Consider the following 72,089-nt stretch of genomic DNA (forward strand, 5'->3'; position numbering starts at 1 on the left):
GAGAAGTAGCCTATAAGTTGGAATTGTCCGAAGGATTGTCAGGAGTTCACGGCGTATTCCACGTTTCCTAGTTGAAGAAGTGCCATGCAGAGATGGCTGACATACCGCTGAGGGACACAGTGCCACTAGAAGCGATTTAGTTGGAAAGTGATTTAACCTATGAGGAGAAACCAGTTAAGATTCTAGAGTATGCCAGTCGAGTCACCCGTAGCAAGGTTATCAAGTTTTGCAAAGTTTAGTGGAGCCACCACACGGAGGATGAAGCCACCTGGGAGCGAGAGGAAGAATTGTTGAAGGACCACCCTCACCTATTTTCTAGCCAACCCTAATCTCGAGGGCGAGATTCATCTTAAGGGGGGTAGATTTGTAACATCCCAAATTTTCCATTTGGAATGTTATACACTAGATCATTATTGCATATCATATTTTATAGCATTTTGGTTGATCCTATAAAATTCTACGCAACTCAAGGACCCTCGGAGAGAGTTGGGGATTTCGTTATTTTCATATTTGAGTTTTTCTCAAATTTTGAAAATAGGATCATTTGATTTTATTTATTTTATCTTCAATTATTTGTATTACAAAAATATGAGAGAGGGAATAAAATGACTTTCCCAAAATAAAGAAAATATTGAGGATTTAATAAAAAAAATCAAATAAGATTTTATTTTGGTTTTATTTGCTATTTTATTTGAGTTTAGGAAAAATGCACGTTTTTCAAAATTGCATTTAGGCCCCAAATAAATGTTCATCCTGTGCGTCTTGATTTTAGAAGCCGGGAAAAATTTATTTCGGGATTTTTAGAGTCCATTTAGTTTTCCTTATGTTTTTTTCTGAGCGTAATTATATATAAAAAAAATGTCCGAACCGACTCTCGGCCGTAACCGGCCAGGACTCCGCCTGGCCGGGCCTTTATATAGCGCCACCAAGGCCCGAGGCCAGCCCAGCCGCGCCCCACCCCAAACCCTAACCCTAGGCCACCCCGCGCCGCCTCCGCCCCGCGCCGCCGCCTCGCCGCCGACGGAGGTAGCTTTTCTCACCGCCGTTTTTTTTGAAAACCGATCAGTTTTCCGTCGGTTTTGTTCGGTTTTTTTAGTTTCGGTTTTGTTTAAATAGATCGGTTTTTCCAGTTTATTTAATTAGCGAGTGTTCGCCCGTTCATTCGTTTTAAACGAACGTTTGTCGTTTTTCTTTTTCTCGGATTAAATCCGCGATCTTTCTGATCGCGATTCCTGATCCGATTTTCATTTTAGTCTAACTTTTCGCTCGTTTATCGGAATCAGGCGATTCAAGCGCCTAGAGTTTCGTCTCGAAACCCTCTTTCCGTTTAACCAACTTAAACTATTTTTTGCCACTGTAAAAATTGCCCTAGATCCAGAATAGTAAACGAAGCATGTTTCTTTTGTCATTTGTCTTTCGTTGCTTCGTTCGATTTGATTCTTTTGCCAACCGGAGTTCTTAAGTTGAACTTTCTGGTTAGATCTCTTATTCGAGTTTTACCTATGCATTAGTTGAGTACTTACTATATGCTGGTTTGTTTGCGATAGAGTACCCGGAGTGCACCGCTTGCTACTTCGAATCACTAGGTATTGCGGATCATCATTAGGGCAAGTAACACTTTGATCATACTTCCAACTACCCAGTTTTTATTGCATTAGATCAACCCTCACACATTGCATGATTAGGATCTAATTAAATTGTGGGTACTGGGAAGTAGTAGATGATGTAGAACCTATAACCTGTTTTATTATCAAACCTGTGGGAGTTACTTTTACATTTGCTTATTATGCCATGCTATGCTAGTAGACATGGATTGGGTGAGTGTATCCATGACAGATGTGAGATTGTTAATTTAATGGTTTATTTAAGGTGGCAACTTAAATACACATGTGGGTGGATTGAGGCACCTGGGTATTCCAGCGATTGCCTGTTTTCTTTTGGACCGCCACCCAGGCTCAAAGGGATCATGAGATTATTCATGCTAGAAACTTCCGTCGCTGACAAGAGCAGGCTTACGGTCCAATCCGGCGCGCGCCACTCAGTCGCTGACGTCACGAAGGCTTCGGCTGATACCACGACGTCGAGTGCCCATAACTGTCCCCGCGTAGATGGTTAGTGCGTATAGGCCAATAGCCAGACTCAGATCAAATACCAAGATCTCGTTAAGCGTGTTAAGTATCCGCGAACACCGACCAGGGCCAGGCCCACCTCTCTCCTAGGTGGTCTCAACCTGCCCTGTCGCTCCGCCTCAAAGTAACAGTCGGGGGCCGTCAGGAACTCAGGCCCATCACTACCTGGATGGAGCCACCTGCCCCTTCAGCCCCCATCTCCAAACAGTATCATAAGTAATGTAACAGTGTAAGTATATATCATATGCCCGTGATCACCTCCCGAAGTGATCACGGCCCAGTAGTATAGCATGGCAGACGGACAAGAGTGTAGGGCCACTGATGGAACACTAGCATCCTATACTAATAAGCATTTAGGATTGCAGGTAAAGGTAACAACAGTAGTAGCAAGGACAGGCTATGCATCAGGATAGGATAACGAAAAGCAGTAACATGCTACACTACTCTAATGCAAGCAGTAGAGAGAAGAATAAGCGATATCTGGTGATCAAAGGGGGGGGCTTGCCTAGTTGCTCTGGCAAGAAGGGGTCGTCAACACCGTAGTGGTACTCAGTGGCATCAGCGTCGGTCTCGGGGTCTACCGAAGAAGAAGAGGGGGGGAAGAAACAGTAAATATGGAGCAAACAAAGCATAACAAAACCTAACGAGGCAATACGCGGTGTAGGTATGCCCTAACGCGGTAGGAGGTGATACAGACGAAAGGGGGAAACATCCGGGAAAGTATCCCCGGTGTTTCGCGTTTTCGGGCAAATGAACCGGAGGGTGAAAAGCTGTGTGTTTGCTATGCTAGGGATGTGTGGCGGACGAATGGGCTGCGTATCCGGATTCGTCTCGTTGTTCTGAGGAACTTTCATGTATAAAGTATTTTCATCTGAGATACGGATTATTTAATATTAATTTTTAAAGATTTAATTCATTTTCTGAATTTAATTTAATTCGAAATAAATGTGAATTGCTAGGTGCACCCAGCTCTGGGTACACATAAGTGTACCAGAGGGGCTGACATGTGGGTCCAAGGGGTCCCAGTTGACCAGTCAAACTTTGACCAGTCAAACTTTGACTGGTCAACAGGGGTGGGTCCCCCTTGTCATATACTATCTTACTAACCTAACAGAGTAAATACACTAATCAGGTTATCAGTTTAAATAACACAGGTTAATTAAGTTAACTAACTCTTTAATTAATTAATTAATTAATTAATTAATAATAATAATAATATTTAATCTTTTTTTTCATAAATGTTTCATGGGCGTGGAGCCCCTTTGTCATAGGCCCCTCGGGGCTTAACGGGGCAGGTTAACGGGCGCGGGCGAGGCTGCCCGTTTGGGCGCCCGCCCAAACTAGTGGAAGCGCCGGGGATTCGTAGCCGGCGGCGAGGTGCGTCGGGCAGCAGGGGGCGAGCGTCGGCTGTGGTGCGACGCGCGCGCAGGGGAGCGGCCAAGGCAGTAGGCAGGTGAGCAGCGACACTGTGCGACAACGACAGAGGCGCGCCTCGGGCGGACGTGCGCGCGTGAGGGCACGGCCAGGTCATGCGCGGAGCGGGGCACCGGACGCGGCAACGGGAGGACGCGAACGGCGGTTACGACAACGAGATTGAGGGAGGAGGTGGGGGTCATCGGAGGGGCTCACAGCGGAGCTCGTGGAGGGCTCGGTGAAGCCGGGGGAGGTCGAGGCCGTCCGGCGAGGTGGGGATGAGGACGACGGTTCCAGGCGGCGGCGGTTGGCGTCGGTGCGACGAGCACGACGTCCTGCGGAGCTCGGGGAGGAGGACGAGGACGCGAGGTCTGGCAAGGAGGTGGTCGATCCGAGCGGCAACGGCGGGGCCTTCGGCGGTGGTGGTGGCGCACGGCGATGACGAGCGGGTGCGGTCCGGTGGGTGGCTCCGGCGACGGCGGTCCGTCGAGGCACGGTGTCGGGCGAGCAGCAGGGGCGTCGTTGCCCCCCGATCTAGATCGGGGAAGAGGGAGGAGCGGGGTCGTTGGATCGGGCGACGTTGGGGGCGTGCGTCAGGGGCGATGGGGACGAGGCAAAGTTGCCTCGATCCCGATCTAGACGAGTGAGAGAAGGGGATCGTGGGGAGGAGTGGAGAGTGGGATCGGGCTAGGGTTTCATCGGGGTTGGTTATAGGCCAGGGGGAGTTGGGCCGGCTAGCTGGCAGAGGCCGCTGGGCCACGGCCCAGCTGGGGAGGGGGGCGTAAAGTTGTTTTCCTTTTATTTTATTTTTGTAATTTTGCTTTACTGTTTTATATTTGTTTCCTATTATTTTAGTTTCTGTAAAATACATACTTAGCATCTAATTTAGTATTTCAGTTTAGTCCACTGTCACAAAAAGTCTAGTCCCCAGATAATTTAGTTTGATAATTTATTAATTAGTAAAGGCATTTAAATAATTACGTTTGCTACTATTTAAATCATTTTAGTGTAGTTAAGCATTTCATAAAAGTTTGGTTTCACCATAATCACCTATGTATTATCTGGCATGATCCGAACATTTTAGTTTTAATATTTGAAAACTTTTATTGTTTGCTTAATTTTGAATTTGAATTCGAACCGTTTTCGAACTAACGCGAGAGTAGCAACAGTAATCAAAGTGACGTTGCATCATTAGCACAGGTTCACTTTAGCCTAATTATCCGGACGTCACAATTCTCCTCCACTATAAGAAATCTCGTCCCGAGATTTAGGAGGGGAGTAAGGGGAAAGGGATTGGGTTACGAAAAATCTAACGGATCTCCTCAGTTTTGATTGCTCTTCTCGAAGAAGTTGATCCCTTTCGTTGATGTCTTTATTTCTCTGCTCCAGTCATCATGATGAAGTCGGCATCCTTTCTTCAGGAACTTTCACCGTACTTACGAAAATGATAAGGGGTAACTTTGGAAGAACGGACCTCGGCAAGGTTGGCTATCTAGCAGATAACTCAGGGAATGTGGTAGAAAGTAACTCTCGAATAGATACTTCAGAAAATAACGAGAGTAAAGTAAGAAGGTACCATGAGAAGTTTCAAAACGGATAGGCAATCGTTCGATGTCTGAAACAACATGTGAAAGGGGTCCAGAGCAACGGGGATAAGTATTGTATTTGATAACAGGATTGATGATCCCTCGGAAGGTGGCTCGTGAATTACATACGAGGCCACGCGCGAGGAACAACCTTGGGAACAGGGGGGTGTACAGGAGAGTCAGGTTTCGATCCTGTGGAACTGTGGGTTATGGGCCCACCATGTGGGTTAAAAGTAGGAAGGGCGGAGACGTCTTGTGTGATTATGTTAGCAAGGCATGTCAGAGGGTAGCCTGTCAGTTGTGTCAGCATCAACATCGATACCAATGGCAAGGGACGAAGAGAACCATTTTCCTGCTTGTTGAACGAGGCGGACAAATAGGCAAAGTTCTCGTCCATCGGTGGCTACTGGAATGTCATCAACAATAGTAGCAGGGTCTTACTGATAGAGTTGTACACCGAGGTGTTTACATAAGCAGGAGAATATTACTTTTTAGATCATATAGATCACAAGAAGGTTTAAACAAACCAATGGAAAAGGAAAAGTGATTAACGGGCTTAAACAGAACAGTGGAAAGGAAAATGTGTATACACACATATTTCGGGGGTATATCCTTCCCAAGGACAAGCGGAGCATGATATCCATGACAGGATAGAAAGTAGAAACCGTTTAGGTAAGGGGAGAGGAATTTGATGACAATACCCATACAACGGTGTTTGGATAATTGAGCAGGAAACATTTAGCATTGGGCTTCAAATGTTCTTGTTGAAAATCGGAGTACCACAAACATGCTTCAGATAGCATCGACATGGACTTCGAGTAAAGGTCAGACTTTGGAAACACAAAGGATCCATCAGGAATAACTTGTGGATTAAGTCTTACAATTTCCTCACGGAAGAATGGATAACCTTGCTGAAAAAGGAATCTATAACAATAGGGCCTCCGGCCAGGTGTGCTAGGCACGACATCACCTTACTGGGTCACATAAAGACCATTGTTATAACTCTTGGGAATATGTTCCCATCATCATATCTGACCGAGATTTAGATCTGATTGGTATCAGGAAAACCCAGACTCAGAATGCTTGAGAAGAAAGGTGCAACACAAATTGTCGAGAAGACATAGTAAGATTCTCGGGAAATGAACTATGGAAGCAAGTTCTGAAACAAGAGTTCATCACTAAACCGAGGAGAGGATGAGGAGGTGGCTGATAGGCTCAGCAACAAAGCATCGAGATTTCCAAAGTTGGATTTCCACAATCATGTGAACAAGGAAATATCATTTGTCGGATCAAATGTTATAATGATGTATGCTCGAGGGAAACATACACAACTAAACAATGATAGAAGGGTGCACCCAGGAACCCGGACTAGGTAGCACGATCAATGTTCGAATGATGATTCAATAAGCAATAGACTTAGAATGAAACTGTAGACCAATAACTTCAAAGCAATAGGGTTGCTAGAAGTTTAGAATTTACACATCACAGACCATTTGTCGACAATCCGGTTAGAAACAACACGAGGACCAAAGAATGAACGGATATGACAAAAGGTATCACCTGCATCAAGAATTATTAAGAGGTGGTGAAATTACCACGACATTCTTGACATAAAAGGTGGTTATATTCCAAGGTAAAGAAGAACAAATGCTGGATAGCAAGGAACTCAATGTATAACACAAAACACGAACAAGTTTGTGTTGGAGGGAAGGCAATAAAGTGGCCGATGATAACACAAATCATCGGGGGCAAGGATGGTATTTCTCATCAAGAATTCGATATATATCTTGGAAGAGCTCAGGATGTTGATGATGAGCACGACACATTTGAAGATGTAATCGGTCGGCGATGACATCAAGTCAAATGATGATGCAGCGAAAGGTTATGGGAACCAAGGGTACGCCACAAACTCGAAATCAAGTTTGTGGTTCAAGGCGAAATGATATGACGAGGAAAGTCGACGTAAGCTTAGCTCATCATCGAAAATTGTGCTTCGGAAAGAAGGACCAGATAGCACAATTAAAAAGTTGCACGATAATGATGTAGCCGATCAGGCTAGGAATAACTTGAAGAGTTATTAAATCATAAGCAACGAAAATTACTTAGAGTTATTGAATCATAGTGCGGAATCGATTCACTTAACGGTGTTCTCGAGTGTTTAATAACTCAGGGCCCGTGAAAAATTGGAACCAGTGAGAATGTAGCACTTGATGGAGAACTCATAAGAAGTTATGCAGTTCCATGATAATCTCGAGATACCAGGGGGTAATACTCGACGACAGATCAAAGTAGAGGTTGGACTAGGGTAATGCTCTGTAGAAGACAAGTACTTAAACTTGCACGAGAAATGGTATTTAAAGGAGAACATGGTCGGAATCCACGATCATAAAGGATCGAACCACGGATACAAGATGAACTTATTAGAAAGGGGTAATTATTTTTACGAGCAGCTTCCATGATAAGGTATACATTGTGTCCCTGGGCATGAACGCAAGGTTCAAGGTCGACTCCCACTTCTTCAATGTATAACCTTGCATTCACTTTTCGCTTTGATAAAGGCATTAGTGTTGAAAGTTTTATCTGGTGAAATACCGGATGAGTATGACTCATGAAAACTTCCGAGTTCACACATATAAAGGAAGGCATAGGTTCAACCCGTCAGGGTATCATGGAAACATATACCACAAGCTTCAATAGTAAATACGACCAGCTCGAAAGCAGAGCATGGTTGGCCAAGCAGATGATACAATTTATCAAGGGCATTATGTATCTGGTAAAGAACTCACAAGAATTTTGGTTGTGAAGGACATTGTCGGATAATAACCCGGCAATGGTTATGGCGGTCCACAACGGGGCTGATGTGAGTATCGGAACTCAATCAAAGGAAGAAGGAATGCGAATGCATCAGATTATAGAAACAACTGAGTAACTTAGAGCTCAATTGCAAAGGTATTAAGATTTACAAAGTGAAGGATCAGAAGCAGACGCTCTGATCAAGGATGGATAAGTTCCATATACTTAGGGGCACAATCGACGACAATTTGATTAGCGAGAACCAGCTCACCTTTAAATGACGTCTGAGCCAAAAGGATGAATTCTAGGATCTGGCTGAGGATTGCAAGCATTCGCAACATATTGAATCAACCGACTCGAAAGGATAATGACAAGGGATGCAAATAAGATTATGAGACTTATGGGATTAACCATAATGCAAGATAGCAAGAATTTCAAGAGCAGTAGGTTGCTCAGGATTTTCGGAAGATCAAATGGTATTTCGAAGACTGTTGTGAAATGCATGAATCAACTAGGAATGGACGGATACTCGATAAGTGCGAGGAATTATCCATACGGGTATTCATGCGGCAAGATCTGTAAGGCAGTAGGCACAAAATATTATCGGGACAATAGATAGGATTTCAGGGTATCTTGTAATAACAAGACCAGCTGGGGATGAATGAAAAAAAATGACAACTGCAAGTAGTTATCCATCAGGGTTGATAGTGGAAGGGGAATTGCAAACGTGATGACACAAGTTCTCGGGTTAACGGCGGAGAGTATCTTCAGGATCTTCACGTGCAGCAGACGATCATCAGAAATAAGGGGCTCTCCGGGTGAAAATGATAACGAGATCCTAATGTTAGATTTAGTAAAATCATTTAACCCGAATAGAAGAGAGATCAGAGTCCCAGAGTATAGACGAGGAATAAAAGATCCTACTACCACCCAATGGCGATGTGTGCCCGTAAGACACACAGCCATGTTAGTATAAGTTTTGCAATGTCTAGACTCGACTTTGGCCAAGGAGTTGGAAAGAGGGATTCCTACAGGCAGTCGGCTCTGATACCAACTTGTGACGCCCCCGATTCGACCGTACACTAATCATACACGCAAACGTGTACGATCAAGATCAGGGACTCACGGGAAGATATCACAACACAACTCTACAAATAAAAATAAGTCATACAAGCATCATATTACAAGCCAGGGGCCTCGAAGGCTCGAATACAAGAGCTCGATCATAGACGAGTCAGCAGAAGCAACAATATCTGAGTACAGACATAAGTTAAACAAGTTTGCCTTAAGAAGGTTAGCACAAACTGGGATACAGATCGAAAGAGGCGCAGGCCTCCTGCCTGGGATCCTCCTAACTACTCCTGGTCGTCGTCAGCGGGCAGCACGTAGTAGTAGGCAACTCCGGTGAAGTAGGAGTCGTCGTCGACGGTGGCGTCTGGATCCTGGGCTCCAACATCTGGTTGCGACAACCAGGTAGAAGGGATAGAGGGAAAAGAAGGAGAAGCAACCATGAGTACTCATCCAAAGTACTCGCAAGCAAGGAGCTACACTACATATGCATGGGTATATGTGTAAAGGCCATATCGGTGGACTGAACTGCAGAATGCCAGAATAAGAGGGGATAGCTAATCCTGTCGACGACTATGCTTCTGGCAGCCTCCGTCTTGCAGCATGTAGAAAAGAGTAGACTGAAGTCCTCCAAGTAGCATCGCATAGCATAACCCTAACCGATGATCCTCCCCTCGTCGCCCTGTGAGAGAGCGACCACCGGTTGTATTTGGCACTTGGAAGGGTGTGTTTTATTAAGTATCCGGTTCTAGTTGTCATAAGGTCAAGGTACAACTCCAAGTCGTCCTGTTACTGAAGATCACGGCTATTCGAATAGATTAACTTCCCTGCAAGGGTGCACCACATAACCCAACACGCTCGATCCCATTTGGCCGGACACACTTTTCTGGGTCATGCCCGGCCTCGGAAGATCAACACGTCGCAGCCCTACCTAGGCACAACAGAGAGGTCAGCACGCCGGTCTAAATCCTATGGCGCAGGGGTCTGGGCCCATCGCCCATTGCACACCTGCACGTTGCGTACGCGGCCGGAAGCAGAACTAGCCCCCTTAATACAAGAGCAGGCTTCCGGTCCAATCCGGCGCGCGCCACTCAGTCGCTGACGTCACGAAGGCTTCGGCTGATACCACGACGTCGAGTGCCCATAACTGTCCCCGCGTAGATGGTTAGTGCGTATAGGCCAGTAGCTAGACTCGGATCAAGTAGCAAAATCTCGTTAAGCGTGTTAAGTATCTGCGAACGCCGACCAGGGCCAGGCCCACCTCTCTCCTAGGTGGTCTCAACCTGCCCTGTCGCTCCGCCTCAAAGTAACAGTCGGGGGCCGTTGGGAACTCAGGCCCATCACTACCTGGATGGAGCCACCTGCCCCTTCAGCCCCCATCTCCAAACAGTATCATAAGTAATGTAATAGTGTAAGTATATATCATATGCCCATGGTCACCTCCCGAAGTGATCACGGCCCAGTAGTATAGCATGGCAAACGGACAAGAGTGTAGGGCCACTGATGGAACACTAGCATCCTATACTAATAAGCATTTAGGATTGCAGGTAAAGGTAACAACAGTAGTAGCAAGGACAGGCTATGCATCAGGATAGGATAAGAAAAAGCAGTAACATGCTACACTACTCTAAAGCAAGTAGTAGGGAGAAGAATAGGCAATATCTGGTGATCAAAGGGGGGGCTTGCCTGGTTGCTCTGGCAAGAAGGGGTCGTCAACACCGTAGTCGTACTCAGTGGCATCAGCGTCGGTCTCGGGGTCTACCGAAGAAGAAGAGGGGGGGAAGAAACAGTAAATACGGAGAAAACAAAGCATAACAAAACCTAACGAGGCAATACGCGGTGTAGGTATGCCCTAACGCGGTAGGAGGTGATACAGACGAAAGGGGGAAACATCCGGGAAAGTATCCCCGGTGTTTCACGTTTTCGGGCAAATGAACCAGAGGGGGAAAAGTTGCGTGTTTGCTATGCTAGGGATGTGTGGCGGACGAACGGGCTGCGTATCCGGATTCGTCTCGTCGTTCTGAGCAACTTTCATGTATAAAGTATTTTCATCCGAGATACGGATTATTTAATATTAATTTTTAAAGATTTAATTCATTTTCTGAATTTAATTTAATTCAAAATAAATGTGAATTGCTAGGTGCACCAAGCTCTGGGTACACATAAGTGTACCAGAGGGGCTGACATGTGGGTCCAAGGGGTCCCAGTTGACCAGTCAAACTTTGACCAGTCAAACTTTGACCAGTCAAACTTTGGCTGGTCAACAGGGGGTGGGTCCCCCTTGTCATATACTATCTTACTAACCTAACAGAGTAAATACACTAATTAGGTTATCAGTTTAAATAACACATATTAATTAAGTTAACTAACTCTTTAATTAATTAATTAATTAATTAATAATAATTAATCTTTTTTTTCATAAATGTTTCAGGGGCGTGGGGCCCCTTTGTCATAGCCCCTCGGGGTTAACGGGGCAGGATAACGGGCACGGGCGAGGCTGCCCGTTTGGGCGCCCGCCTAGACTAGTGGAGGCGCCGGGCCTTCGTAGCCGGCGGCGAGGTGCGTCGGGCAGCAGGGGGCGAGCGTCGGCTGTGGTGCGACGTGCGCGCAGGGGAGCGGCCAAGGCAGTAGGCAGGTGAGCAGCGACACGGTGCGGCAACGACAGAGGCACGCCTCGGGCGGACGTGCGCGCGCGAGGGCACGGCCAGGTCATGCGCGGAGCAGGGCACCGGGCGCGGCAACGGGAGGACACGGACGACGGTTACGACAACGAGATTGAGGGAGGAGGTGGGGGTCGTCGGAGAGGCTCACAGCGGAGCTCGTGGAGGGCTCGGTGAAGCCGGGGGAGGTCGAGGCCGTCCGGCGAGGTGGGGATGAGGACGACAGTTCCAGGCGGCGGCAGTTGGCGGCGGTGCGATGAGCATGACGTCCTGGGGAGCTCGGGGAGGAGGACGAGGACGTGAGGTCTGGCAAGGAGGCGGTCGATCCGAGCGGCAACGGCGGGGCCTTCGGCGGCGGTGGTGGCGCACGGCGATGACGAGCGGGTGCGGTCCGGTGGGTGGCTCTGGCGACGGCGGTCCGTCGAGGCGCGACGTCGGGCGAGCAGCAAGGGGCGTCGTTGCCCCCCGATCTAGATCAGGGGAGAGGGAGGAGCAGGGTCGTGGGATCGGGCGACGTTGGGGGCATGCGTCAGGGGCGATGGGGACGAGGCAAAGTTGCCTCGATCCCGATCCAGACGGGTGAGAGAAGGGGATCGTGGGGAGGAGTGGAGAGTGGGATCGGGCTAGGGTTTCATCGGGGTTGGTTATAGGCCAGGGGGAGTTGGGTCGGCTAGCTGGCAGAGGCCGCTGGGCCACGGCCCAGCTGGGGAGGGGGGCGTAAAGTTGTTTTCCTTTTATTTTATTTTTGTAATTTTGCTTTACTGTTTTATATTTGTTTCCTATTATTTTAGTTTCTGTAAAATACATACTTAGCATCTAATTTAGTATTTCAGTTTAGTCCACTGTCACAAAAAGTCTAGTCCCCAGATAATTTAGTTTGATAATTTATTAATTAGTAAAGGCATTTAAATAATTAGGTTTGCTACTATTTAAATCATTTTAGTGTAGTTAAGCATTTCATAAAAGTTTGGTTTCACCACCATAATCACCTATGTATTATCTGGCACGATCCGAACATTTTAGTTTTAATATTTGAAAACTTTTATTGTTTGCTTAATTTTGAATTTGAATTCGAACCGTTTTCAAACTAACGCGAGAGTAGCAACAGTAATCGAAGTGACGTGGCATCATTAGCACAGGTTCACTGTAGCCTAATTATCCGGATGTCACATGTTATAAGTTCTCTGTTGAGACACTCGATGTAATAAGTGTGTGATTGCTACTCTGTTATAAATCCTTCAAGTACTGTGTGGTGTCAGCATTACTGATCCAGGGATGACACCTGAGCACAGGGATTGGACCGTTTGAGGTCTGGTCGCTACAGAATGTGCAGTCATCTTGGCATACTAGTATTTATAACCGAGTACTAATACGCTCCTAAGTGGGAAACCGTTTAGGTTGTGATCGGTGTGAACAGGTTTGCAATGCAATATACTCCCCTTTTGTAAGGCCCCGCTTTGGAAAGGTGCATGCATGCAACCATTTCATTGGTTGCATTGAAAGCAATTGTTGTTGGTGCCATGGCTGAAATATTAATATACTTCATGCGTGCTTTTTCATTGGCTGCATGCATGTGAGAGAGTGCATTAGGAGTGAAATGAAAGAATTAATGTGAGCAAATTACTATGTGTCTTGGTCTAAGCGAAATTGTCTTTAGGCCTAATAAACCCGGACGGAGGGAGTAGCGTGGTACTAATACGCTCCTAAGTGGGAAACCGTTTAGGTTGTGATCGGTGTGAACAGGTTTGCAATTCAATATAGCGTGGTACTAATACGCTCCTAAGTGGGAAACCGTTTAGGTTGTGATCGGTGTGAACAGGTTTGCAATTCAATATAGCGTGGAGTAATTTGCAATTCAAATTTTAGTTTTTCCATTTTATAAGGCTCAATTTGGTTGTTCCCCAACACATGTTCAGATTCCAAGGTGCATTAAATCATTGCATGCAAGTATTAAGAGAAAATTGACCAATGCATATACTTTATGCATGCATGCATTGATAAACCTAATTTTTTGAGAAAAACAAGAGCATTACTAGGTGCTTTTGCAAACTACAAAAAATATTCCACCACTCACCATCTTTGTTGGTGAGATTTTTGAATTAAGCCCTATAAACCGGAATGGAGGGAGTACTGCTGTGTACGTGCAATAACTGGCACCGTCATATACATATCTTACGCTTAATGGGCGTTCGACAGGAATAGCTGCGTGGCGAGCTCTAGGCTAGTCTTTTTTCAGACGCATTAAACCTATCTCTCGGGACTTCACGCACGCACCATCGTACCACCCACAAAAACTTGTACTTTGAGTTTAGTAGTACGTTATACAGGAAGAGAAGAGGTGCACGCACGCACTCGTCCTCTCACACACGCGTCTGTTTTTTTCTCGAAAAGGAGGATGATGACCCCCGGCCTCTGCATCTGGGAGTCACACACGCATCTGTAGCTACGAATTGTAGTGTTCTCAACCATCCGATTGGCTCTATCATGGATGTACCTATAAACTAAAACATGTCTAGATACATCTATATTTTGACAAATGGAAGGCATGTATTGTGGAACGGAGGGAGTGCTTGTCATCAAAATGGATAAAAAGGGACGTATGTAGAACTAAAATATGTCTACATACATCTCCTTTTATCCATTTTGATGACAAGTAGTACTTCTTACCCAAAGGAACTTTATATCCAACAGACACAATAATATCCGTTCGATTGTTGGAAATTACTGATCTGATGTCGAAGTAATTGCTGCATCGCCACCAAAACCCAGCATTTCTTAAGCTAAAGTAGACCAAGGTAATCCCTATATTAGCATATTACTAAGATAAACAGAAGGCACTGTAGAAACATTTAGGACGTGAGCTTGTCAATATGAATGTGGAGGGACACAAGCTTAGCCCTGGCCAGCAGCTTGGGCGGAACTGTCAAGAAGGTCAGCTCCTGCACGTCGACATCGCCGGGATCCTTGCTGCTTGTCACCTCCATTTCCACCTTGACGGCGTTGGTCGTGCCTTTGGGTTCCCTCGGCGGGCCGTTCACCCACAGCTTGGCCACATAGTGGGGCAGTGGGGACGCCCCCGCTCTGATGCAGACGACCGACACGGTGATAGGCGCGCCGATGTTGAGCACGCCGCCGACCAAGAAAAACGTGCGGCGGTCCTCCTCGGTGAACAGCAAGAGCCGTGGCTCCGACAGTGGCACTTGCAGCTGGAGCACCTTGCCGTACTGGATCCTGTGCACGGGCATGGGATGCGCGGTGCTGATGTGGTGGTAGAGCACCGGCGGCGGACCTTCATAGCCGCAGACGGGCACGGGGCATTTGCAGGGCGCGAGCGGACACACGCTCTGGTGATCGGCGAGCTTGTGGTAAGTGACATAGAGCCCACAACCTTCGTGCGGGCACTCCACCCTCACCGACGAAAGGACGGAGTCCACCGCCGTGTTCCGCACGTTGAAGCCACCGCCGCGCTCGCACTTCTGGCACAACCGCTGGTTCCTAGGGCGCTCGACGCGGCAGTCTGCGTAGGCCAGGTGCCCTCCCTTGCACTGCAGAAATCAATCGAACAGCACATCAATCAAGAAACCTGCACCTTGCTCAATCAGCCGAATGGACAAGGTGTATTCGAACCACGTACACTGGAGGCGTCAAGGGGCGGAGGCACAAGGGGCAGTGGAGCACGGTGAGGTCCATCGAGACCTTAGAGAGCTCCATTGTCGGGTCCTGTTCAGTCTGCATGATCTCGCCCTCCTCGTGCACAACCATCTCTCGACTTGGGCCGGGGTATTACAAAGCTTTACCGTCACATATTTTATAGTACTTCAAGGTGCATTAAATCAACACATGCAAGTACTCCCTCCGGTCCTATTTACTCCACACATTAGCTTTGTCTGAAATCAAAGTTTGCTAAGTTTGACCAAATTCATATTAAAAAATATTAACATCTATAACATCTAATAAATATAATATGAAAATATATTTCGAGATGGATCTAATAATAAATATGTTGTTATGTGAATGTTAATAATTTTTTGTATAAATTTGGTCAAAGTTGGATGAGATTGACTTTAGACAAACCTAATATGCAGAGTAAAAAGGACCGGAGGGAGTATCAAAAGGAGAGTCACGGCATGCATGCATGCGTTGTAATTAATGCATCGGTAAACACAAATTATTGAAATATATCGAGTGCAGTGCTTTGATGTGTCGTGTCAACTCGTACATCAATGAGAAGTTTGATTATCCTCTCCCTCGCGGACTTAACTGCACCTGCCTTTGGCTATATGACAGGTTGGCCACACACCTGTCGGGCCCACCTGTCATACACACAAAGGAAGGAGCGTCCCTCCCTCGCCCATGAGCGTGGTGGCTGGCAAGACTAGGAGAAGCTTTCACTACACGCTCTCCCTCCCGCACGCGGTGGACATGCAGCAGTTCAATCGGTGTCAGATGGCCAGAAGCATACTGTAGTACTCCTCCAGTGCAGTAGTACTCCATCATTGTTTGACTTCCCGAAGAGGCGAAGAGCCAAGCGCAGCCCAGACGCTCGTGTGGCAGTTTCATGTGTAGAGTAGTCTAGGATAGCCTGTACCGTGCCTGTAAGCTTAAAATCGTTGGGGTCGGCTCCATGCTATGTGGCCGTCTCGAAGTTTTTTTAAAAATAATTAAAATAGTCTTCTGGCCCTACCTGACACCCTGGTGATTGTAGTTTGCACGCTCATCTGGTCAAGACAGGAATATATATTTTAATTTGTTTTTTTTCGAAAAGGGGGGACTCCCCGGCCTCTGCATCAGAACGATGCATACGGCCACATATATTTTAATTTGTGGTGGGTAAATGTTAGAGGTTGCAGCAAATATATTGTACACTCCGGGTCTTTCAGCCAAGTTTAGAGGCAAGCATGTGGGGCCAGTGCTATGGTGTGTCGCGTCAACTCGTACAACGAGGAGAAGCTTGATTTTACTACATGCCTTCTCCCTCACCCATGCGCGCGGTTGCTCGCAAACGAGGACAGGCTTTTCCTTAGTAGTACTTCTACAACAAGCTATTTGTCCCACTTGCGGTGGACGGACATGCAGCAGTGGATTCGACACTGTAGAAGCAGTAGTAGTAACATCATTGTTCGTCTTCTCGAATAGGCGAAGAGCCAAGTGCAAACCGAACGTTGCAGTTGCGAACATTGGAGCACGCATATAGCCAGGCTCTTGCATGAGACAAAATTGCTATGTGAGCCCAGTATTGTACTAGTACGTACAACTACTTGCTAGTATAGCCCCACCACTCCAATCCATCTACTCCCAAGTCTCTGCGCAACACTGCTCACTCCAATCCAAGACCAAGTGACCAGAAGCCACAAGCACCTATGGAGGCGATGGACGCGAGCGACAGTCGGCTGTGCCAAATCATCCAAGGCGCCGGCCTGCGGCCCCGCACCGTGCAGCGTTTCCAGACGGTGCTGTCGACCGCAGGCATCGTTCACGCGGTCATCGCCACCGAGGGAGGAAACCCACAGCTGCCAGAGGGGCCCGATCCTCTGCCCGTGCCGTTCTCTCCGACACAGTGCCGGCTCGGGAGGTCCTCCCACCCTTCTTCCTCCCTGTCGTATTGTCCGTTGATCCAACCTGCCGCCGCCGACATCCCGGCGACCCTCAGGTATAAGTTCTTCGAAAGCGGCCTTGCTCTACTACCCCAGCTCCCCACGTGTCTGCATGTGCATCTTTTTCTACTCCCATCAGCTCTTCCAAAGCCACCTAAATTTTTTATATTATTAGAGGTAAAGCTACTTCATGCATTCGAATCTAGGGCTTTGTTCAAACAACGAAGAAAGGGGGGAAAGTTGTAGCATGAATCTAGGACTTGATTCAAAGAGGAAATAATATGGTGAAAGTAGTAGAGACCGGATACCCAACCGATCTCTTGGTTGAAAAGGGAAATAATGGGAAAACATAGTACAAACTGGATAAGGAACATATCTATTATTGGTTGAAAAAAGGATAGAAAGTGGCGGCTGGTGGACAAGTCAACAGAGTATGTCCAGGATTAGATTTGCTGCCATCACATAGTAAAAGGTCTCCAGGATTAGATTTGCTGCCCTCACATAGTAAAAGGTCCCAGGATTAGATTTGCTGCCCTCACATAGTAAAAGGTCTCAGGATTAGATTTCCTGCCCTCACATTGTAAAAGGTCTCCAGGATTAGATTTGCTGCCCTCACATAGTAAAAGGTCTCTAGGATTAGATTTGCTGCCCTCACATAGTAAAAGGTCTCCAGGATTAGATTTCCTGCCCTCACATAGTACAAGGTCTCCAGGATTAGGTTTGCTGCCCTCACATAGCATGAACAAACTCGGCATCACCACTTTATGCCTCCTTGTAGGTACATTGTGTTGATGCATCCACTGTCGCATGTCCTTATACCAACCTTTCGCTGTTGTTAATGTAAGGGTGCATGTAAAATGAAGCGATCACACTGTTACCTTAGGGACATGTCTAACCAGTGTTATTGTTAATCTAATGCCTCCAGTGATAAGATGCAATTAAACTGTGTTACAAATGGCACTCATGTTGTTTTCCCCAGTATGATAAGTAAGTTGCTCCTTTACGCTGCTGAGTGTCCTGGTGTCCCCACGGTCCCATGCCCTTAAACCAACTCTTTAGCTGCTGTTGATTTACTGTGTCTGGTAAGCAAGGAATGCCACCATTAAAGTAATCCATATTTGAGGAATCTCACTGTTGATCGTAATGCACCTGGTAACATGAAGCATTGCTGACGTTTTAAAATTTCTACCGTCCTTGCGTGATTGCCATGAACATAATTAAGATGCTTCTTTTCATTTTGTATATGTATCGTATATTCTTATTGACCAGCAACTGTTTACTTTCTATCTTTTTGTGCAGATAGGGATATCCATTTCACCTTGTTGCTATTGTGACCTTTTGGTGAACTACACAAAACACTTTTTTTGGAATGAGTGTCTTGTGCAGTTCAACTAAAATGTCATGTGGGAAACATCTCTCAATTTTGGTGGAACTGCACAAAATGGTGATTGGAGTTTCCAAAATCTCCGTCAAGTTCTGCTGGTAATCTCGTGCAACATTTTATTAGCCTTTGCAAGATGGAGCCGTCACTGTCACCATAATGGCACTTTATTTTAGTGGAACTGCACAAAAGCATAAGAAAATTATAGTTGCACCTTACATGAGCCGGACAGCCAACCTTAATGTTCCTCAATGTTAGTGCAACTACTAAAGAAGAACCTGCCAGCTCACAAGAGCAAGTACTTCTTGCCAGCTGAATGATGCAATATTTGCTTCATTTCAGGTGAACTGTAGAAAAAGGCGCATGAATTGAATCATGGAATTCCAGGCAGACCTCATCCAAGTAGAGCTGGAGGTTGAGTTCAAGGAGGCCACTATTAAAGCGAAGTCATGCTCTCTTGTCTCCTTGTTTGTGTTGTGCAAACATGTTGTGCAAATAGGAATACTCAACTACAGATGTTGTGATGGTCAAGAGCATTCGCCAAGTTCTTCGATTGTATGACATGGCTAGCCAAGATGGGTTTAATCCCGATATTCACTTTATCAAAAGGCTCTAATGGGTTGGTTCCGAATCTTGCAAGCTGGAAATCAGTGAGATGTGTAGGCATCTTTGTTGTACTTATTATTTGGATCTTATTTATTGGTTCTGAATCTTGCGAGCTGGGAATCAATGGGATGTGTAGGCATCTTTGTTGTACTTATTATTTGGATCTTATTTGTTGGTTCTGAATCTTGCAAGTTGGGAAACATGGCATGATGCAGAGGACAACAACCATAACAAACAGTTCAAACTTGGTAGTATTATCTTTGTGAAAGTGCGACAAATGTGCTGATCGTGTGCGTCCTGAGAATAATAATTTTAATTGTTGTGCATGTTGATCCTGTGGCACTGATAGAACGATCGAATGCATTGCTTGTTTTATATAAATTTCTATTAAAGCTAATTAAATTTAAGTAAAGTGACCACTAACTCCTGTTATTACAGTACCAATACAGACCCGCTCGTGAACCGACGTGTGGCCGAGGGTGCATCTTCTGTCGGGCGTGCAGCGGACAAGGGAGGGGTAGTAACTATTGTCGCCTGTACACACTCAGCTTACTGTTTAATCCAGTTCCCCAAGAGCTTAAAAACGAACTGCTGCCGCCGCCTACACACTCATTCACTTGAAGAGACTCTGATGGCGATCCGAGGGGTGAGTCTGCTGGATATGGACTTCAGCAAGGAGTTCCCCTTTGAGTTCGCCATTCAGTCCTATGGCTGCACCAAGTTGAATGTGATGTACACCAACGATACGGACTCGGTGAAGCTCTGCCTCGCCTCAATCCTATGGCTACACCAGGTTCTGGAGCATTCGCCTATTTCATCGGCAGCGCCGACTGCACCTTCGCTACGGTGGAGAGAAGAACGCGACGATTTGGCCATCTGGTGCAACAAGCTTGTCAACATCCAGAAGCAATACAAGATCATCAGCAACGGGCAGGAGAAGGACTCCGTGGTTGACTTCACTGAGACCATCATCGACCCTGATACGCCAACATTAAAGAAGATGACCTGAACACGTGGGAGGTACCTCTGAATCTAGCCTACATAACCTATGCGGCCAAGGACGCATACGCATGCTACGACATGTACAGGCAGATCTTGGACATGAGGGCGTGTCTGCATCCGGTAACCGACGAGTACACGGACAGCCGCAGCGTCATGATCAAGCGTGCCAGGAAGGTCTAGATGTTGTACTTTATCTATTTATAAGCACCTTTATCATCTGAGTGTTTCATGCATTAGCCTATGTGTCGTAATTATCTGTTTTGTCCAAAATATTTCTTTTAAGAACCCATTAACCTGATTGCTTTTTTTAGTGGCTATTTTCTTATGTATGTAAACTAGTTCACTTGTCCGTAAAAAAAACTAGTTCACTCGGCTGCCGTGCTTTGGATCTCCTTCCTCCCAACATATTCCCCTCCTCAGGTGGACCCAGCAGGTCTCTGAATTTTCTCCCACTTTCTTTTTCGATGTAAACTGAGTTTTCTCCCAGTACTTTCCCCTAGAACCAACTCAATTGTCCCACATCTAGCCTAAAAAATAATAATACCCCATGTACTATTAACTCATCAAATTGAAATGATATTTTATTTTGTAAGTTGAAAGTTCTTACAAAATAATAATAATAATTGTTTATATATAACTTGGCAAGTTAACTCCTAGTGATTGTGTACATAAGCTTGCAAAGATTTTACTGACGTGCAATCATGTGTTTATGTTTTTATAACATTTCTCGGTCTAGCCCAACATGATATTTTCACCCAGCCCAGCAAGTTCGCGAATTTCGAGAAAAATGCAAATGGGATTTAAACGGGCTGCATAGATGCTACATCATTGTTTCACCCAGCCCACCAAATGGACTAAAAGACAAATGGACTGGCTGACATGTGGGCCAGTAGGTCGAAGCCTAAGAAGGCGTTGGATTTACATCCAATGGCCGGCATTCTTCTTCAATCTCTCGTTTTCTTGCTCCAGCCGCCCAAAGCAGCGCTGGTCGTGTCGCGTGCTCCTGCCTCTCATGGCTGGCTGTGATGCCGTGGAGGCCTCACCGCCCCCTACTACTCCCACCGCTGGCCCAGGGTATCCCTCTACTCACCCACACCCCCGGTTATTCTGTGGCGACGGCAGCCTCATGCCGCAGTCGAACCAGTGAACCCTCGTACTCCTCTCCGTGTGGGCATCCACTGCCGCGTCTTCCCCGGCTCCGCGCCGTCCCCTTCCTAGGTCTCGTCGTCGTCCACTGCCTAGGTGCTCTCGGCACGGCGTGGTCAATGTGGTCAACGACCAACTTCCTTCGGAAGAGTACTGTACGTGGAGAGGCTGACAGCTGGGTCCACGGCCACAGCCTAGTTTTTTGTGATTTGCCAAGTAAGTCTCTTTGTCAGGCCTGTTGGGCTACAAATCTTTCAAGACGAGGAGGGCTTCATTCGGTTGGCCGAGAAAATGGCCTATCAGTAATGAGAAATGGGATGTACATTTTTAAAACACATCAAATTGGAAATTAGTTTCAAATATCTTTTTTTCATTTCGAGATTTTAAATTACATTAATTTTTATGCGTGGAGAATTTGTTGGATTTTATATTGATATACATTGATACGTCCATTTTGCATCATGCTTTTATATCAATATTTATTGGATTATGGGCTGTTATTTGACATTATGTCACAATACTTATGGCTATTCTCTCTTATTTTACAAGGTTTACATAAGGAGGGCGAATGCCGGAAGCTGGAATTCTGGGCTGGAAAAGGAGCAAATATTAGAGACCTATTCTGCACAACTCGAAAACTCCTGAAACTCCACGAATACCTTATAATAAATAATGAAAAATCCTCGCCAAAGACGAAGACCAGGGGGCCCACACCCTTTCCACGAGGGTGGGGGCGTGCCCCCCTACCTCGTGGGCCCCCTGGTGGCTCTCCGATGACCATCTTCTCCTAGTTGAAGTCTTTCGTCAAGAAAAAAAATAAGAAGCAACCTTTCGGGACGAAACTCCGCTGCCATGAGGTGGAACCTTGGCGGATCCAATCTAGAGCTCCGGCAGAGCTGTTCTGCCGGGGAAACTTCCCTCCTAGAGGGGGAAATCATCGCCATCGTCATCACCAACGCTCCTCTCATTAGGAGAGGGCAATCTGCATCAACATCTTCATCAGCACCATCTCATCTCAAAACCCTAGTTCATCTCTTGTATCCAATTCTTGTCTCCAAGTCCAGGATTGGTGCTAGTAGGTTGCTAGTAGTGTTAATTACTCCTTGTAGTTGATGCTAGTTGGTTTAATTGGTGGAAGATCATATGTTCAGATCCTTTATGCATATTATTACCCCTCTGATTATGAACATGAATATGCTTTGTGAGTAGTTACGTTTGTTCCTGAGGACAAGGGAGAATTCTTGCTATTAGTAGTCATGTGAATTTGGTATTCGTTCGATATTTTGATGAGATGTATGTTGTCTAGCCTCTAGTGGTGTTACGCGAACGTCGACTACATAACACTTCACCATTATTTGGGCCTTGAGGAAGGCATTGGGAAGTAATAAGTAGATGATGGGTTGCTAGAGTGACAGAAGCTTAAACCCTAGTTTATGCGTTGCTTCGTAAGGGGCTGATTTGGATCCATATGTTTCATGCTATGGTTAGGTTTACCTTAATACTTTTGTTGTAGTTGCGGATGCTTGCAATAGAGGTTAATCATAAGTGGGATGCTTGTTCAATTAAGAACAGCACCCAAGCACTGGCTGCTACATCTTGAGCTTGCGTTGGTTTTCCCCGAAGAGGAAGGGATGATGCAGCAGAGTAGCATAAGTATTTCCCCCAGTTTTGAGAACCAAGGTATCAATCGAGTAGGAGGCCACGCTCAAGTCCCTCGTACCTGCACAAAACGATAGCTACTCGCAACCAACACGATTAGGGGTTGTCAATCCCTTCACGGTCACTTACGAGAGTGCGATCTGATAGATATAATATTTTTGGTATTTTTGGTATAAAGACGCAAAGTGTAAAGTAAAAAGCAAAGTAAAAAAGCAAAGCAAGATTAAAGTGATGGAGGTTGATATGATGAGAATAGACCTGGGGCCATAGGTTTCACTAGTGGCTTCTCTCAAGGTCATAAGTATTCTACGGTGGGTGAACAAATTACTGTTGAGCAATTGACAGAATTGAGCATAGTTATGAGAATATCTAGGCATGATCATGTATATAGGCATCACGTCCATGACAAGTGGACTGAAACGATTCTGCATCTAGTACTATTACTCCACTCATCGACCGCTATCCAGCATGCATCTAGAGTATTAAGTTAAAAATAGAGTAACGCTTTAAGCAAGATGACATGATGTAGAGAGATAAATTCATGCAATATGAAATAAACCCCATCTTGTTATCCTCGATGGCAACGATGCAATACGTGCCTTGCTGCCCCTTCTGTCACTGGGAAAGGACACCGCAAGATCGAACCCAAAGCTAAGCACTTCTCCCATGGCAAGAACTACCAATCTAGTTGGCCAAACCAAACGGATAATTCGAAGAGACTTGCAAAGATAACCAATCATACATAAAAGAATTCAGAGAAGATTCAAATATTATTCATAGATAGACTTGATCATAAACCCACAATTCATCGATCTCAACAAACACACCGCAAAAAGAAGATTACATCGAATAGATCTCCACAAGAGAGGGGGAGAACTTTGTATTGAGATTCAAAGAGAGAGAAGAAGCCATCTAGCTACTAACTATGGACCCGAAGGTCTGAGGTAAACTACTCACACTTCATCGGAGAGGCTATGATGATGTAGAAGCCCTCCGTGATGACGGGCCTCTCCGGCCGAGCTCCGGAACAGGCCCCAAGATGGGATCACGTGGATACAGAAATTTGCGGCGGTGGAATTAGGTTTTTGGCTCCGTTTCTGTTCGTTTGGGGGTACATAGGTATATATAGGAGGAAGGAGTACGTCGGTGGAGCTCCGAGGGGCCCATGAGGCAGGGGGCGGGCCCTAGGGGGTCCCTCACCCTCGTGACTGCCTCTCTGATGCCTTGGCATAGGGTCCAACTCTCCTGGATCACGTTCGGTGAGAAAATCACGTTCCCGAAGGTTTCATTCCATTTGGACTCCGTTTGATATTCCGTTTCTTCAAAACACTGAAATAGGCAAAAAAAACAGCAATTCTGGGCTGGGCCTCCGGTTAATAGGTTAGTCCCAAAAATAATATAAAAGTGGAAAATAAAGCCCAATATAGTCCAAAACAGTAGATAATATAGCATGGAGCAATCAAAAATTATAGATACGTTGGACACGTATCAAGCATCCCCAAGCTTAATTCCTGCTCGTCCTCGAGTAGGTAAATGATAAAAGGAGAATTTTTGATGCGGAGTGCTACTTGGCATAATTTCAATGCAAATCTTCTTAATTGTGATATGAATATTCAGATTCGAAAGATTCAAGACAAATGTTTATATTGACATAAAAAATAATAATACTTCAAGCATACTAACAAAGCAATTATGTCTTCTCAAAATAACATGGCCAAAGAAAGTTATCCCTACAAAATCATATGGTCTGGCTATGCTCTATCTTCACCACACAAAATATTTAAATCATGCACAACCCCAATGACAAGCCAAGCAATTGTTTCATACTCTAACTTTTTCAAAACTTTTTCAATCTTCACGCAATACATGAGCTTGAGCCATGGATATAACACTATAGGTGGAATAGAATGGTGGTTGTGGAGAAGACAAAAAGAGGGGAAGATAGTCTCACATCAACTAGGCATATCAACGGGCTATGGAGATGCCCATCAATAGATATCAATGTGAGTGAGTAGGGATTGCCATGCAACGGATGCATTAGAGCTATAAGTATATGAAAGCTCAAAAAGAAACTAAGTGGGTGTGCATCCAACTTGCTTGCTCATGAAGACCTAGGGAAATTTGAGGAAGCCCATCATTGGAATATACAAGCCAAGTTCTATAATGAAAGATTCCCACTAGTATATGAAAGTGATAACATGAGAGACTCTCTACTATGAAGATCATGGTGCTACTTTGAAGAACAAGTGTGGTAAAAGGATAGTAACATTGTCCGTTCTCTCTTTTTCTCTCATTCATTTTTTTATTATTTTTTTTATTTGGGCCTTCTCTTTCTTTATTTTTATGGCCTCTTTTTTGGGCTTCTTTGGCCTCTATTTTTTATTTTTTTATTTTTCGTCCGGAGTCTCTTCCCGACTTGTGGGGGAATCATAGTCTCCATCATTCTTTCCTCACTGGGACAACGCTCTAATAATGATGATCATCACACTTTTATTTTTCTTACAACTCAGCAATTACAACTCGATACTTAGAACAAAATATGACTCTATGTGAATGCCTCCGGCGGTGTACTGGGATATGCAATATGACAACGATGAATGTGCCATGATAAACGGAACGGTGGAAAGTTGCATGGCAATATATCTCGGAATGGCTATGGAAATGCCATAATAGGTAGGTATGGTGGCTCTTTTGAGGAAGGTATATGGTGGGTGTATGATACCGGCGAAAGGTGCACAGTATTAGAGAGGCTAGCAAAGGTGGAAGGGTGAGAGTGCGTATAATCCATGGACTCAACATTAGTCATAAAGAACTCATATACTTATTGCAAAAATATAGAAGTTACCAAAGCAAAGTATTACGCGCATGCTCCTAGGGGGATAGATTGGTAGGAAAAGACCATCGCTCGTCCCCGACCGCCACTCATAAGGAAGACAATCAATAAATAAATCATGCTCCGACTTCATCACATAACGGTTCACCATACGTGCATGCTACGGGAATCACAAACTTTAACACAAGTATTCTTTAAATTCACAACTACTCAACTAGCATGACTTTGATATTACTACCTCCATATCTCAAAACAATTATTAAGCATCCAACTTTTCTTAGTATTCAATGCACTCAAAAGAAAGTTTCACAAATCTTGAATACCTAGCATATTATTATTAAGCAAATTACCATGCTATTAAGAGACTCTCAAAATAATTTAAGTGAAGCATGAGAGATCAATAGTTTCTTTAAAACAAATCCACCACCATGCTCTAAAAGATCTAAGTGAAGCACATAGAGCAAAATTACTTAGCTCAAAAAGGTATAAGTGAAGCACATAGAGCAAAACTACATAGCTCAAAAGATATAAGTGAAGCACATAGAGTATTCTATCAAATTTTAATTCATGTATGGCTCTCTCAAAAGGTGTGCACAGCAAGGATGATTGTGGCATACTAAAATGCAAAGACACAAATAATACAAGACGCTCCAAGCAAAACACATATCATGTTGGTGAATAAAAATATAGCTCCAAGTAAATTACCGATGGAAGTGGACGAAAGAGGGGATGCCTTCCGGGGCATCCCCAAGCTTTGACTTTTTGTTGTCCTTGGATTATCTTGGGGGTGCCATGGGAATCCCCAAGCTTCGGCTCTTGCCACTCCTTGTTCCATAATCCATCAAAAGAATTCACCCAAAACTTGAAAACTTCACAACACAAAACTTAAAGTAGAAAAACTCATGAGCTCCGTTAGAGAAAAAAAACAAAAGACCACTTCAAGGTACTGTAATGAACTCATTATTTATTTATATTGGTGTTAAACCTAATGTATTCCAACTTCTCTATGCATTATAAACTATTTTACTAACCATAGATTCATCAAAATAAGCAAACAACACACGAAAAACAGAATCTGTCAAAAACAGAACAGTCTGTAGTACTCTGTAACTAACGCAAACTTCTGGAACCCCAAACATTCTAAAATAAACTGCTGGACGTGAGTAATTTATCTATTAATCATATTCAAAAAGAATTAACTAAATAGCACTTTCCAAATAAAAATGACAGCAGTTCTCGTGAGCGCTAAAGTTTCTGTTTTTTTACAGCAAGTTCAACAAGACTTTCCCCAAGTCTTCCCAACGGTTCTACTTGGCACAAACACTAATTAAACACAAAAAACACAACCAAAATATAGGCTATATAATTTATTTATTACTAAACAGGAGCAAAAATCAAGGAATAAAAATAAAATTGGGTTGCCTCCCAACAAGCGCTATCGTTTAACGCCCCTAGCTAGGCATAAAAGCGAGGATATATCTAGGTATTGCCATCTTTGGTTTCAGAGAAAAAGAGAGCAAACTTGTTATCTATGGAATTAATCTTTCTATTTTGACAGAGTACATGTCCATTAATGGTAGAAGAAAGATTAAGAATGTTGCGGAAATTGGCATCTAGGCTAGCTTTTATCTTTTTAATAGATTCGTTTTGGTAAGAAAGCAAGAGAGATGTGATTTCAGTTTTCTCATTAATGGGGTGCCCAAATATAGTTTTCATCCTCTCATAGGTATATATGGGGGTAGCCCAACATAAAAGCTTTTTAAGTAAACCTCAATTTGATATTGAGGTACATAGCTAGCCCGGATCCCTACAACCTATCCCAAGCATCTTTTAAAGTTTCATCAAGTAAATAACGAAAAAATCCAGAATCATCTTCATCAAAATTACTAAGGTTCTCATTGATAACTCCGGCAAGTTGTTCTATAGCATTCCGATTTATGAGTTTAGATAAGATAGCAAGATTGTCTAAAGCACTAGAACTTGGGAGAGAACCCCCAACTCTTTTTAGTTCTGACATGGCGAGGGAAAAGCGGAAAATAGAGAGGGAGGATAGAGAGAGAGAGGGTGAATAAAATGGCAAGGGTGAAGTGGGGGAGAGGAAAACAAGAGGCAAATGGCAAATAATGTAATGCGAGAGATAGGGATTGTGATGGGTACTTGGTATGGTGACTTTTTGCGTAGACTCCCCGGCAACGGTGCTAGAAATCCTTCTTGCTACGTCTTGAGCTTGCGTTGGTTTTCCCCGAAGAGGAAGGGATGACGCAGCAGAGTAGTGTAAGTATTTCCCTCAGTTTTGAGAACCAAGGTATCAATCTAGTAGGAGGCCACGCTCAAGTCCCTCGTACCTGCACAAAACGATAGCTACTCGCAACCAACGCGATTAGGGGTTGTCAATCCCTTCACGGTCACTTACGAGAGCGAGATCTGATAGATATAATATTTTTGGGTATAAAGATGCAAAGTGTAAAGTAAAAATCAAAGCAAAAAAGCAAAGCAAGATTAAAGTGATGCAGGTTGATATGATGAGAATAGACCCGGGGCCATAGGTTTCACTAGTGGCTTCTCTCAAGGGCATAAGTATTCTACGGTGGGTGAACAAATTACTGTTGAGCAATTGACAGAATTGAGCATAGTTATGAGAATATCTAGGCATGATCATGTATATAGGCATAACGTCCGTGACAAGTAGACCGAAACAATTCTGCATCTACTACTATTACTCCACTCATCGACCGCTATCCAGCAAGCATCTAGAGTATTAAGTTAAAAACAGAGTAACGCTTTAAGCAAGATGACATGATGTAGAGAGATAAATTCATGCAATATGAAATAAACCCCATCTTGTTATCCTCGATGGCAACGATGCAATACGTGCCTTGCTGCCCCTTCTGTCACTGGGAAAGGACACCGCAAGATCGAACCCAAAGCTAAGCACTTCTCCCATGGCAAGAACTACCAATGTAGTTGGCCAAACCAAACGGATAATTCAAAGAGACTTGCAAAGATAACCAATCATACATAAAAGAATTCAGAGAAGATTCAAATATTATTCATAGATAGACTTGATCATAAACCCACAATTCATCGGTCTCAACAAACACATCACAAAAAGAAGATTACATCGAATAGATCTCCACAAGAGAGGGGGAGAACTTTGTATTGAGATTCAAAGAGAGAGAAGAAGCCATCTAGCTACTAACTATGGACCCGAAGGTCTGAGGTAAACTACTCACACTTCATCGGAGAGGCTATTATGATGTAGAAGCCCTCCGTGATGACGGCCCTCTCCGGCGGAGCTCCGGAACAGGCCCCAAGATGGGATCTTGTGGATACAGAAATTTGCGGCAGTGGAATTAGGTTTTTGGCTCCGTTTCTGTTCGTTTGGGGGTACGTAGGTATATATAGGAGGAAAGAGTACATCGGTGGAGCTCCAAGGGGCCCACGAGGCAGGGGCGCGTCCTAGGGGGGGCCCACCCTCGTGACCGCCTCTCTGATGCCTTGGCGTAGGGTCCAACTCTCCTGGATCACGTTCGGTGAGAAAATCACGTTCCTGAAGGTTTCATTCCGTTTGGACTCCGTTTGATATTCCGTTTCTTCGAAACACTGAAATAGGCAAAAACAACAATTCTGGGCTGGGCCTCCGGTTAATAGGTTAGTCCCGAAAATAATACAAAGTGGAAAATAAAGCCCAATATAATCCAAAACAGTAGATAATATAGCATGGAGCAATCAAAAATTATAGATACGTTGGAGACGTCTCACTGGTCCACCCACATGTCAAATTATCAAAGTACCGAATGCGAATCATATGAACGTGATGAAAACTAGCTTGATGATATTCCCATGTGTCCTCGGGAGTGCTTTTCCTTATATAAGAGTTTGTCCAGGCTTGTCCTTTGCTACAAAAAGGATTGGGCCACCTTGCTACACTTTATTTACTTTTGTTACTTATTGCTCGTTACAAATCAAAACTATTTGTTACTAATTATTTCAGTACTTGCAGAGAATACCTTGCTGAAAACCGCTTATCATTTCCTTCTGCTCCTCGTTGGGTTCGACACTCTTACTTATCGAAAGGACTACGAGAGACCCCCTATACTTGTGGGTCATCAAGAATATTTTCTGGCGCCGTTGCCGAGGAGTGAAGCGCCTTTGGTAGGTGGAATTTGGTAAGGAAAAATTTATATAGTGCGCTGAAATTTACTGCCACTAGTTACTATGGAAAGTAATCCTTTGAGGGGCTTGTTCGGGGTATCTTCACCCCGACCAGTAGAGCAAAGAGTTGCTCCTCAACCTACTGAACCTATTGAAAATGAAATTCCTTATGAGTATCCTTCGAGTATGATACAAAAACTGCTAGCTAATCCTTTTACAGGAGATTGAACAAAGCATCCTCATGAACACCTAATATATGTGGATGAAGTTTGTGGATTATTTAAGCTTGCAGGTATACCCGATGATGTTGCTAAGAAGAAGGTCTTCCCTTTATCTTTAAAGGGAGACGCATTGACATGGTATAGGCTATGTGATGATACGAGATCATGGAACTATAAAAGATTGAAATTGGAATTTCATCAAAAGTATTACCCTATGCATCTTGTTCATCGTGACCGCAATTATATATATAATTTTTGGCCTCGCGGAGGAGAAAGCATCGCTCAAGCTTGGGGGAGGCTTAAATCAATGTTATATTCATGCCCCAATCATGAGCTCCCAATAGAAACAATCCTTCAAAAAATTTATGCTCGGCTTTCTGAAAATAATCGCACCATGCTCGATACTTCTTGTGTTGGCTCTTTTATGATGAAGACTATTGGATTTAGATGGGATTTATTGGATAGAATTAAACACAACTCTAAAGATTGGGATCTCGATAAAGGTAAGGAGTCAGGTATGACACCTAAGTTTGATTGTGTAATCTTTTATGGATACCGATATTTTCCGTAAGTTTAGCACTAAATATGGACTTGATTCTGAGATAGTAGCTTCTTTTTGTGAATCTTTTGGTACTTATGTTGATCTCCTTAAGGAGAAGTGGTTTAAATAGCATCCTCCCATAGAAGTAAAAGTAGCTGCACCTATTAAAGTTGAAGAAAAGACTGTCACTTATAATGATCCTATTGTTCCTACTTGTTATGTTCAGAAACCACCTTTCCCTGTTAGGATAAAGGATCATGCTAAAGCTTCAACTATGGTTCGTAAAAGCAATATTAAAACATATACACCTCCTGAGCAAGTTAAAGTGGAACCTAATATTGCTATTGTTAAAGAGCTCTTGTCTGATAATATTGATGGGCATGTTATTCAGTTCTGTGGTGAAACTGCGAGAATTGCTAAACCTTGTGCTAAAGATAAACATAGACCTGTGGTAGGCGTGCCTGTTATTTCTGTTAAAATAGGAGAACATTGTTATCATGGCTTATGTGATATGGGTGCCAGTGCTAGTGTTATACCTTATGACTTGTATAAAGAAATCAAGCATGAAATTGCACCCACTGAGTTAGAAGATATTGATGTCACAATTAAACTTGCTAATAGAGATACTCTTTCAACAGTGGGAATTGTTAGAGATGTTGAAGTCTTGTGCGGGAAAACTAAATATCCTGCTGATTTTCTTGTTCTTAGTTCCCCACAAGATAGCTTTTGTCCCATTATATTTGGTAGACCCTTCTTGAACACTGTTAATGCTAAGATAGACTGCGAAAAGAATGTTGTTACTATTGGCTTGGATGATATGACTCATGAATTTAATTTCTCTAAATTTAGTAAACAACACCGTGAATAAGAATTTCCTAGTAAGGATGAAATTATTGGTCTTGCTTCTATTGCCGTACCTCCTAGTGATCCTTTAGAACAATATTTGCTAGACCATGAGAATGATATGTTTATGAATGAAAGAAGGGAAATAGATGAAGTATTCTTTAAACAGGAACCTATGCTGAAACACAATTTGCCTGTTGAAATCCTAGGGGATCCTCCTCCACCTAAGGGTGACCCCGTGTTTGAGCTTAAACCGTTGCCTGATAATCTTAAATATGCTTATCTTGATGAAAAAAAGATATATCCTATTATTATTAGTGCTAACCTTTCAGAGCATGAAGAAGAAAGATTATTGAAAACTCTGAAGATGCACCGTGCTGCTATTGGATATACTCTTGATGATCTTAAGGGCATTAGTCCCACTCTATGTCAACATAAAATAAATCTGGATGCAGATGCCAAACTAGTTCGTGATCCTCAACGACGTCTGAATCCTAAAATTAAAGAAGTGGTAAGAAAAGAAATACTAAAGCTTCTGGAGGCAGGTATAATTTATCCCGTTGCTGATAGTCAGTGGGTAAGTCCTATTCATTGTGTCCCTAAGAAGGGAGGTATTACTGTTGTTCCTAATGATAAAGATGAATTGATTCCATAAAGAATTATTACAGGTTATAGGATGGTAATTGATTTCCGCAAATTAAATAAGGCTACTAAGAAAGATCATTACCCCTTACCTTTTATCGATCAAATGCTAGAAAGATTATGTAAACATACACATTACTGCTTTCTAGATGGTTATTCTGGTTTCTCTCAAATACCTGTGTCGGCTAAAGATCAATCAAAGACTACTCTTACATGCCCTTTTGGTACTTTTGCTTATAGACATATGCCTTTTGGTTTATGTAATGCACCTACTACCTTTCAAAGATGCATGATGGCTATATTCTCTGACTTTTGTGAAAAGATTTGTGAGGTTTTCATGGACGACTTTTCCGTCTATGGATATTCTTTTGATGATTGCTTGAGAAATCTTGATCGAGTTTTGCAGAGATGTGAAGAAACTAATCTTGTCTGGAATTGGGAAAATTGCCACTTTATGGTTAATGAAGGTATTGTCTTGGGGCATAAAGTTTCTGAAAGAGGTATTGAAGTTGATAAAGCCAAGGTTGATGCTATTGAAAAGATGCCATGTCCCAAGGACATCAAAGGTATAAGAAGTTTCCTTGGTCACGCCGGATTTTGTAGGAGGTTCATTATGGACTTCTCGAAAATTTCTCCGCCTCTGACTAATTTATTATAAAAAGATATACCATTTGTCTTTGATGATGATTGTGTAGAAGCATTTGAAATACTTAAGAAAGCATTAGTCTCTGCACCTATTGTTCAGCCACCTGATTGGAATTTACCCTTTGAAATTATGTGTGATGCTAGCGATTATGCTGTAGGTGTTGTTCTAGGGCAAAGAGTTGATAAGAAATTAAATGTTATCCATTATGCTAGTAAGACTCTAGACAATGCTCAAAGAAATTATGCTACTACTGAAAAAGAACTTTTAGTAGTTGTATTTGCTTGTGATAAGTTCAGACCTTATATTGTTGATTCTAAAGTAACTATCCACACTGATCATGCTGCTATTAAACATCTTATGGAGAAGAAAGATGCTAAACCTAGACTTATTAGATGGGTTCTCTTGCTACAAGAATTTGATTTGCATATTGTTGATAGAAAAGGAGCTGAGAACCCCCGTTGCAGACAACTTATCTAGGTTAGAGAATGTTCTTGATAACCCAATACTTATTGATGATAGCTTTCCTGATGAGCAATTAAATGTCATAAGTACTTCTCGTAGTACCCCTTGGTATGCTGATTATGCTAATTACATAGTTGCTAAATTTATACCACCTAGCTTCACATACCAACAAAAGAAAACGTTCTTCTATGATTTGAGACATTACTTTTGGAATGACCCACATCTTTATAAAGAAGGATTAGATGGTGTTATTAGACGTTGTGTACATGAGCATGAACAGGAACAGATTCTATGCAAGTGCCACTCCGAAACATATGGAGGACACCATGCGGGAGATAGAACTGCACATAAGGTATTGCAATCCGGTTTTTATTGACCTACTCTCTTCAAGGATGCCCGTTAGTTTGTCCTTTCTTGTGATGAATGTCAAAGAATTGGTAATATTAGTAGACGTCAAGAAATGCCTATGAATTATTCACTTGTTATTGAACCATTTGATGTTTGGGGCTTTGATTATATGGGACCTTTTCCTGCCTCTAATGGATATACACATATTTTAGTTGATGTTGATTACGTTACTAAGTGGGTAGAAGCTATTCCAACTAGTAGTGTTGATCATAACACTTCTATTAAAATGCTTAAAGAAGTTATTTTTCCGAGGTTTGGAGTCCCTAGATATTTAATGACTGATGGTGGTTCACATTTTATTCATGGTGCTTGCCGTAAAATGCTTGCTAAATATGACGTCAATCATAGAATTGCATCTCCGTATCACCCACAGTCTAGTGGTCAAGTAGAATTGAGTAATAGAGAACTCAAATTAATTTTGCAAAAGACCGTCAATAGGTTTAGAAAGAATTGGTCCAAGAAACTTGATGATGCATTATGGGCCTATAGAACTGCATATAAAAATCCTATGGGTATGTCTCCGTATAAAATGGTATATGGAAAAGCATGTCACTTACCTCTCGAACTAGAACATAAGGCATACTGGGCTATTAAAGAGCTCAACTATGATTTTAAACTTGCCGATGAAAAGAGGTTATTTGATATTAGCTCACTTGATGAATGGAGAACCCAAGCTTATGAAAATGCAAAGTTGTTTAAAGAAAAGGTTAAAAGATGGCATGACAAAAGGATACAAAAGCGTGAGTTTAATGTAGGTGAATATGTATTGCTATACAACTCTCGTTTAAGATTTTTTGGAGGAAAACTTCTCTCTAAATGGGAAGGCCCCTATGTTATCGGGGAGGTCTATCGTTCCGGTGCCATAAAAATCAACAACTTCGAAGGCACAAATCCGAAGGTGGTAAACGGTCAGAGAATTAAACATTATATCTCAGGTAATCCCATAAATGTTGAAACCAATATTATTGAAACCGTAACCCCGGGGGAATACATAAGGGACACTTTCCAGAATGTTTCAGACTCCGAAAAGGAATAGGTATGTGGTACGGTAAGTAAACCTACTCCAAAACAATTTTTAAGGCAATATTTCTCCGTTTTGGAATATTTAGAAAATTAGAAAATTAAGTAGCAGTCCGGGAAGGACACGAGGGCCCCACAAGGGTGGAGGGCGCGCCCTCCCCCCTGGGCACGCCCCCTACCTCGTGAGCACCTCGTGTGCCTTCCGGACTCCGTTTTATTGCACAATACGGATTTTGGTCAGTAAAAATTCATTATATATTCTCCCGAAGGTTTTGACTCCCGTATCACGCAATTATCCTCTGTTTTTGTTTTGAGCTGTTGCTGCTGCAGATTAGAGCAAGATGTCTTCTCAAGAGTCAGTTGGGGAGAGCTGGGTATCTAATCCGGCACCGGAACCAAGGGCAAACAGCGACCCTGACCACTTTGGGCCAGCAACGGAGGAAGATATGGAGGTTGAACAAATGAGGGTAGATGCCATGGAGGATCAAGAAGTCACCTCTCACTTCCGAGCTGGGTTCACGATGGGGGAACTACAGAGCTCATCTATTCAAACTCGGTTATCCCTTCCAATGTTAGATTTCTTTCTTATGAAAATATGAACAGGAGTGTCACTTGTTCTCTCGCAGCTATGAAACACCCTTGGGTGCAAGGAGCTTTAGCCGTCACAGGAAAGCTTCGTAAGGAAACAATGGACCTCAAGCAACAAGTCAACAAGCTCGAGGAGGAGAATCGTATCCTGAGAGGAATCATCGCAAAGAATATTTCACCAATAACAAAGATGGAGATATAATCACATGGGTATGGGCACTCCCCTTGGCAACCGCCAAGTTTGGGGGAGGTGCCCCGGTATCGTATCACAATCACAACTCCTATCTTTACTGTTTTCCTTAGTTCGACCCTATTAGTAGTATTTTGATCTAGTAGAATAAAGTTTATGGCATGATCTAGTTTTGAGTTTTGCTTTATGATCTCTCTATGTAATCGAGTCCGTGAGCTATATAATAAAGATTAGTGTTGAGTCAAGGGCTTGATTTTCTTGCTATGATCTTGGGTGAATAAAACAAAAGAGAAAAAGAATAAGAAGAAACAAAAGTTCATATTGATCTTATTGATAGTAATGACTTCACATAAAAAGAGTGTGATGATTAAAAGTTGTTGGGAGTTGGCAGACATAGCTTTGGTCATCGTTGCAATTAATAGGAAGTAATAAGGAAAGAGAGGTTTCACATATAAATATACTATTATTGACATCTTTTATGATTGGGAGCACTCATCAAAATATGACATGCTAAAGAGTTGATGTTGGACAATGAAGACAACGTAATGGGTTATGTTTTCTTATATCTGAGATAAAGTATGTTGTCATGGATCATCCAACATGTTGAACTTTCCTTTCCCCCTCATGCTAGCCAAATTCTCAGCACCAAGTAGAGATACTACTTGTGCTTCCAAATACCCTTAAACCAGTATTGCCATGAGAGTCCACCATATCTACCTATGGATTGAGTAAGATCCTTCAAGTAAGTTGTCATCGGTGCAAAGCAATAAAAATTGCTCTATATATGTATGATTAGTGTGGGAGAAATAAGCTTTATACAATCTTGTGATGTGGAAGTAATAAAAGCGACGGACTGCATAATAAAGGTTCATATCACAAGGGGCAATATAAAGTGACGTTCTTTCGCATTAAGATTTTCTGCATCCAACCATAAAAGCGCATGGAAACCTCTGCTTCCCTCCGCGAAGGGCCTATCTTTTATTATTATCTTCTACCTTATGCAAGTGTCATGGTGATCTTCACCTTTCCTTTTTCATTTTATCCTTTGGCAAGCCCAGCATGTTGGAAAGATCCTGATAGATATATCTAATTGGATGTAGGGGGGCATGAGTTATTATTGTTGACATTACCCTCGAGGTAAAAAGGTTGTGGGGCGAAACTATAAGCCCCTATCTTTCTCTGTGTCCGATTAAAACTCCGTAACCACAAGTATTGCGCGAGTGTTAGCAATTATGAAGGACTAGATGATAGTTGAGTATGTGGACTTACTTTTTAGCTCTAACATAGACTCTTTCTGATGTTATGATAAATTGCAATTGCTTCAATGACTGAGGTTATAGTTTGTTGGTTCTCAATAAGGTTTCTGATTCATATTTTTGCATTGTGAATAGATCATCACTTGAACATAAGCAATCATATGACAATATCTATATATGTTGCTGTTATGAGAATAATCATGATGCCCTCATCTTCATATTTTATATTTATCGATGCTTCTACCTCTAAACATGGGGACATATTTATTGTTACCGGCTTTCGCTTGAGGACAAGCGAGGTCTAAGCTTGGGGGAGTAGATACGTCTATTTTGCATTATGCTTTTATATCGATATTTACTGCATTATGGGCTGTTATTTCACATTATGTCACAATACTTATGGCTATTCTCTCTTATTTTACAAGGTTTACATAAGGAGGGAGAATGCCGGCAGGTGGAATTCTGGGCTGGAAAAGGAGCACATATTAGAGACCTATTCTGCACAACTCCAAAAGTGCTGAAACTCCACGGAATACCTTATAATAAATAATGAAAAATCCTCACCAAAGATGAAGACCAGGGGGCCCACACCCTTTCCACGAGGGTGGGGGCGCCCCCCCCTAGGGCGCGCCCCCCTACCTCGTGAGCCCCCTGGTGGCTCTCCGATGACCATCTTCTCCTATATGAAGTCTTTCGTCGAGAAAAAAAATAAGAAGCAACCTTTCGGGACGAAACTTCGCCGCCACGAGGCAGAACCTTGGCGGATCCAATCTAGAGCTCCGGCAGAGCTGTTCTGCCGGGGAAACTTCCCTCCCGGAGGGGGAAATCATCGCCATCGTCATCACCAACGCTCCTCTCATCGGGAGAGGGAAATCTCCATCAACATCTTCATTAGCACCATCTCATCTCAAAACCCTAGTTCATCTCTTGTATCCAATTCTTGTCTCCAAGTCCGGGATTGGTGCTAGTAGGTTGCTAGTAGTGTTAATTACTCCTTGTAGTTGATGCTAGTTGGTTTAATTGGTGGAAGATCATATGTTCAGATCCTTTATGCATATTATTACCCCTCTGATTATGAACATGAATACGCTTTGTGAGTAGTTACGTTTGTTCCTGAGGACAAGGGAGAATTCTTGCTATTAGTAGTCATGTGAATTTGGTACGTTCGATATTTTGATGAGATGTATGTTGTCTAGCCTCTAGTGGTGTTATGTGAACGTCGACTACATAACACTTCACCATTATTTGGGCCTAGAGGAAGGCATTGGGAAGTAATAAGTAGATGATGGGTTGCTAGAGTGACAGAAGCTTAAACCCTAGTTTATGCGTTGCTTCGTAAGGGGCTGATTTGGATCCATATGTTTCATGCTATGGTTAGGTTTACCTTAATACTTTTGTTGTAGTTGCGGATGCTTGCAATAGAGGTTAATCATAAGTGGGATGCTTGTTGAAGTAAGAACAGCACCCAAGCACTGGTCCGCCCACATGTCAAATTATCAAAGTACCGAACGCGAATCATATGAACGTGATAAAAACTAGCTTGACGACATTCCCATGTGTCCTCGGGAGCGCTTTTCCGTATATAAGAGTTTGTCCAGGCTTGTCCTTTGCTACAAAAAGGATTGGTCCACCTTGCTGCAGTTTATTTACTTTTGTTACTTATTGCTCGTTACAAATTATCTTATCACAAAACTATCTGTTACTACATATTTCAGTACTTGCAGAGAATACCTTGCTGAAAACCGCTTATCATTTCCTTCTGCTCCTCGTTGGGTTCGACACTCTTACTTATCGAAAGGACTACGACAGATCCCCTATACTTGTGGGTCATCATACATTTATTTTTAAAATCAGTTTGAATGTGAGTCGAAATTTCGGGATTAAAAACAGTTCGGACCGCACCAAAATATGCAAAATTTCGTATAATTTTTTAATCGTGGCCACAATATGGGCTGTAATGCTAACAAAAAGAATATGGGCTCCAAAAAAACCTTAAGAATTAGCAAATGTGCTTTAAATTATTAGAAATAATGGCAGATGGGTTGTATGCTATTTTCCACAGATTTGAGGCTTTCATAAAAAAAGGTTGACGCACAAGTAGTGACTGGTTGATGTCCATCGAACGGCCGTCGTGCTTCTTCAATCTCTGCTCCTCCTGCTCCAGCCGCTCAAACAAGCGCCGGCGGGACTGCCTGCTCCGTCCTCCCCGCGGCCGGTTGTGCTGCCGCGCAGGCCTCACCGCCCTACAATGCTCCCATCGCTGGCCTGGCCATCCCTCTACTCACCCACACCTGCTGTTATTCTCCGGCGACGGCAGACGAACCAGTAAACCCTCGTACAGTCATACTCCCCTCTGCGTGGGAAACAACTGCTGAGTCTTCCCTGCCTCCGTGTCGATCCCTTCCTAGGCCTCGCCGTCGTCCACCGCCCGGGTGCTCTCGGCGCGGCCTGGTCAACGTGGTCAACGATCGACATGCATCTGAAGTGGACTATACGTGGAGAGGCCAACAGCTGGGTCCACGGCCGAACGCAAGGAAATGCCTCCTTATTATGCGCAAAATAATGATTCCTCCACCTGACATCAGGGACCCACCGAAAGGGCCTCTGTATTTCGTGAAAAAAATGTTACCGTCGCTGACAGCTCGGACCCACCAGCTATATCTTCGCACGCAAGGAAGTGCCTCCTTATTACGCACAAAAAATGAATACTCCCCCTGTTAGCTGGGACCCAGTATAGTGGCAGGCTGACTTGTGGGCCTACTAAGTTGATGGGGACGGAGGGCTTTGTCAACTTAGTCAATATGCACGATTCTAGCTCCAGTGACCATACGATGTCCATCCAACGGCCATAGTACTTCTTCAACCTCTGGTCTTCTTGCTCCAGCCGCCCAAACCAGCGCCAGTCGTGCCTCGTGCTCCTGCCTCCCATGGCCGGCTGCGATCCGGCGGAGGCCTCACCGCCCCCTACTACTCCCACCACTGGCCAGGCCATCCCTCTACTCACCCACACCCCCTGTTATTCTGCAGTGATGGCAGCCTCACACCACGGCGAACCAGTGAGCCCTCGTACTCCTCTACGCATGGGCATCCACTGCCGCGTCTTCCCCGGCTCCGCGTCGTCCCCTTCCTAGGCCTCGTCGTCATCCACCGCTGTCGGGTTTCGGGTTCCGGCAGACCCTTGAGGTTCGAACACTGGGGTGCGCGTGGAGATCTCCCCCCTACTGATCCTCTCGTGCGAACTAACATGAAAATGATGAACAACACAAGAGACACGATGTTTATACTGGTTCAGGTCACCGTTGTGGTGTAATACCCTACTCCAGTGTGTGGTGTGGTGGATTGCCTCTGCGGCGGATGATGGACAGTACAAGGGAAGAACAGCCTCGCGAGAGGTGTTCTTGAGCTGGTGCGATGAACTGCTAGGGTGAGTTCGTTCGCCTCTTCCTCTCTCTCTGCTATGGTTCTACCAGATTTCCAGCCGTCCCCTCCTTCTGTGGTGGCTAGCTCTATTTATAGAGGCCCTGGGCCTCTCCCCAAATAATGAGCGGGAAGGGCGCCAACAATTGGCCATTTCGAAGGGTAACATCTAGTACAAGTTATCCTGACCAAAGGTGGTCTTCGGCTGCCAAAAGAACTGGCGATGACGCCGTCTTGGGCTCCACGGTGACCTCCGTCCTGCCGTCCGGCTGGTCTTGGTCTCGTTGCACCGGAATGGTAACCTTTGCCTGATGCCTTGGCCTGTGCTTGCCCCCTTTGAACCAAAGGGGAAACAAGGACACTGCGCAGGCCGACGCCCGCCTGGTCTCGATCGTCATGGCTTGCGTCACGGGTTCCTCGCGAGGTACCCTTGCATTGATCTCTCCGCCTCCTCGCGAGCCCGCGTGATGAGGCCGACTCTGAGGAAGCTTCCTGTCGTCCGCCCCGCGAGGCTTGGCCCCTCGCGAGGGTCTTGAGCTTGAGCTGATGAAGATGGGCCATGCTGGGCCCCCGCTTGAGCCACGCTGCAGGCCGCAGGCAGGTAAGTCTGGGGACCCCCGTTCCCAGAACGCCGACAGTAGCCCCCGGGCCTAAGGCGCGCCCGGGCTTGGCCTAGTAGGAAAACGAAAGGGCAAGCACGAAGCGCCGCGGCCCTATCAGCCTGCGGCCTTGGGCGCCAAGTGGCGATTGATTGGACGTGGGTGACTGCGCTTCCCCACGACGCCTCGGCAACTGCATGACTTGACAAGTCCCTGCATGCAGAGAAACCGGTCATGATTACCTGCGATCATGGTGCACGGCGGTTGGCCTCCTCCGGCTATAAGTACGGGGCTGGGCGACCCCCTTCGGCCCGTCCCTCCTTGCTGCTCCTTTCCTTCTTCTCGATTACTCGTTGCTCCCATGGCTCCAAAGAGATTCTCAGCCGCGGAGAAAGGAAAGGCCCCCCAGGCTGGGCCTGGCTCCCTCCTGGCCAAGCGCGACCGAGGCCGCCCTCGCAAGTATACCACGGTCCCCATGGTGGCCTCCCGCGGCCATGGAGGCGGTTCCCGGCACGGTGGTGAGCGCCAGGTTGCCGACGGGGGGCATGCCGTGGGTGTGCGCCCCCCTAGGCCACGCTTTCGCTCTGCGAAGGTGCTGCCGAACTTCGTCGTGTGGTCGGCAGACCCATCCAGCACCAGGCTCCAGCTCCCCCGTTTCTTCGTAGATGAACTGCCGGCCAGCGCCTGGTGCGGCTTCTGGCTCCACGCAGACGGATGCTGCAGCAGGGCCTCCTGGGCGTCACTGGAGGTCTCCGTTTCTGGGAACGGGGCTCTGACACGCGGCTGGCAAACGTTTGCCCGCGCGCGTGGCCTGAGCCGGTGGTGCACCCTGTACTTCAAGTTTGATGGCGACGCCACCCTCTACGTGAGGGTGTTCGGGGAAGACGGTCGCCGTGCCGGGTGTTGCCCTGAAGACGACGACCGCGGCCGCCTGCCCAGCCCTGGCTCTGACCAGGATGAAGATGGCGACTGGCGTACAGGCGGCGGTGCTCGGGGTTCGTCGAGCTTCGGTAACCCCCTCTTAGGCAGCAGCTCCTCCAGCGGTGGCCATGACCAGCCTCCTCGCCGTCGCGCCCGCTTGGGTGAAGGTAGCGGGTCAGCCCGCCGTCGCGCCCCGGTGAAGCGAGAGGAGGGATCCGCCTAAGCCCCAGGAGCAGCTCGAGCCTTTGCTGTGGGTTGGCGCAGGATGAATCACGCCCGTTTTGTTTTCTTTCTTATCCTGCGCAAAAATAGTAAGTAATGTAGGGCCCCGTGGGGGCGTATTAGAACTGTTGCTGTTTAACCATCGTGCTATTTCCGCTATTTCTGCACCGTGTTTTCGCGCCGCGCTTCCATGTGCGGGAACTATTTTAGCTCGGTGGGACTTGGTGCGGTCCTCGCCTCCCGAGGTCGTGGCCTCCTCGTGCGCTTCGTGCCCTGCAAGGATCAATAGGAGGGGTAACTTATGGTCTTAGTTGTGGGGGTGATCGGCCCAGGTCCTGCGCTCATGTCCCGATGCCCGTGGGGCACGGACTGGGAGGGGTGCTCCTGCAGAGGACTCGGATAGGAAAGCTCCAAACGATCGGGGCAGAAAACACTCGCGAGGGCGCCCGCGATCCTCCCTCGCGAGACTTCGCGAGAGAAACGATGTGAGCGAGCGAGAAAGACAAAGAGCCACAAGCCAGGAACGTCAGCAACTCCAATAAAAACTTCAAACGGGAATAAACAAGCCAACTGCAGAAAGCAAATGGGAAAGCCGCGTCCGGCGCCTATTCTAGTCTTCGACGTCTTCTCACCAGCGTGAAGCTAAGTGCTGCCACTGGGCGTGGGCGGGAGCCCCCGAGGCCCGAGGGCGGTACTCCGGAGACTCCGGGGCGTGTACAGCCCCACTCATTATTACGTGAGAGTGTCACGGGCGGCGAGCTTCACAGGCATTGGCCTTCTTCACAGGCACCAGGCCTTTTCCAAAACGCAGCGGCTTCACAGGCATTCTCCTTCTTCACAGGCACCGGGCCTTTTCCAAAACGCAGCGGCTTCACAGGCATTCGCCTTCTTCACAAGCACCGGGCCTTTTCCAAAACGCAGCGGCTTCACTCAGGGGTAGAACCTCCGGAGATGTTGAATGTTCCATGGGTTCTGGATGGGTACTCCCTCCAGAGTCTCCAAGCGCGCGGAGCCAGGCCTGGAAACATGAACAACCTTGAACGGGCCCTCCCACATGGAAGAGAGCTTGTGCAGCCCCTCCCTGGAGAGAACCCTTCTGAGCACGAGATCCCCTACCTCAAGGGTCCTGGGGCGGATGTTGCGGCTGTGGTATCGTCGTAGCGCCTGTTGATACCTTGCCGCTCGCAGTGCGGCTTCCTGACGGCGTTCCTCCGCCAGCACGAGATCCGTCCCCCGCATGGCGTCCTGCTGAGCCTCGTCGAATGCCAGGACCCGTGCGGAGCGACGTCTGACCTCGTGAGGGAGAACAGCCTCTGCTCCGTAGACGAGGAAGAACGGGGTCTCGCCAGTCGGCTTGGTCGCTGTCGTGCGGATTGACCATAGCACGGACTGGAGCTCGTCGTGCCAGCCCCTGCCACAGGCCTCCAGCTTCTTCTTGAAGGTCCTGGCCTTGAGGCCCCTCAGGACCTCCGCGTTGGCTCGTTCAGCCTGGCCATTGCTCCGGGGGTGTGGTACCGAAGCGTAGCATATCTGCGTTCCAAGGTTAGCATAGTACGTTTTGAAGATATTACTGGTGAATTGCGAACCGTTGTCAGTGATGATGCGGTTAGGCACCCCAAACCGGCTCACGAGGCCCTTGATGAACTTGACTGCCGAGCCTGCCGGGATTGTGCGGACAGCTTCCACCTCGGCCCACTTGGTGAACTTGTCCACAGCGACGTAGAGGTAGCGATAGCACCCTAGCGCCCAAGGGAATGGGCCCAGAATGTCCAACCCCCAAACTACGAACGGCCAGGAGAGGGGTATGGTCTGCAGACCCCTCGCAGGCTAATAGATCTGTTTAGCGTGAAACTGGCAGGCCTCGCAAGCCTTCACGAGCTCAACGGCGTCACTGAGTGTTGTGGGCCAGTAGAACCCACTGCGGAACGCCTTGCCGACGAGGGTTCTTGATGACGAGTGGTGCCCGCAGTCTCCGCTGTGTATGTCCGCCAGCAGTTCCTTTCCTTGCTCCCTGGAAATGCAACATAGGGACACGTCATTTGGCCGCTTCCTGTAGAGCTCGCCATCCTGGATGCAATAAGCCATGGCCTGCCGTGCCACACGCTCCACCTCCTCCTCGTTCTCCGGCAGGATCCCTTGCATCAGGTAGTCCTTGAGCTCTGGGATCCAACATCCCTCCTAAGGCTCCAACGCCAGGAGCAGGCATGCCCCTGATGCCGGGCCGCAAACCGGAGCTCCCAAGGCAGGCGGCTGAGGAGGCTCCTCCCTTGGTTGCGCCGCGCCTGATAGCGACGGCGCCGCCAAGGGCTTGAAGAGCCGCTCCTCGAAGACGCCAGGTTCTTGCAGCAGCCGCCTTGACGCCCTCTTGGCAATGTCGTCAGCCTCCTGATTGGTGCCGCAAGGCACATGCTGCAGCTCCAGCCCCCAGAACTGTTTCTCCATCCTGCGGACTTCAGCGAGGTAAGCTTCCATGTGCTCGTCCTTCGGCTCGTATATCTTGTTGGAGAAGTTGACGAGGAGCTGTGAATCGCCCTTGATGGTGAGGCGATTTACCCCTAAGGCGATCGCGGCTTTCAAGCCTGCTATCAGGCCTTCGTATTCTGCTATGTTGTTGGAGACCTTCTCTCCGTGCTGGAAGTAGAGTTGCATGGCATAATAGAGCTTGTCCTGGGTAGGGGACACAAGCACTGCGCCAGCTCCTGCACCGTGTCGGGAGAACGCCCCATCGAAGTACATGACCCAGCCATCTGGTGCTTCACTTCCCGGGGAAAGTGATCGGTCTTCGCCTACCTCGAGACTCGGTGCTTCTGCCCATTCTGCCATGAAATCTGCAAGTGCGACTCCCTTGATAACTCTGGTCGTGCTGAATTCTAGCTGAAATGCATGTAGCTCAATGTTCCATTCGGCGACCCTTCCATCTGAGTTGGGGCTCCTGAGCACTCTTTCCAAGGGGTATGCTGAGACGACCTTGATGGGATGTCCTTGGAAGTAGTGGCACAGCTTGCGCGAGGCCACTAGTAGCGCAAGGAGGAGTTTTTGAGGCATGGGATACCGTGCCCTTGCGTCCCGTAGCACCATGCTGACGAAGTACATGGGATGCTCGACGAGGTTGAGGGTGTTGGCGCTGCTTGCGTTCTCTAGAGGTCGAGGCGTCTCTGGAGACGACAAAGCCCCCGGGGCTTGGTCACCTGAAGAGGCCTCTCATGCTCCGGGTGCGTTCTCCTGTTGCGGCTGTCCCTTTTCGGTTGTGGTTGCGGCCTTCGCGAGGCCCTCCTGGCTCTGCTTTGCTTTAGTTCGGACGGTCGATGCGGGCTTGGCATAGCGCTCCTCCCTGACCGCCACCAGGGCTGCACTGGCGGAGTAGGGGGTGGCCGCAAGGTAGAGCACCAGGGGCTCCCGAGGACGCGGAGCTACCATCACTGGCGGACTGGTAAGGTACCTCTTGAGGTCTTGGAATGCCTTGTCGGCCTCTTCAGTCCATTCGAAGGGGCCCTTTTTATTCATCAGCTTGAAGAAGGGCAGGGCTTGTTCCCCCAGCTTGGAGATGAAGCGCCCCAACGCAGTCACATGCCCGGTGAGCTTCTGCATTTCTCTGAGGGTCCTCGGCGGGCTCATATCTTCGACTGCCTTGACCTTCTCCAGGTTGGCCTCGATGCCCCTGTGGGATACGAGGAAACCCAGGAGCTTGCCCGAGGGGACTCCAAATACGCACTTCTCCGGGTTGAGCCGTAGGTCCACTTCGTTGAGGCTGGCAAAGGTTTCTTCCAGGTCCTGTATCAGGGTTCTTGCCTCACGAGACTTCACCACAATGTCATCGACGTAAGCTTCAGCGTTCCTCCCGAGCTACCGGCCTAAGGCGATGTGCATCAGCTGCTGAAAGGTCGCGCCTACGTTGTGCAACCCAAACGGCATGCACGTATAGCAGTACACTCCACACGGGGTCAGGAAAGCTATCTTCTCCACGTCTTCTACCGCCATCTTGATCTGGTGATAGCCCGAGAAGGCATCCAGGAAGCACAATAGGTCACACTCTGCGGTGGAGTCGACTATCTGGTCGATGCGGGGGAGCGGAAATGGATCCTGCGGGCAGGCCTTGTTGAGGTTGGTGAAGTCGACGCACATGCGCTCTTTCCCCCCCCCCCCCTTCTTTGGCACGACAAGGGATTAGCCAGCCAATCGGGGTAGCGGACCTCGCGGATAACCCCTACCACCTCTAGCTTCCGGGTCTCTTGAACGATGAAAGCCTGTTTCTCAGTAGACTGCCGCCTTGCCTTCTGCTTCATGGGGCGTACATTGGGGCACACGTTGAGGTGATGCTCAATCACTTCCCTTGGGACCACCGCTAACTAATCTGGTTCCCACGTGAACACCTTCTTGTTCGCACGCAGGAACCTGATTAGGGCCTTCTCCTGCTCGGGCTCGAGGTTGGCCCCTATGGTGAAGGTGGCGCCAGTGGACACGTCCTCATCGACTGGTACCTGCTTGGTTTCCTCCTTGTCTTGGGTGAACAGCTGCTTCTTTTTAGCCGGCACAGCCCCCTTGGGCTCAAGGGCGTCGGTGCTAGTGGGCTGCGCCACCGCGGCCTCCCAGAAAACAAGCCGGAGCACCTGCAGCGCATCCCTTGTGTCTCCTGACACGGTGAGGGCGCCGCTGCTCCCGGGCATCTTCATGAGGTTGTACGCCGGGTGAGTTGCTGCCATGAACAGAGCCAAGGCTGGATAGCCCAGGATGGCGTTGTAGGGGAGGCCGATAGGGGCGATGTCGAAGTCAATCAGCTACGTGCGGAAGTTGTCGCAGGTGCCGAAGGTCACTGGGAGGCGGATCTGTCCCAAGGAGGCGGTGGAACCGGCTCCGACGCCCGAGAAAGACCTGCTGGGTTGGAGCCGCTCTGGCGGCACGGGGAGTAGGCTGAAGGCCTCTACCGAGAGCATGTTGAGGCCGGCACCACCGTCGATGAGGGTCCTGGTGACGGCTACCTGGCAGATGGTGGGGGTGCACAGCATCGGGAGCGCGCCCGAACCAATAGGGTTGAAGGGGTGGTCCTCCGAGTCGAAGGTTAGATCAGCCTCGGGCGCCACCCAGCCCGGGGGGGCTTCTTGGCGCCTGGAGGCGGTGCTGATCCGGCGGGCGAATGGCTTGACGTGATGACTCGAGGGTGGTGCCTGGGAGCCACCCAGGAGAGCTACGACGACGGGCGGCGCTGGTGCGGCGAAACGGGCGAGGAAGAGGTCGCGCAGCTCCTCCCAGGAGGTGACAGAGGCCGTCGGTAGGTGGAGGCGCCACGCGCGCGGGATGCCGGTGCGGGCCATTGGTAACCAGTTGGCCATCACCCGGTCGTCGCCCCCAGCTCCGAGGACGGCCTCCTCGTACGCCAGCAGGAAAATTATCGGGTCCACCGCGCCGTCATAGCGCGGCGGCATCTCAGGCCTGAACTTGCACAGCCACCGCACTTGCCACAAGGCGGGGGCCAGGGCCCGGAGCCCCCTGGCCCCAGTGTCGGCATCCGTTGTTGGAGCGGGCGGCGCGTTGTCCGTCATGAGGGCGGGATGTGATGTCGGGGGAGAGCGGGTCGTCAGGAGGGAGGACTCCGGCGTACCCCTACCTGGCGCGCCAAATGTCGGGTTTTGGGTTCTGGTAGACCCTTGAGGTTCGAAAACTGGGGTGCGCACGGAGATCTCCCCCCTACCGATCTACGTCCAATCCTCTCATGCGAACTAAGATGAAAATGATGAACAACACAAGAGACACGATGTTTATACTGGTTCGGGCCACCGTTGTGGTGTAATACCCTACTCCAGTGTGTGGTGTGGTGGATTGCCTCTGGGGCTGATGATGGATAGTACAAGGGAAGAACAGCCTCGCGAGAGGTGTTCTTGAGCTGGTGCGATGAACTGCTAGGGTGAGTTCATTCGCCTTTTCCTCTCTCTCTCTCTCTCTCTGCTATGGTTCTACCAGATTTCCAGCCGTCCCCTCCTTTTGTGGTGGCTAGCTCTATTTATAGAGGCCCTGGGCCTCCCCCCAAATAATGAGCGGGAAGGGCGCCAACAATTGGCCATTTCGAAGGGGAACATCTAGTACAAGTTATCCTGACCAAAGGTGGTCTTCGGCTGCCAAAAGCACTGGCGATGACGCCGTCTTGGGCTCCACGGTGACCTCTGTCCTGCCGTCCGGCTGGTCTTGGTCTCATTGCACCAGAATGGTAATCTTTGCCTGATGCCTTGGCCTGTGCTTGCCCCCTTTGCACCAAAGGGGAAACAAGCACACTGCGCAGGCCGGCGCCCGCCTGGTCTCGATCGTCATGGCTTGCGTCACGGATTCCTCGCGAGGTACCCTTGCATTGATCTCTCCGCCTCCTCGTGAGCCTGCCTGATGAGGCCGCCTCTGAGGAAGCTTCCTGTCATCCGCCCCGCGAGGCTTGGCCCCTCGCAAGGGTCTTGAGCTTGAGCCGATGAAGATGGGTTGCGCTGGGCCCCTGCCTGAGCCACGCCGCAGGCCGCAGGCAGGCAAGTCTGGGGACCCCCGTTCCCAAAACCCGACAACCGCCCTGGTGCTATCGGCGCGGCGTGGTCAACGTGGTCAAGAAACGGCTTCCATCGGACTTGGACTGTACGTGGAGAGGCTGACAGATGGGTCCACGGCCGCAGCAAGGAAGTGCCTCCTTATTACGTGCAAAATAATTATTCCTCCACCTGACAGCGGGGACCCACCGGACGGGCCACCGTATTTCGTGAAAAAAAACGTTTGCCCCTGACTGCTGGGACCCACCAGCTACATCTTCGCACGCAAGGAAGTGCGTTCGGGCAAAAAAAAGATTCGCCCCCCTGACTGTTGGGACCCACCAGCTAAATCTTCGCAGGCAAGGAAGTGCCTAAGAGTCAGGACCCACCTGGTCGAAGCGTACGTAGCGTTGTCATTCTGGTCGCGAACGTGTACGTACATATATACTGGTGGATGTAGAGGAGCGCATGTGTCGTAGTAGAGGCGCGTACGTGTCGTAGTAGAGGCACGCACGTAGCATGTACACGTACGTACAACGGCCAGGGTGCAAGAAAGAAAATACGGCCACGTTTGTGTACATACAGGCGGGGTCTTGAACGCCTACTCGCACATACATACGGCCAGGGCTCGTGTACATGGTTGGGTCAGAACAGAGAAAAAGCGTCGTCGTCGTGTTCATGGGGAGGCAACGGAATGCGTCGTGTTCATGGGGAGGCAACGGAATGCTCGTGTTCATCGGGAGGCAATGGAACGCGTGGGAGCCAACCGGCTGGGTCGGAACGGAATGCGTGGTCGTGTTCATCGGGAGGGCTTGGACGGAACAGGCGATGGAAACGAAGCCTGGCGTACCACACAATGGAGGAAACAGACCTCCTACATTCGGAACGGGTCCTGTTGATCGGGAGGGGTCTGGCGTACCGCAAAACGGAGGAACGGACCTCCTACAGTCGAAACGGGGTCCTGTTGATCGGGAGGGGTGTGGCGTACCGCAAAACGGAGGAAACGGACCTCCTACGGTCGAAACGGGGGTCATGTTGATCACGAGGGGTGTGGCGTACCGCAAAACGGACGAAACGGAATTGTGTTGGAGCGCTACAGTCGAAACGGGGGTCCTGTTCATCGGGAGGGGTGTGGCGTACCACAAAACGGGACTCCACGGGATACTGTTCATCTCCACCGTCGTCCTCCTCCAGCCTCCACGGGCTACCGTCGACCTCCAGCCTCCATGGGCTCCTGTTCATCCAGCCTCCACCACGCGCTACTCCACCGGCTACAGTTCAACCACCCCTCCACCCTCTACTGTTCATCCAGCCCTCCACACCACGGGGTCCTGTTCAACCACCCCTCCACGGGCACCCCTCCACTGTCTACTGTTCATCCAGCCCTCCACCACACCACGGGGTCATGTTCATCCAGAGGCAACGCCACTGCTCACTGTCCATCCAACCCACCCCCCCTCCCGCAACGCTCACTGTTCATCCCAGAGGCAGCATCGATCGGCTTCAGTTAGCAGCAGTAGCGAAGGAATCGCTCGATCGGGTTCAGTTAACAACTATCGATCGATCGCTCGGGTTCAGTAACGCGTAGGCTGTAGTGCAAGCGCTCGGGTTCAGTTAGAGCCCAACTCCTCGCACACATGCACGTACGTGTACGAGAGAAACGCGCATCGCTCGGCCCCCGACCTCCCACCGTAACCGGGAACTCCCCGAAATTTTCCTCCCCCTCGCTTCTACCACGGTTTTTTCCGTCATGGATGGCCCAAAGAATGTCATGCAGCTGCGTCTCCGGCCCGCACAAGACGAAAAGCCCATTTTCTGTCATGATTTTTTGTCATACAAATATGAGCCCACCACATCTATGATGATGCCGGGTTTTGTCACAATTATCGTCATAGAAGTGTCATATGTATGACAGGAAAAAATTCGTTTGGCCCAAAATGTCACGGATGTGTCTTTTTTTTGTAGTGCAATGAAAAATTCTACATTGTTTCCGTGAGCATGAACACAAGTGCTCAAGGTCGACCCTCACTTCTTCAATGCATAACTTTCCAATCACTTCTCTTTTTGAAAAACTTTTTAGGCATGAGAGGCAAGTAACTTTTTTGGTATTTTCATTCTTTTAATTTTTCTTTGTATGTTTCACCCACAACTAAACAGAAACAAAAAGGAAAAACAAAATCTACTTAGTGAAGAAAGCAAACAAGCACACACGAGAATACCAACCCCACGCTATTGCTCCCCGGCAACGGCGCCAGAAAAGAGCTTGATAATCCCCAAGTGCAGGGAATCATCGTAGAAATTTCCAAAGGTGGAAGTGATAAGTATGGAGTGTCGAACCCACAAGGAGCTAAAGGTAAGATCAATATTCTCTCAAGCCCTATCTGCCACTGATACGAATCTACGTACACCGAACGTTTGCTTCCAACTAGCAACGAGAAATAAAACAATGTTGTGGGTATGAAGAGGATAACTTTGTATGATATCAGAGAGCTAAAATATAAAAGTAGGTGTTGTTATCATAAAGTTAGAATATATTACTAAATATTATAAATAGCGAGTGTGGAATAATGGTGGATCGGTGTGCGGAATTATCCTAGGCAATCGTTAACAAGACCAGTAATCACTATTGCAGTTTCATATGAGGGAGAGGCATAAGCTAACATACTTTATCTACTTGGAACATATGCACTTATGATTGGAACTCTAGCAAGAATCCACAACTACTAAAGATCATTAAGGTAAAACCCAACCATAGCATTAAAGCATCAAGTCCTCTTTATTCCCATAAGCAACAACCCCCTTACTCGGGTTTGTATTTCATTCACTCACCAACCCAATATAAGCGAATCATGAACGTATTGTAACACCCTACAGCGGGAACCCCTCACGCTTGCGCGACATGGAGGGCACCATAGGACAACATCAACATAAAACATACAACTCATACCAATCTAGATCATCAATCAACCCAAAGATAAAAGATATCTACTCAAAACATCATAGGATGGCAACACATCATTGGATCATAATATGTGGCATAAAGCACCATGTTCAAGTAGGGATTACAGCGGGGTGCGGGAGAGTGGAACGCGTAAAAGAGATGAGGGTGATGATGATGGTGATGTTGATGAAGACGATCACGGCGGCGATGATTCCCCTCCCGATGGCACTCTGGTGCCACCGAGAGAGAGGAGAAGAGGTTCTCCCCGTTGTGCTTCCTCCTCCATGGCCCCCCCCTAGATGGGGAGAGGTTCTCCCTCTGGTCCTTGGACTTCATGGTGATGATGGCCCCTCCGGGATCCTCCTCCATGCCCTCCGGTGATGATGGCCCCCTCCGGCAGGGTGCCAGAGAGGGCCTAGATTGGTTTTCGGTGGCTACGGAGGCTTCTGGCGGCTGAACTCCCGATCTAGGTTAATTTTCCGAGGTTTCTGTATTTATAGGAATTTTTGGCGTCGGTCTCACGTCAAGGAGGTGCCCGAGGCATCCATGAGGCAGGGGCCCACGCCCAGGGGGGTGGGCGCGCCCCCCACCCTCGTGGACAGCCCGGGACTCTTCTGGCCCAACTCTTTTACTCCGGAGTCTTCTTTTGGTCCATAAAAAATCGTCAAAAATTGGCACGTCAATTGGACTCCGTTTGATATTCCTTTTCTGTAAAACTCAAAAACAAGGAAAAAAACGGAAACTGGCACTGGGCTCTAGGTTAATAGGTTAGTCCCAAAAATCATATAAAATAGCATATAAAACATCCAAGGTTGATAATATAATAGCATGAATACTTCATAAATTATAGATATGTTGGAGACGTATCAGGGCCCGAGTGCCATGATTTCAGATCTGAACCTATTATGTTTTCATCAATATATGAGAGTTCTTGATCCTATCTTGCAAGTCTATAGTCACCTATTATGCGTTATGATCTGTTAACCCCGAAGTGACAATAATCGGGATACTTACCGGTGATGACCGTAGTTTGAGGAGTTCATGTATTCACTATCTGCTAATGCTTTGTTCCGGTACTCTATTAAAAGGAGGCCTTAATATCCCTTAGTTTCCATTAGGACCCCGCTGCCATGGGAGGGTAGGACAAAAGATGTCATGCAAGTTCTTTTCCATAAGCACGTATGACTATATTCGGAATACATGCCTACATTACATTGATGAATTGGAGCTAGTTATGTGTCACCCTAGGTTATGACTGTTGCATGATGAACCGCATCTGGCATAATTCTCCATCACTGATCCATTGCCAAAGAGCTTTCCATATATTGTTCTTCGCTTATTTACTTTTCCATTGCTATTGCTATCATCACTACAAAATACCAAAAACATTACTTTTGCTATCATTACCTTTTGCTATTGTTACCACTACTACCATATTACTTTGCTGCAGATATTAAGTTTCCAGGTGTGGTTGAATTGACAACTCGGCTGCTAGTACTTGAGAATATTCTTTGGCTCCCCTTGTGTCGAATCAATAAATTTGGGTTGAATACTCTACCCTCAAAAACTGTTGCGATCCCCTATACTTGTGGGTTATCAAGACTATTTCTGGCGCTGTTGCCAGGGAGCATAGCTCTATTCTTTGAGTCACTTGGGATTTATATCTTCTTATCATTATGAAGACTTGAGGGATCCAAAAACCAAGATTTATCCCTCAACTACGAGCGGAGGTAAGGAACTGCCATCTAGCTCTGCACTTGATTCACCTTCTGTTTTGAGTAAGCTTGCGACACCTAAACCTGCTTCTTCTATTCATTCTGATATGTCGCATGTTATTGATGATGGCACTTCTGCTATGCATGATACTTATGATGAAACTACTTCTATGCTTGATACTACTGTGCCACTTGGTGAATTTGTTGATGAACAACTTGCTAGGGTTAGAGAGAATGAAAATATTGAATCTGAAAATATTGATGAAAGTAATGATGAAGACTCTCCCCCTAATAAATATGAATCACCTATTATTCCTGAGGGTTATGTTTTTGAAAAGGAAGCTGGTTTAGCTATTTTAGCTTGCAAAGATAGATACGAGCTCAAGAGGTTATTAGCTAAATGGAAGCAGCAATCCCTTAATGCTAGAATGAAACCTGACCCTGCTTTTGCTACTTCCCCTATCTGTGTTACTGATAAGGATTATGAATTCTCTGTTGATCCGGATATAATTACTTTGGTTGGATCTAATCCTTTTCATGGCTATGAATCTGAAACTATTATGGCACATCTTACTAAATTAAATGATATAGCCACCCTGTTCACTAATGATGAGAGAACTTGCTACTTTTATATCCTTAAACTATTTCCGTTCTCATTAAAGGGTTATGCTAAGATATGGTTTAATTCTCTTGATCCTGGTTGTGTGCGTAGTCCCCAGGATATGATTTATTACTTATCTGCTAAATATTTCCCTGCTCATAAGAAACAAGCTGCTTTGAGGGATATATATATAATTTTGTGCCAATTGAATAAGAGAGTCTCCCACAAGCTTGGGGGAGGATTCTCAAGTTACTTAATGCTTTGCCTGATCATCCTCTTAGGAAAAATGAAATACTTGATATCTTTTATAATGGACTAACAGATGCTTCCAGAGATTACCTGGATAGTTGTACTGGTTCTATTTTTAGGGAAAGAACACCGGATGAAGCTGAAATTCTATTGAATAATATGTTGACAAATGAAAATAATTGGACACTTCCTGAGCCTATTCCTAAACCAACTCCGAAGAAGAGGGGTATTCTATTTCTCAGTCCTGAAGATATGCAAGAGGCAAAGAAATCTATGAAAGAAAAAGGGTATTAAAGCTGAAGATGTTAAGAATTTACCTCCTATTGAAGAAATACATGGTCTTAATTTACCGCCTGTTGACGAAACATATAATCTTAATCCTTTACCTATTGAAGGAACTCATGGTATTGATAACCCGACACAGGTAGTAAAGGTAAATTCTCTCTATAGATATGATATATAAAGTTGTAATCCCATTTACTAAATTTGCTTGCCCATGCTTAGATGAGTTTGATAAATTTATGGCTAAGCAAGAAGACTTTAATGCTTATTTTGGTAGACAATTGAAATACAATTCAAATATGCTTGGACACTTGGGTGATTATATGGCTAATGTTAAAAGTGAACTTAAAATTATTAGTAAACATGCTTCTATGGTTACCACTCAGGTAGAACAAGTACTTAAAGCTCAAAATGATTTGCTCAATGAATTTAATAGTAAAATAATAATTATGATGTTAGAGTGGCTACTAGAACTGGTAGAATGACTCAGGAACCTTTGTATCCTAAAGGCCACCCTAAGAGAATTGAGCAAGATTCTCAGAGAAATAATATAGATGCACCTAGTCCTTCTAAAAGGAAGAAAAAGAAAAATGATAGGACTTTGCATGCTTTTAGTGAACCTATTGCTGAAACACCTGAGAATCCAAATGATATTTCTATTCCTGGTGCTAAAACACAATCTGGTAATGAACCTGAAACTAGTGATAATGTTAATGATAATGTTCATGATGATGATCAACCTAGTAATGATAATGATATAGAAATTGAACCTGATGTTGATCTTGATAACCCACAATCAAAGAATCAACGTTATGATAAGAAAGACTTTGTTGCTAGGAAACATGGTAAAGAAAGAGAACCATGGGTTCAGAAACCCATGCCTTTTCCTCCCAAACCATCCAAGAAAAAGGATGATGAGGATTTTGAGCGCTTTGCTGAAATGATTAGACCTATCTTTTTGCGTATGCGATTAACTGATATGCTTAAAATGAATCCTTATGCTAAGTACATGAAAGATATTGTTACTAATAAAAGAAAGATACCGGAAGCTGAAATTTCCACCATGCTTGCTAATTATACTTTTAAGGGTGGGATACCAAAGAAACTTGGAGATCCAGGAGTACCCACTATACCATGCTCCATTAAAAGAAACTATGTTAAAACTGCTTTATGTGATCTTGGAGCTGGTGTTAGTGCTATGCCTCTCTCTTTATATCGTAGACTTGAATTGAATAAGTTGACACCTACTGAAATATCTTTGCAAATGGCTGATAAATCAACTGCTATACCTGTCGGTATTTGTGAGGATGTGCCTGTTGTAGTTGCAAATGTCACTGTTTAACGGACTTTGTTATTCTTGATATTCCCGAGGACGATAGTATTTCTATTATTCTTGGAAGACCCTTTTTGAATACTGCAGGGGATGTTATTGATTGCACTAAAGGCAATGTCACTTTTCATGTTAATGTCAATGAGCATACGGTACACTTTCCGAGGAAACAACCTCAAGTTCATAGTATCAACTCTATTGGAAAGATTCCATCGATTATATTTGGAGGTTTTGAATTTCCTCTTCCTACTATCAAGAAGAAATATGATATTCTTATTATTGGGGATGTGCATATCCCCGTTGATGTAACATAGTGTTATTCGAAATTTCTCCGGTTCCATGTTATTTGGAATGAGTTCGTTAACAAGACTTGATCAACCTTGTTAGTGGATTCCTTTTGATGATCATGAGATGGATGAAACTAGAAGGCACAACCTTCTGTACCCCACAACAAGACAGCCGCACTGGCCCTCAAGGCACTATCCGAAGCCGTAGCGGCTGAGGAGCTGACTGCGCTGCGCTCTACGGTGAATAGGGACGATGTGGTACTCAAAAAAAGATCCAAGTCCACCTCCTTTAAACCGGCGGACGAAATAGTCAAATTCCAAGTCCATCCAACGGACCCCAATAAAACAGCCTCCATCGGAGCACAGTTAAACCCTGATGTCGATGCCGCATTGCGAGAGTTCCTACGAGAGAATTGGGACATTTTCGCCTGGCACCCTTCAGACATGCCAGGAATCCCACGCAGGCTGGCCGAGCACATCTTAAATATCCAAACAGGATTCAAACCTGTCAAACAGGCTCTTCGGCGTTTTTCCGAACCTAAGAGACAGGCCATGGGAGAGGAGCTAGCAAAGCTATTGGAGGCCGGATTCATCAGAGATATAAAACATCCGGACTGGCTAGCAAACCTGGTGATGGTACCAAAGAAGGACAAATCATGGCGCCTGTGTGTTGATTTCAAAGACCTTAACAAGGCTTGCCCAAAGGATCCCTTCCCCCTCCCCCGCATCGACCAAATTATCGACGCTACCGCAGGACACGATTCGTTGTGTTTCCTCGACGCATATTCTGGCTACCATCAAATCAACATGGCAGAACCAGACCAAGCCGCAACGGCATTCATCACACCATACGGGCCATTATGCTTCAACACGATGCCCTTCGGGCTCAAAAACGCCGGCGCAACATATCAGCGCATGATTCAGGCATGTCTGGCAAGCCAGATCGGCAAAACAATGGAGGCATATGTAGATGATGTGGTCGTCAAAACAAGACATGTTGAATCTCTAGTAGACGACTTGAGGCTCACATTTGATAACCTCCGAACATACGACATCAAGCTCAACCCGGAAAAATGCGTTTTCGGTGTTCCAGCCGGAAAGCTCTTGGGCTTCATTGTATCCGGTAGAGGAATTGAAGCAAATCCAGCCAAGATCCGAGCTCTGTCGCAACTGGATATCCCAAAGGACCTCAAACAAATACAAAAGTTAACCAGAAGCGTGGCAGCTCTTAGCCGCTTTATCTCCCTCTTGGGAGAAAAGGCCCTACCCCTTTACCGCCTCCTTCGGCGCACCGAACACTTCAAATGGAGGGACGCAGCCACAGCCGGACTCGATGAAATAAAAGCCATACTGGCAACAAACCCAGTCCTGGCCGGGCAAACATTGGCGAACCAATGCTATTATACATTGCAGCAACACATCAGGTTGTAAGCGTAGTGCTCGTCGTCGAACGAGAAGCGGACGGACACAAATTCCCCCTTCAAAAGCCGGTCTATTATGCGGCCACTGTCCTCACTCCCTGCAAATCACGGTACTCGCATTATCAAAAGATTGCGTACGCGGTATTCATGGCATCCCGGAAGCTATGACACTACTTTCAAGAGTGTTCAATAACAGTAGCCTCGGAAGTACCACTTAACAATATTATAAACAACCGTGACGCAACGGGCCGGATTGCGAAATGGGCCATCGAGCTCCTCCCGTTTGACATAACTTATAAGCCTCGACGAGCCATCAAGTCACAAGTCTTGGCCGACTTCGTCGTAGAATGGACGGAGGCTGAACTCCCTAAAGAGTACGGCACATATTCAAATTGGATCATGCATTTCGACGGCTCCAAGATGTTGGCCGGGCTGGGGGCTGGCGTCGTTTTGACGTCCCCCACAGGAGACACAGTTCAATACGTACTACAGATTATGTACACGGACTCCAACAATGCAGCCGAATATGAGGCCCTTTTACATGGTCTCCGGATGGCAGTATCCATGGGCATCCAACGCCTAGAGGTGCGCGGGGACTCGAACCTCGCAATATCCCAAATAAATGGAGACTTCGAGGCCAAGGATCCAAAAATGGCAGTTCGAGAGGCTTGAATTTCACCATATAGCCCGGGAAAATAATCAGGCGGCAGATGTCCTGGCACGCATCGGCGCAAAACACGATGTAGTCCCCCCCCCAACATATTCTTGGAAAGGCTGTTCAAGCCATCCGTAGCACGGGAAGGGGAGACGAACAATAACAGCCCGGACCCAACCGCACTGCCCGACACCGACCATTCTGACACAATCGGAGGCTCTGCCAATGAAATAACACCTTCAGCCCACGTAATAATGGTCGTCATCACCCCGTGGACAGAACCATTCCTCGCCTACCTTACTAGGCAGGAACTCCCCGAGGACCAAAATGAGGCACGCGGCATAGTGCAGCGATCCAAAGCCTACAGAGTCCACGAGGGAGAGCTTTATAAGAAAAGCACTACCGGAGTCCTTCAAAGGTGCATCTCCGAAGAGGAGGGGCGGAATCTCCTGGCTGAAATTCATGCCAGACTCGGCGGTCATCACGCTGCAGCCCGGTCCCTTGTAAGCAAGGCCTTCCGTACAGGCTTCTATTGGCCGACGGCCCGGGCAGACGCTCAGGACTTAGTCCAACGATGCACCGGTTGCCAGCTCTTTGCAAACCAAAGCCATATGCCACCCACCGCCCTCCAAACCATCCCCATTACTTGGCCCTTCGCGGTCTGGGGGCTTGACATGGTTGGACCCCTTAAAGGCGGAACCCACAAGAAAAAATACTTACTGGTCATGGTGGATAAGTTCACCAAATGGATAGAAGCCAAGCCTTTTAAGACGGCCAAATCCGGACCGGTGATAGACTTTATATCCGGGGTTGTACACCATTACGGCGTCCCCCACAGCATCATCACTAATAACGGCACGAACTTCACGGCCGATGAGGTAAAACTCTGGTGCAAAAAAATGGGCATCAAGCTCGATTATGCTTCCGTCTATCACCCACAAACTAACGGCCAGGTCGAACGTGCAAATGGTCTTATCATAAGTGGCATCAAACCCAGATTAGTGCGGTCCCTCAAGGAATCTAACACGCACTAGGTAGAGGAGCTCAACTCCGTACTCTGGGGGCTGCGGACCACGCCGAATCACACCACCGGATACACACCATTCTTTATGGTGTACGGCGCAGAGGCAGTTTTGCCTTGCGACATAATTCATGACTCACCTCGAGTGCGCATGTATGAAGAAAGAGAAGCCGAGATCGATCGGCAGGATAGCTTGGACGCATTGGAGGAGGAGCGTGACGTGGCAAATGCCTGTTCCGCATTTTATCAACAGCAGGCTCAAAGATACCAAAGCAGAGAAGTACGGGCCAAAAATTGCAACGTTGGCGAATTAGTTCTACGACTACCGGACAAGAAAAAGGACAAACTCAAGCCCAAGTGGGAAGGTCCCTTCATAATTGACCAAGTCCTGACTGGTGGAGCGTACCGCCTGCGGGATGCATCAGATAACCGACTCGAGCCAAACCCATGGAACGCAACCCGTCTCCGAAGATTCTATGCCTAGCGCCGGACTCTGTGTTCGTCTCCTTCCCCTGTCCATTTTTTATATTTTCTGTCTTACATTTCTCTTCTTCTCTCTCTCTCTCTCATAGCCTCTAAAGGCTCATAAAGTGACGCGCTATCCGCGCTCAATAAACCTGGGGGCTTCTTTAAACAGAAGCTTATTCATACGGGCTTCATGCCCAACACATGTGTCACACTTCCGCATGTACCTTTTATTCACCATTATATGCATCGATATGACTTAAGTTTTGGCCAAGCTAGGTTGCCTGGCTCCTGTGCTTACCCCTACGTTCCCGATTGTTCGGCTAGGTGGTAAAGGGAGCACCTCTGCGATTGTTACTGCCGGGTCAGCCGGACGTGTACCTCAGACTGGGTGAAGCCGAAAGCTAGCGTTCTTAAGGGAATATTCGATCGGTGAACTAAAGATGATCTTTTTTATTTTTATCTATACGCCCCCAGATGTTTTTCCTGCGTTTCTTTTCGCAGCATGGACATGCACCTTAGGGCATGCCTCCCAGGGAAAGGAACCCCTAACGGAACTATTCTCCCTGGAAGATGTTTCTTACTAACCATGTAATATAACATACCTAGTCGGGCACTTGTTTGTTCACGCCCTAATGACCCCTACGCCTGGTCTCCATGCATTTCCCGGTTCCTATATAACCGCATGGGAATTCGGACACACTCCGGACCATCAGGTCCCGAGGCTGAAGCGAAAAGGTCGGCCATGACAAATGATCTACAATCTGGCTAGAAGGCATTATAAATGTCAATTAGATTACATAGTCATTTTGACTAGTTGTATTCCTCTTCAATACCATCTAACAGGCTGTCTAATTTACAATCCTGTTGGGAATACTTTGCGGCCAACTCTACTTGGCCGTATACTAAGCTTACAGGGATCTCCTTCCCATCGGGCCCTACAGGACCGACCTCGGCCATGTGGTTGGGGTCAGCCTTTGCGTACCGCGTATTCACCATGGCCCAGGCCTCCCTAGCGCCATGATGGAAGGCTGATATCTTCCACAATCGGAAGCGCCACCGTGCTCCCTTTAGCTTCTCCGCAAGCTCTCCAAGACCTTCGGGCATGGAGACGTATGGCCACAGGGCCTGGGCGACGCCTCGCATCGCCTGCCGAACTCGATCGAGCAGTTGCGAGAGCTCGGGAAGAAGGTCACCCATAGAACTGGGCATCTCCTCTGCAGGACGACTTGTTAGCACACCTACAGACATTGCTCTGTTAGTCGACTTCCCCGCCAAACTTTCTTTCAAAAGGTTCGTTCAAGCACTTACTAAACATGCCGCGCCGAAGCCGCTGATTCTCCCTCACGGAGTCTGACAGCTGGGCACGAACATCTTTCAGCACGACGCCCAGCTTGGTGTTGGCATCTTGGAGATTGTTCTTCTCCCCCATCACCTTTAGCAGCACCCTCTCACCAGCCTTTAGCTGGCGTAGGAGGTGTTGCCTTTCCGGATTCAATCCGGCGCCATCTGTAATTTCATTTGTCAGATTCGCGCCAAAGCCGTGCTTCGCAAAATACTTATCTTTCGAAGTGTATATTACCAGAGGGGCTCTCCTTAGGCTCCCCTGCCGCGGCTAGTGCGGCCTCCAGTTGGGCTTTGCACTCTTCCAGCTCCTTGGACAGTAGGGAATTCTTTTCTGTAAGAACCTGCATATCAAATGATCCTTAAATCAATTATTCTAACTGTTTCAAGTCTCGGGGGCTACTGCTGTATATATAATTACCAAAATTTTCTTACCCGTATGTCTTTTACATATTGCTCCGTGGCTCTGGCTAGACCATTTCGAGCGGCATGGAGGTGCGCATCTCCCGAGTTGAAGGCATCTAACGCCCCTTGGGAGAAACAAGCGTTGCGAAGAATTGTCCGGCAACGCCTATGGTTCATGGCACTCTCCACCTCAGAGTTGGTGGCAGACAACCCGTCCACATCCTCCGTCGGAGGAGCGTCTGGCGCACGCCTTGCGATCGCCTCCGCCTCCGGACCAGGCTTTGGAGCCTGGTTGGTGGAGGCGCGATTGGCAGCCTCTCCGGGTATAGTCCGGCGAGGTCTCTTTGTCCTGAAGAAAGCACGAGTGTCAATGTGCCTCGAAGGTATAACACCTGGGATAAGGGGGCGCGCCATACCTTTGCGCTGACGCCTCGGTCCGGACTGCACTTCTTTTCGGCCCACGGGGCCCTACGGCCCCTCGTTGGCTTGTCGCCGCAGGTTTGGCCTTCCGCCTTAAAAACCTCCCCTGCAAAGTTCGGTTGCAATCAGGAAACTGAACACGAGTGGGCGGACACCTATTCGGCGTACTAGGACTTCGATCTCAGGTACCTGGGGCGTCAGGATTAGCCCTGGGTAATCGGCCGTAATGGCCACCAAGGCATTGTCCTCGCTCAATTGATGGAACACTCCATCAATCAGCTCCACAGATATGTCCGGATCCTCTTGAGAGGCTGGGTCGAGGGACCGTCCTGGGTCCTCGGGTTGTGGAGGAGGTCTGCTTATTTCCTTAAGAGCCCGGCGCAGTTCCTCCGTTAAAGTCGTCAGACTGAATATTTAACAATGGGAATACAAAACGGATGGACAAGTAAATACGGCCGCTTACCCAGCTCGGGGGATTGTGCATGGAGAATCCATCCTGAGGGTTGACGCGGAGAAATTCCTAATCTTCTCCCTTATACAAAGTGGACAAGATCTTTAGTAGAGCGGCAGCTGAGTCCGGCCCCTTACGACCGTAGCGGGTGGCGTCGTCCTCCCCGTTGAAGTCCCACATGGGGTGGCTTCTATAATGAAGCGGCTGCACCCCCCGCATAGTGCATTCGGCCATAACCCCGATCATGGTTAGTCCGGAATGGGCTAACAATCTTATTCGGCCCATCAGGTAGATGATGTCCCTGTCACTTTCCCTCTGAGGGCTCCGTGGGCTCCAGCTTAGGCGCTTCTTTAAGGGGGCACTGTTGAATTCAGGGAGGCCGATCCGGACAGGATCCGGCAGCGGGACGTCTTCTATATAGAACCATTCCGAGGGCCAGTCTTCGGATGCCTTCTTTGGGGTTCCGGACAGATATCCGGTCCCGGCGATGCGCCACACTTCGGCTCCGCCCACTTGATACATTGACACCTTCTTGGAATGGGGCATGAGGCAAAATAGCTCCTTCCACAGTCCGAAATGAGCTTCAACACCCAAGAACAGCTCGCAGAGGGCTACAAAGCCCGCGATATGCAATATTGAGGCAGGCGTGAGATGATGTAGCTGGAGGCCGTAGAACTCCAGCAGCCCCCGGAGAAATGGGTGGATTGGAAATTCGAGCCCCCTTATTAAGTAGGGGACAAGGCACACCCACTCTCCTTTGGAGGGATTAGGGGCATTCTCTGCTTGCTCTCCGCCATTGTAGACGGCAAGACCGGCTCGAACCGGGACCATATAGGCCAGGGGAGAAATCCCTTGGTCTGGAGCGTCACTAGCTCGCTATGCGGGGTGGAACATATCTCCCAATATCTAGGCTTAGGGCTGGAAGGGCGAGGGGAGGAGTTGCGACGGCTGGCCATGGTGGAATGGACCTTTGTCGGATGCGCTCTGATGAACACTCGCGGAGGGGAGAAGGTGTGGATTGGATCTAAATCCTCGTCCCCTTAAATAGGGCAGCTCATTTACGCTGCTAGGGGTGTGAATGTAAAAACACTCAGACTTTTCATATTCGTTTGACACGTGGGAAGCGGCCATTATTGGGCGTAGAAGCCAAGGAGCGCAACATCTACAAGAAACCGGACTTTATTCAAACAGGTACATGGAATTTGGAGGAGAACCCGCCTTGCAATGCCAAAGACAATCTGCACGCCGGACTCATCGTCATTGAAGCCTGGTTCGGGGGCTACTGAGGGAGTCCTGGATTAGGGGGTGTTCGGATAGCCAGACCATACGTTCAGCCGGACTCCTGGACTATGAAGATACAAGATTGAAGACTCCGTCCCGCGTCCGGAAGGGACTTTCCTTGGCATGGAAGGCAAGCTTGGCGATACAGATATGAAGATCTCCTACCATTGTAACCGACTCTATGTAACCCTAACCCTATCCGGTGTCTATATAAACCAGAGGGTTTTAGTCCGTAGGACAATATACACATCAACAATCATACCATAGGCTAGCTTCTAGGGTTTAGCCTCCTCGATCTCGTGGTAGATCTACTCTTGTACTACCCATATCATCAATATTAATCAAGCAGGACGTAGGGTTTTACCTCCATCGAGAGGGCCTGAACCTGGGTAAAACTTCGTGTCCCTTGTCTCCTGTTACCATCCAGCCTAGACGCACAGTTCGGGACCCCCTACCCGAGATCCGCCAGTTTTGACACCGACACCCTGTATCAGGGAAGTGTCGTTGGACAAACGAGCAACTGCGAATACCCGTCACGAAGCTTCGGCAGTATATCAATGCAGCGCAGTAAGGGACGTTCGTTCCAGACAGAGAGAACGACGAGCTCACAATGGCCCTCGGGAATCGTGAGCACCCTAGACGGACACGAGGCACGCCAGGCTCCGTTCCGTGGAAGGCTGGGTTTCTGTACATAGGCGGTTACAAATGCCAGGAGAGGAGGAAAAAAGTGGAGCATACCAAACTGCAGGCGCTGCATGCAAGGGTAGAAGAGATAGAGGAACGAGAAGCAAATCGCAGCAAACGCCCTACCGAAGCTTCCCCCGAAGCTACCCCGCCATCTCAGCGGAGAAGCAGCGTGGCTTCCACCGAGCTACTTTAGCAGGAGCCTGTATTCACGGCTCCTGCTAGCTACCCCGTGGATGCTATCACAGAGTCTCAACATTGCCACCTTATGACGCAATGGATGAAATTGAAAGTCAAGGCGGCTGTTGGCTCTGTTGCACCTCCTGAACCTGGCACAACCTATCACTGCCGGCCGATTCCAGAAGGATATGCTAGGGTGATGGTGGATGAAATAACGGACGGATTTGAGGACCTCGAGCTTGACCACCCTACGGGTGAAGGGGAGACTCGGCTGGGTTCTTCTCTGAAGACTCCATGCCTATGGCGGAAGGAGCTCATCAACCTTCCGAACTGGACGCCTCCACCTCCTCCTCCTCCTCCTCCGGCGAGTCAGGGAACTCCACCTCCTCCTTCGGCGAGTGATCAGGGCACTCAGCCTCCTTCTCCGGCGCGTGGCGTGATACGTCTCCAACGTATCTATAATTTTTGATTGTTCCATGCTATTATATTATCAACCTTGGATGTTTTATATGCATTTATATGCTATTTTATATGATTTTTGGGACTAACCTATTAACCTAAAGGCTAGTGCCAGTTTCTATTTTTTCCTTGTTTTAGAGTATCGCAGAAAAGGAAAATCAAACGGAGTCCAATTGACCTGAAACTTCACGGAACTTATTTTTGGAACGGAAGCAATCCAGGAGACTTGGAGTAGACGCCAGGGAAGCTTCGAGGGAGGCATGAGGCAGGGAGGCGCGCCTTACCCCCTGGGCGTGGCCCCCACCCTCGTGGGCCCCTCGTGGCTCCCCTGACCGACTTCTTTCGCCTATATATGTCCATATACCCTAAAACATCAGGGAGCAGAATAGATCGGGAGTTCCGCCGCTAGAAGCCTCCGTAGCCACCGAAAACCAATCTAGACCCGTTCCGGCACCCTGTCGGAGGGGGGGAATCCCTCTCCGATGGCCATATTCATCATCTCAGTGCTCTCCATGACGAGGAGGGAGTAGTCCACCCTCGGGGCTGAGGGTATGTACCAGTAGCTATGTGTTTGATCTCTCTCTCTCTCATGTTCTTGAGGTGGTACGATCTTGATGTATCGCGAGCTTTGCTATCATAGTTGGATCTTATGATGTTTCTCCCCCTCTACTCTCTTGTAATGGATTGAGTTTTCCCTTTGAAGTTATCTTATCGGATTGAGTCTTTAAGGATTTGAGAACACTTGATGTATGTCTTGCATGTGCTTATCTGAGGTGACAATGGGATACCACGTGATCTACTTGATGTATGTTTTGGTGATCAACTTGCGAGTTCCGTGACCTTGTGAACTTATGCATAGGGGTTGGCACACGTTTTCGTCTTGACTCTCCGGTAGAATCTTTGGGGCACTCTTTGAAGTTCTTTGTGTTGGTTGAATAGATGAATCTGAGATTGTGTGATGCATATCTTATAATCATACCCATGGATACTTGAGGTGACATTGGAGTATCTAGGTGACATTAGGGTTTTGGTTGATTTGTGTCTTAAGGTGTTATTGTAGTACGAACTCTATGATAGATTGAACGGAAAGAATAGCTTCGTGTTATTTTACTACGGACTCTTGAATAGATCGATCAGAAAGGATAACTTTGAGGTGGTTTCATACCCTACCATAATCTCTTCGTTTGTTCTCCGCTATTAGCGACTTTGGAGTGACTCTTTGTTGCATGTTGAGGGATAGTTATGTGATCCAATTATGTTATTATTGTTGAGAGAACTTGCACTAGTGAAAGTATGAACCCTAGGCCTTGTTTGAACGCATTGCAATACCGTTTGTGCTCACTTTTATCATTAGTTACCTTGCTGTTTTTATATTCTCAGATTACAAAAACCATTATCTACTATCCATATTGCACTTGTATCACCATCTCTTCGCTGAATTAGTGCACCTATACAATTTACCATTGTATTGGGTGTGTTGGGGACACAAGAGACTCTTTGTTATTTGGTTGCAGGTTTGCTTGAGAGAGACCATCTTCATCCTACGCCTCCCACGGATTGATAAACCTTAGGTCATCCACTTGAGGGAAATTGCTACTGTCCTACAAACCTCTGCACTTGGAGGCCCAACAACGTCTACAAGAAGAAGGTTGTGTAGTAGACATCATGGCGGCACTCCGCCTCCTTCTTCGCCTGCGTCGGTGTGCCCGAGCCGCCAGCCTCCTCCTTCTCCGCCTCGTCAGCAAGGGCGGAAGAGACCCGCCGCCGCTCCGGCTGCTCCGGCGCGTCGTAGTCCTTCTCCTCCGCCTTGTAAGCAAGGAAAGAAGACAGACGCAGCCGCTCCGTCTGCTCTGGCGTCTAGCAGTACCGCCAGAGGCGGGAAGCAATATAGATTCGTTCCTTCTCTGAAGACTCTAGAGAAGTTACCATACGAGAGGACCCTGGAGGAAAACACGAAGATCATGCGAGCCGAAGTGACGAACTTCTTTGAAGGGGTGAAAGCAAACAAACATCCACCTCCGGAGAAGAAGATAGATCCGGTGAAAGCGAAGCGCACTGTGGATGCCCTGAAGAAACCACCAAAGTCTCCGCCGAAAGGCAACTATGAGCGCATTATTGAAAGGTCATTTATCGAAGCGGAGCGGTCGGGAAGTACTGCCAGTGATCAAAGCTTAGCGGAACGACGATCTGGGAAAAAAAATTGCCCAGATCAATGAACAAGCGAACCAATCGTGCCCCCCGCTCAAGGTGTCTAGCGATATCATCGCTAATGATCTGAGGATGGTGCCCGGTTATACCAATCTTGGAGATTACCTGGCTGACGATGTACATTATGATTTCTTGGAGGTGGACGAACACAAATACGAGTACGGGAAGCCTCTCATCAAAGATGAAAGATCTCTAACAACGATGATGCGAAGATTCCATGATTGGTACATGAAAACCTGCAGAGAGTCTAGGGGAGGAATATTTTGACGCTCAGAGTTAAAGAGGAGCATGACCTCATTTGAATTGATCTGTTGAATGTTCCATTTGAGGAGTTCTTCCAGTTTTCCAATCAGAAGGCCCTCAATAAATTAACGGTCACTTGCTACTGTCTGTAAGTACTACTTCTGTCATTAAATCTCTATATATATATCAGCTCTTTCATTGCATGTATTTATAATTATAATCACTATATTATGCATATTGAAGATCGCCGAATTGAAGAAAAGAAAAATCGGTGATATTGGGTTCATTAACACAAATCTCATAGATGCATATACGGTTGAATTTCAGGAAAAAATATACCGAGGCCAACTTGCTACGATCGTTGGTATTAAAAACAAAGCTATAATACTCCTTCCTTACAACTTCAATTGAGTGTTACTTTCTTGTGCATATTCGGTTTCCCTTATTAGTCGAGGTTATAGTAATGTAATTGATGAGTTATGCATGCGTGCGCAGGTTCCACTATATTCTCCTGGAGATTAAGCTTGAGCAGGGACTAGTACTGTCTTAGACTCGAGACGAAAAGATCCCCAGGAGTATGCGGACATGACTCAAATGCTCGAGAAGTAAGTTAAATCGATCATTATCACACCATATCGGAAACTTTGTTCATTTCCTGATATCAAGTAATTGTTTTCTTTGTCTGGCAGGGTTTGGAAAAAAATCACCTCAAAAGCTCAGGGACTGCCGAAGAAGCTGCAATTTGAACACCCGAAAGTAAGTACTACTAGCATGTTCCGCGCATCTCCTAGTGATTCAAGCGCTAGTTTCATCAATACCATTTAGCATGCTTGCTTATCAGTTTGATTGACCACTATTTCTTGTAAAGTGGTTGTGGCAGGAAGCAGGGAATAATTACTATGGATGCTACGTTTGCGAGTCCATCCGCCACACGACCTGTGAGCGGGGCTACACTAAAAAACAATATGAAGTGCGTAAGCAATAATATTCACAATTTTTTTATTACCATCATTTGTGTTGAGTTTCATTCATTCATATATATGTATTGACCCCCTTCTTCAAATTAGATGTTTCAGATGCGAGATGAACTCCTAGCACCAGATCGCACGCGAGCAATTCAAGAGGAATTGGTGGCATTCTTTCTTGACCACGTGATCAATAAAGATGGAGAATACCATGTGGACCCTGAGTTCATATATAATTAGGGGATTATATTGTAAGAGATCTTATATTGTATATATGGAGCCAGTAGCGTTGGATAGATATACGAAAACTTGTTGTTCGACCAATCTCTCGGAGAAGGAGAGGTCAATATCACTTCTCTCTGTATGCATATGTTCATGACGATCTTCTGTTTCCTTCATTTTTTCTTACTAGCTAGCGTGTCGAGTCCTCTCTATACGTACAGTACGTAGCGTCGACCAAGCACGGAGATAAGAGAGGACACTTCTCTCTATTAATTAACTAACTAACACAATATATGAAACACCTAAATTACCCCCCCCCCCAAACCCCCTAAATCCACCCCCTTTAAAAAAACCTCAACTCCTGCCAGCTACTGACGCGTGGACGCCTATTGGTCCCGGTTGGTACCACCAACCGGGACCAAAGGGCCTCCTGCCTGGGCTCGCCGCGCCGGCCACGTGGAGGCCCATCTGTCCCCGTTTGTGTAAGAACCAGGACTAAAGGCCTAGGGCTTTAGTAACGACCCTTTAGTCCCGGTTCAACAACCGGGACAAATGGGCCTTACGAACCGGGACAATAGGCCATTTTTCTACTAGTGGTCCCCAGTTGCAAGCCAACCATCGACTTGCAACTAAAGGGGTGTGTGTGTGTGTGTGTGTCAAGGGTCCCTAGTTGCAAGCCGAACATCGACTCACAACTAGGGGTGTGTGTGTGTGTGTGTGTGTCGAAGGTCCCCAGTTGCATGTCAACCATCGACTCGCAACTAGGGGAGTCTATGTTTGTCGAGGGTCCCCAGTTGCATGTCAACCATCGACTCCCAACTAATTAAGGGTGTGTGTGTGTGTGTGTTTGTCGAGGGTCCCCAGTTGCATTGTGACCATCGACTTGCATCTAGGGGAGTGTGTGTTTGTCGAGGGTCCCCAATTGCATGTCGACCATCGACTCGCGAGTAGGGATGTGTGTGTGTTTGCCGAGGCCTCCAGTTGCATGCCGACCATCGACTCGCAACTAGGGGAGTGTGTGTTTGTCGAGGGTCCTTAGTGGCATGTCAACCATCGACTCGCAACTAGGGATGTGTGTTTTTCTAAGGACCCTAGTTGCAACCGGACCATCGACTCGCAACTAGGGGTGTGTGTATTTGTCGAGGGTCCCCAGTTGCAAGTCGACCATCGACTTGCAACTGGATAGTGTGTGTTTGTCGTGCCCCCGGTTGCAAGATACGTCTCCAATGTATCTATAATTTTTTGATTGCTCCATCCTATATTATCTACTATTTTGGACATTATTGGGCTTTATTATCCACTTATATATTATTTTTGGGACTAACCTATTAACCGGAGGCCCAGCCCAGAATTGTTGTTTTTTGCCTATTTTAGGGTTTCGAAGAAAAGGAATATCAAACGGAGTCCAAACGGAATGAAACCTTCGGGAACGTGATTTTCTCACCGAACATGATCCAGGAGACTTGGACCCTACGTCAAGAAATAAAGGAGGAGGCCACGAGGTAGGGGGCACGCCTACCCCCCCCCCCCCAGGCACGCCCTCCACCCTCGTGGGCCCCCTATTCCTCCACCGACATACTCCTTCCTCCTATATATACCTACGTACCCCCAAACGATCAGATACAGAGCCAAAACCCTAATTCCACCACCGTAACTTTCTGTATCCACGAGATGCCATCTTGGGGCCTGTTCCGGAGCTCCGCCGGAGGGGGCATCCATCACGGAGGGCTTCTACATCAACACCATAGCCCCTCCGATGAAGTGTGAGTAGTTTACCTTAGACCTACGGGTCCATAGTTAGTAGCTAGATGGCTTCTTCTCTCTTTTTGGATCTCAATACAATGTTCTCCCTCTCTCTTCTGGAGATCTATTCGATGTAATCTTCTTTTTGCGGTGTGTTTGTTGATACTGATGAATTGTGGGTTTATGATCAAGATTATCTATGAACAATATTTGAATCTTCTCTGAATTCTTTTATGTATGATTGGTTATCTTTGCAAGTCTCTTCAAATTATCGGTTTGGTTTGGCCTACTAGATTGATCTTTCTTGCAATGGGAGAAGTGCTTAGCTTTGGGTTCAATCTTGCAGTGTCCTTTCCCAGTGATAGAAGGGGCAGCAAGGCACGTATTGTATTGTTGCCATCGAGGATAACAAGATGGGGTTTTTATCATATTGCATGAATTTATCCCTCTACATTATGTCATCTTGCTTAAGGCGTTACTCTGTTTTCATGAACTTAATACTCTAGAAGCATGCTGGATAGCGGTCGATGAGTGGAGTAATAGTAGTAGATGCAGGCAGGAGTCGGTCTACTTGTCTCGAACGTGATGCCTATATACATGACCATACCTATATATTCTCATAACTATGCTCAATTCTGTCAATTGCTCAACAGTAATTCGTTCACCCACCGTAAAATACTAATGCTCTTCAGAGAAGCCAATAGTGAAACCTATGGCCCCCGGGTCTATCTTCATCATATTAATCTTCCAATACTTAGTTATTTCCTTTGATTTTTACTTTGCTTTTATTTTACTTTGCATCTTTATCACAAAAATATTATCCTATCATATCTATCAGATCTCACTCTCGTAAGTGACCGTGAAGGGATTGACAACCCCTTATCGCGTTGGTTGCGAGGAGTTATTTGCTTTGTGCAGGAACGAGGGACTCGCGCGTAGCCTCCTACTGGATTGATACCTTGGTTCTCAAAAGCTGAGGGAAATACTTACGCTACTTTGCTGCATCATCCTTTCCTCTTCAAGGAAATCCAACACAGTGCTCAAGAGGTAGCTAGAAGATTTCTGCCGCCGTTGCCGGGGAGGTTCACGCAAGTCAAGATTTGACTCCCGACAACTAGCCATTTCTGGCGCCGTTGCTGGGGAGTCTACGCAAAAGTCAACATACCAAGTAACCATCACAACCCTTATCTCCCACATTACATTATTTTCCATTTTCCTCTCGTTTTCCTCTCCCCCACTTCACCCTTGCCGTTTTATTCTCCCTCTCTCTCTCTATCCTCCCTCTCTTTCTCTATTTGCCTCTTTTTGCCTTTTGCACTTTCTGCCATTATGTCTGAAATTGGGGAAATTATTGTCGACATGGACAATAATAATATCATGCAAAATTCTGATGCTCCTGCTGAAGAACCCCCTATCTTACATACAAAAAAAGTCCTGTATTGGTAGTGGTAATATTATTGGAAAAGGAGTTATCCAAGGTTTCTTTACTTGTGCTGGTACTTTACCTTCTATGGGTAGTTCTATCCTTCATAGAACTAGTAGTCTCGCGGATGCCATTGACATGCTTGTAGTTGAACTTGAAAGACAATTCATGCACATGCACCCTTGCATACAAAGGATTTTCCTAGAATTTTCTAATATTGAGCATTCTTCTGTTAAGTGTGTCGCTACTATCTTTTTGGCTCATGAGTTTAGATTCATAATAAAAGAGGCCAAAGAAATCTTTGCGCATTATAGGGTGGACGCTTGCCGTCCTCCCATAGAGGCTATCCTTTTTGATCAAGAAGAAATAATGCGTTTTCAATCTCTAGACTATGTTGCTTTCAATGAAAATCTTAGAAAAAGGATTCCTACCAATGTTTTAGTTGATAGAATTTTTGAACTTAATGATGATTTGGCCATTCGAAATAATGAACTAGGATATTCTCTTGAGTATAGGCTCACAAAGTTCTGTCAAAAGAATGCTTGTAATGATGAATTGGTTGTGCAATACGAAGGGCCAAAGGAGGAACCTATACC

The 72,089-nt window shown here is 46.7% G+C and overlaps 1 protein-coding gene and 1 long non-coding RNA gene across 2 annotated transcripts; both read right to left on the reverse strand.

Moving 5' to 3' along the window:
- Positions 1–9,101: 9,101 nt before the first annotated feature.
- On the reverse strand, positions 9,102–11,894 carry LOC147958965 (uncharacterized). The gene is made up of 3 exons (XR_015612316.1): positions 11,801–11,894; positions 10,676–10,747; positions 9,102–9,377 (listed from the first exon to the last, which is right to left on the reverse strand). It is a non-coding gene; the product is annotated as an uncharacterized LOC147958965 (long non-coding RNA).
- A 2,604-nt stretch (positions 11,895–14,498) lies between these two features.
- On the reverse strand, positions 14,499–47,538 carry LOC125553477 (E3 ubiquitin-protein ligase SINA-like 7). The gene is made up of 3 exons (XM_087532391.1): positions 47,318–47,538; positions 15,277–15,418; positions 14,499–15,194 (listed from the first exon to the last, which is right to left on the reverse strand). Exons 1-3 carry the CDS (start codon positions 47,536–47,538, stop codon positions 14,499–14,501), a joined length of 1,059 nt encoding a protein of 352 aa, XP_087388517.1.
- Between the last annotated feature and the right edge of the window lie 24,551 nt (positions 47,539–72,089).

The sequence above is a fragment of the Triticum urartu genome, chromosome 7A, assembly GCF_056163025.1.
Source record: "Triticum urartu cultivar PI428250 chromosome 7A, HENAU_Tu73, whole genome shotgun sequence".
NCBI lineage: Eukaryota > Viridiplantae > Streptophyta > Magnoliopsida > Poales > Poaceae > Triticum > Triticum urartu.

Coding starts and splice junctions, on each gene's coding strand:
- LOC125553477 (XM_087532391.1), bottom strand. CDS start 47,538: ATGACGGACAACGCGCCGCCCGCTCCAACAACGGATGCCGACACTGGG. Junction 15,419..47,317: donor GACCGGGTGATGGCCAACTG/GTTACCAATGGC, acceptor CCCCGGCCCAAG/TCGAGAGATGGTTGTGCACG. Junction 15,195..15,276: donor TGACGCCTCCAGTGTACGTG/GTTCGAATACAC, acceptor TGATTTCTGCAG/TGCAAGGGAGGGCACCTGGC.